Consider the following 72,089-nt stretch of genomic DNA (forward strand, 5'->3'; position numbering starts at 1 on the left):
TTATGGGATCTTTGCATGTCGATAACAATAATAAGTTAATAGGGATAACGTGTGAAAGTGTTAGTAGTGAAAATGTGAGTTTTTGTTTGTTTAAGGTGAAAGGTGTACGTGTCCAAACAATTTTGGCATAAAATTCTGTGCGAGTGAATTCTTATAAAAAAAATTTCTTAAATCATCCTACTACTGACGCTACTGTTATACTCGTATATAACTCACTTATCTGTACAAGGCCAGAATTATAACACGTGCAATGTGCATTTATTAACATGATTATATAGCATTCCAAGAAACGATGTCAAGTGACATATAACCTATTGTATAGTGGAGGGAGAGGATATGCGCAAAAATATTAACTTAAGTATATAAATAAAAAAAAGTGCTTTTAAAACTAATTTCAATACACCCCTTCCCTCATCCAAATGGAAATTAGTGCATTAATTTTAGGTGATACTCAAATTCAAAGGTCCAGCATTACGCTTACACTACTTACTATCATGGTAATATAATATTTTGACGTCAAGATTGCGACTATCGCGTTTTACCATCATCGCATTGATCCGCCTTAATAATAGCGATGGTCACATATCTGCAACATTTTAATTAATATACAACACTTCATATTATATAGATTACCTATTACTGTAAGATTACCAATTCGTAAATTACCACTATGTATATTTTTTCTATGGTATAACGTAAATCAATGTGTTATAACGAACTAATTAGATTTGTTTATAAATTATGAACTACAATATTACATCATTTTTCAGCTTTTTATAAAAAAAAATAGAATATGCCTTCAAAAATGACCATAATATTCTATTATATTTCTGATCTCACACCCTCCTTTCCCTATATCTCTGAACTCAAAAACAATAAAACAAATGTGAAAAGTTATTGACAACAATAAAATCACTGTTTGTACGAAAATATTATAATTAAAAAATTTGAACTATCCAAAAAGTGTGCCCCCTCCATGTTCTACTAAGTCTGGCTTCATAATTTGTTTTAAATCAATGGGCTTCATATAAATATATTTAAGTACTAAAAACGTATGAAGTATAAACTTTAAAGAATCATTACCGAATAATAAAAAAAAAGATTAATTTTGGATCTTCATATTATATAATATGATTTATATTACTGTACAATCGACCCGACATACCTACCCATCTATAGGTAAGCAAAATGTGTGAGAAGTAAATAAGAGTCACGCACAATAAAATATAAACAGAATATACTGTTGAAAGACAGAAAGAATGGCGATCCATTGAATGCGATGAAGACTCTTTCTATTTTAATTATATATTATGCGAATAAGTATTTATTCAGTCTTGTGGAAGATTACGACAGTATACAACACCATTTATACGCCCCAGGCGCTTTGGAGGACTACCGAGTATTGTAAAATAAGACAAAGTTTTGAATTAGAGAATTCGAAGGGGGTGATAGACGATTATTATGAAATCTTTTATAGAAGCATTTGGCTTCGTGCAGTGTAGCTTTTCATTTCAAATCCGTGTACAGGCGTGTATAATGTGATACATATATAAATATAGAAAGGGGCATTAATTAATTGTCCGCGGGTAAGTGTTTAAGAATGATTTGATTTTGTTCACATTTGAATTGTTCACAGTAGTGTCATTTATTTGGTATAATGCCACAATACAATAGGTTTCAACACAATAATAATTAAAATGCTGAAAGTAATTAAATAACATTCATATTATATAATATTTGATATGGAATTTTTCTTCAATCTTTTCTAAGAATATGATGAATGTATAATTTGGTATTTTGAATTAGTATTTTGTTTAGAAAAAAAACAGTAAACCAATACCAAGTCTTTTGACGAAAAACACATATTCTACATCGCACATACTATATATATGTGCACTAAAGAACAATAACGCTTCAACCCACCAAACACGCATTAATGCATTATACATGATTAATATGCAAAACAACATTTCACCCACGAAATCGGTTTTAAGTGAAATGCCGATATTACGAACACCCCTAACACCTTCCCTCTTCTCACCATCACTCAGTTACGCTTATATATAGGTATATTAATCTGTGCTTTTCTTATATGATGAGTGCAAATTCATATATTATGATTCTCAAGGACTTTGAAGAATTCTCTATATACCAGATACCTACCTATAAATGAAAAATATACGTATAATATATTTATTATAATTATAATCGAATCAGATTACTCACTTTTTTTGGCAGAACAGGAATAATTGACATTTCGAATAGATACCTGTGGTGCGGGGAGGGTAACAAATTAATTTATGAGAAAAAAAATATAAAATACCAAATAAGATTATGTAAGAACTACTATAATTTCTTTATTACCTATATATAGAAGCTTTACTAGGAGAAAGCCGTGTATATCGTATAAAGTATAAGCATAAATAATAAAAGTTATCCAATGAAATCGTTTATACTATCTGAAGCCACTTTTTACCATTCATGATGCTTTTTGTAAATTCCGTGCATAATAATAATATTTTGTACATTTGACAGTTTCTGTAGCTATCCGAAATAAAAATAAAAAATATAAAATCATGTATCACTCATATTGAGAATATAATTAAAAGTATCTGTTTCATAATCTGACCGGAACCTCATCGGTTTCTGTTTTCTATTGGTAGGTATGCAGAAATAATAACTGTACGTCTGTACCGATATCTGTCGCTCTGGTGGTATAGGTTTTCCATTTTTTATTTGATATCTGTGTAAGTGTAATGTTATGAACCGAAAAAATATTAAGCTTTGCCAATACAACTTAATTTGAAAAACTTAAACCTAAACTAAAATCAAAAACACTATAAAGGTTCTATTTAACTTCTACGGCTGAGCCAAAATATTGAAAATATGTTTTCAAAATTAAAATCTAAGCATTCCAAGCTTGTATGAGATATTTTAATCTGACTATGAACTTACTGTGGGCATAATGAGTGTTTGAGAAATATCATTACACAAACAATAGACTAGAAATAATATGTTCGAATATAGTTGTCTATAATATGTATAAAACTACTATTTTATTGACCACCTCCAGCCTTAAAACCACATAACTGAACGTAATACACGCGATCGATGTATTATTAGGGCTCAAACTTTGTTGCATTTGCGGGGTTTTATTTAGCATATTAAATTTATTGCTATAAAATAATTTCGTGACTTTTTTAATGAAATATCAAACGTTCTTAGTGCGTATATTTCCTAATGGCAAATGGCGATCAATACAATTTCAATTCATTGCATAACAAAGTCTTCGGGATTTTAACCTTATGGCCGCGTCGTGAACTCGTGCCTAACTATATTTTTGGTCGTTTAATATTATACTTTTCTTATGCATTCTATCAAAAAAAAAATAACACATATTTGGGTATTAGCATATTAATTTAATTGTTTATACTTTTATGGTCAATATGTAAGAATATTATACTGTAAATAATTTCTATCTATGTTGTGTAAATATATTTATAGATACAAACATGTATTTAAAATATGTTTGTAGAGAGTTACTGACCAATGACCATAATTGACTATTATTGAAATAGACAGGTTATGTTATGGTTAAAAATATATTATAATATATTTAAAAAATTTGTTGGGTAACTTGTGTGGTTCACGAGTGAAGCGAATAGCTTTGAGTGATGTGGCATATTTGTTCCCATATGAAATAGAGTATTTGATAATTGATTTAACTCCAAATTACGACGATATTTATTAGTTAATTAAACTTCATAGTTATTTTATCAACTACAATGAAATGTTAACTCTGCGCAAAGTGTAGTTGTTCATAGTAACACTTAAAATTAGTTAAATGTAGGAAGTTGCAGAAAATTCAATAATATAGTACCGGTAGTTGAATTGAAAAAATAAAGAATGTTGTTTTGAAACACGAGATCAATTCATTAAGAACTCATTTTGTTGTTGTTTCAACTCAAAAATAATGTTTAACTTCAAAATTAAATTTATTTAAGTTTATTTTTTAAAATTAATCTCAAACCATAAGATTTTCAAGTGTTTAGAAAAAAAATTTTATCCCAACCCACCTAAAAAAAAAGAAAAGAAAATGAAATCAGTTCTAAGTTAAAATCGGTAAGTATAAAAGACATTAACTACATATTTTGGAGTTACAACAACAAACAATTTTTACGTGTTCTGCTATTTTTATTTGAGGTCTTATAAAAACATTTACCCTTAAATAAAAAAGTGTCGATTGCGAGTGACCCAATATTTACCTACTATTGAAGTTCAAAGTAATCATGTTACTTGAACTTTACTATCGACATTCAACCTACCTTTTTATACATATAAAAAAAATAAATTTACCGTCTTGCAGAATGGAGATATTCTTTAAAGATCTTATTCTTATTTGGGTGTAAAGAACAGTTTTTCAAAGCTACCTAATGAGCTGAGTAAAAACACCGTTGGTTTCAACTTTGATTTGTTTGGAACAAGTGAGTTTGGACCAACCACATGTTGTTGGATGTTGATGGTTCATTGTCTGGTGCATTAAACCGTAGTCATTTAAACTGGCGTAAGTCCCCAAATTATAAAATGTAGCTGTACGTATTATGTATGGTAGTACTCTATACAATATAGTATATATTATAGCATTTACTATTTTAGTGTGAAATAGCTACTTAAAAAAAAAATTATTGACATAATTATGCCATAAATATTAACATGTAACAATATTTTAGCAGCATACTTTATACTTTGAAAATGCCAATAAATTGAATAGCTACTGGCTTGTTGCAGGTTATTGCACGGAATATCTCAAATTCCCATGTAATCATGGATAGAATTCAAACCCTTTATTGCTGCAGCGACTTACATACACCGCAGAAATCAATATAATATTATAATTTCAACATTTTCAACTCATTTTGCTTAACCAGTTGTATAATAACTATGTTAATTAAAACAAGGGAGCTCCACGATCTTACAAGACTGAGGACATTTCGGAAAATCGTTCCTTTCCCTAGGCCCAACAAACATTATTATATTCGCTTAGTTTGCATCTAAATAAGGTCAGCGCCGCCATCGGCTGTCGTCCTCCTCGCTGCAGGTCGTAAACCGAACGTCCGTCCAAATCATAAAATACTGTGATACTATTATAATAATATTATAATAATATCTTCGACACCGTGTAAAATTATTATGCACACACGACTCGACGGCGCTGCAGCAGATAATAACATAATTAATAGCCGCCGACCATGGGTGCGCGTGTCGTCCGTCATTACATCGCATTATATTTCGCTACGCGCGCGTGATGGTGCGACATGACAATATAATATTATAATGTAAATACACGTACGCCAGATAATGTAACGATAATAACACGATAATGATGACTACTGCGACGACGACGTCGATGACAATAATAATAATAATAATAATAATAATAATAATAATAATAATATAAACGGTTTAGCGACGCGAGCGCGTGCCGAATTACAATATCGCATGAATATTATAACGTTGCGCGCATAATATCGCTATCGTATCGTCCACGACCATCATATTGTAATGCCGTAATCCCGTCACACGCGCCAAAAAATCCGGTCGGTCGGCGTAATAATGCAAGTCGGCCCGACGGTTGCAGTCGCGGAGAAGACCCGCGCGGAAGAGACACCGCGGGACACTACACAGACCGAGAGACTGCATCGCCTGCACAAGCACGAGAGCGACGCACATGATGTTATACCGTTCATCACGATATTATGTATGAATTTATTGTACAATATAATAATATGATATCACCGTGCACGGGCTACCGCTGCAGTCGTAGGGGACCCGATGTATTATAACATGTAGCGAATAATTTTCGGGCTAACCTAATGAGTAGGGACCGTTTTTTCTCCGACACTCTCCGTCTATTTCTCCATCTCGACCTCTCTGCCCCTATCTCACCACCCTCTTCTGGGCGTCGTCGTCGAGCAGCCGTCGGAAGTCTGAGCCGCGTCGGTCGTATACATTATATTATTATATATATTAAACACGTAAACGCGTCTCCTCCGCGGTGCGATGACAAATTCGAAAATTATTCCACCGCAAATAATAGCCTAAACGAAATTTATCCGGTTCGCGTTTCAAATTAACCCCGTCGGCGGCGGCGGCCCTATAGTCGGTTGAACGATGATGATGCGACGTTTCACCCCAATATTTATCTCGTCGCCCGTTTACACCCCGTGCCGCCGCCGCCACTGCTGCCACTGCTTCCGACGTATAGGCCGCTGCACACCCGCGTGTAGTAAACGTTTTGACGTTATACCCACACACACACACACACACACACACACACACACACACATTTATATACATGTACGGTGTTTAATACATATTCATGGTATATATATATATATAGGTATATATTTATGCCGGTGCTGCTCTGCCGTGGCGGCGGGTAAGCGATATCGAAACACTAAATTTAATTAAATACAAAATGCGCGGTCGTATCCCTCGGACGATTGGACGGACGAAAATCGGTGAGATCCGGGGGTTTATATTATTATGTATATATATATATATATACGTATGATAATAAATATAACAGTAGAAAAAAAGAAAAGGAAAAAAAAACGGAAACAACGCAGCGCTGGTGCAGCCCGTTCGCGCCCCGAGATGTTTACAGATAATATAGTATTATATATTATTATTGTCATCGCCGCGGCCCCCCGTGGAGAGTTTTAGTGTTTCCTGTACATTATGGTAATATTATACATTATTGTTATGGCATATTATTATCGACATCAATGATCGTGTGTCGCGTAGTCCGGTGGAGTCATAATATAATGATATTATCTAGTATCCGCGGCCGCAGCTGGGTCGTCACTTGTTATTTAATTTAGGAAAATACTTGCCTATACTATTGCCATCCGAGGTCAAAAAGGTCGATAATTTGTATACGAGTTGCATCCCGATGAACCCTAATTTAACGGAAACAAAAACCTGTGGTACCAGTTGCTTACCGCAATGACACGTATTTGAGGTATTTAATGGTAAACACGATTCATAGTCGATTCAAAAATGTCGAAACACTTAGGTAAAACAAAATCTACCTACTATATTATTTTTTTAATAAATTGGATATCTGAGATTAATACTATATTTTTTAATTTAGGGTTTATATGAACATTTAAAATACAATTTCACATAACGGATAAAATATGATTTTGAGTATGTAAAGATAAATAATAAAAAAAAAAACACAAGACTAGGAAAAAAATTCATTTTTTGGGAAAATTGAAATGAATAGTAAAAAAAAATTGAAATATTCAATAATAATAAATAAATATTTCAAAAAACTAGGAAACAAAATTTATATTTTATATTTATTATATTTTTTCAGTATTCTCTATTTTCTTTCTCAACAAAATACAGTTTTAGCAGACGGTAAAGCCAAAAGGCAACCAAAGAACATACAACTGATTTTTGGAATATAACCACTCACTTTGATACAAAACTTCTAATACATATAAACCTAAATCAGATGCCAACCATAATGGAGACCAATAAAAAAAACAACAAACTGAGAACAATTAAATTATCCACCCTACCGCGGGTGCACGACGTGTTTCTCCTGCTTAGACATCAAACCACAATCAACAGATTAAGAATTGGTCACACCTTATACACTCACGAACATCTAATGAAAAAAAAGGGACAACATAATGAACTTCATGTAACACCATATGCCCATATCTACTGTTAAGCACTTTTTAACCGAATGCCTCCTGACAAAAGACTCTAGAGACAAACTGACGCACCTCTACAATCTATGCAAAATACTGTCACCCAACACAGAGAGAATATCGACTCTTCTGGAACTCCTCAAAGAGACGAACATGTTTCAGAATATATATAGCAAAAACACGTAGATTAAATCGCATGTATTTTCAATAACTCAAACCTTAATGAATAATTTTAAGATATTTTGTATACAACTTTATTAGTAGTAATGTATTTTAGAAATTATAAAATGTAATGTGCTTCTTCAGGAACGCCAATAGCCCTAGCAGTTGTTATTGTAAATAAAATAAAAAAATACATTTTTATTCCTAAGTTTTAATTTTTTTTCACCGTTAATGACCCATCGTTGTTATCACATATTCGGGTCCGAGGTATTTCATTGATGGACATAATGACATACTTCATACGCATACATGAGTTAAAGGTTATTGTACATATTATATCATTTACATTGCAATAATAATTAGTGTCTATTTACTTGATCCGTGTGGGTTGGATAAACCACCTATTAATAATTTAATATTTATAATACTATTTATTATGTATTATATTCAACCCATTGTTACATTTTTTTTTTGTTCTTTAAGTATTTTAGTTTTTTTTTTATATTTTAAATTTCATAGTAAAATAAGTATGTGCTCAAAAATTAAACATCATTTCAATTAAAACACGGTAAACTCGTTAATCAAATAATAATCAATGATTAATCAAAATCAATTTTCAAAATTAAAATCTCACTAATCACAGTGTATATTCATTAAAAAAATATTTTAAGTATTTTTTCTTTTATCAATATTAAAAATAAAATAATATAAAAATAATTTTTTTCTTAGGGGCTTAATAGATTTGAGAAGCTCTAAGATCCTAATGTTTGCCCCCCTCGCCGGATTTCCACCAACGCAACGTTTAATTATTATTTGAATTTTAACTGGAAATCAAATTCGATTGCTCTTTGCTGTATGCAATGGAGTGTTGTAAACGCGCGTATAATATCTACAATCCGAAACAACAGTGTTTATATGAATATGAATAGGTACCAACTGCAATATGTAAATCGACCGTATTCATTAAGATTTAGTTGACACAAAAAAAAAAAAAATTCAAAAACAAAAAAAGTAAACGAACGGATGATAATCCACCAATCTTTGACCGAATGTAAACAATCGTTCGCGTTCGACGACATTGGCGTCAAGTCGATTGACAACGCGCACACAGAAACCTTTTGATATGATAATAAGGACTCGTTTATAACTTGAGTAATTTTGTACGAAATACAGTGGGGCAAAGGACCAAAGTTCTCAAGTCAGTCACCCGTCTCTCTTTCTCACCCTGTCACTGTCTCCCTCTCGCGCTCTCCATTTCTCTCTCTTTTTCCGTTTCTCCCTCATCCCCATCATTCTATCTCAATCTCTCTCTCTCGTACTCTTCATCCTCCGACCTATCCTGCCCCGTCGCCACACTCCTCGTCCACTGGGTCTTCGGTCTAATGAATGTTCCGTTGTCTGTCAACTTCCATGAATATTTAACGACTAATTGAACTTTACCTGGTCGGATTTAATAAACCATTTTGATGCTCGCGCTATTTCAACAAGCTACCCTTTAATGAACTTTATCTTCTCGTTCTTGACGTCAAAATGTGTGAGCTTAAATATGAGTTAATTGTTTTTAAGTAATTTGTATACGATTTTATTTTCCGTTTGTCAAACACAATATCGGGATATTATTGTATCGTAACAGTCCATTTTTATATGATATTTGTTGCTCACGTACACCTAGAGTCATTAGTTATTAACTTATTATTAAAAAAATATGCTTATGACTTTCCGATGGAATATAAATTGCGAAAAAAACAATGTTTCAGATTATTGTGAATCAAAACAGTACCATGAACGCATTGATCTATACAGTATAGAATGTACCCATATCAAAACAAGAAATAAAAATATTATTTATTAAAACGAGAAAATATAATATAGGAAAGTATATATTTTACCGTATAAAAAGAACCTAATATGCAAACAAAATTATTTTAACAGGAGTTATTTTGATTTTAATAAAAATATAACGTAACATTTACCACCTAAACATTAAACAAAACAAGTAATTTGTAATCTGAGACTCACTACGGAAATATATTTACAACATGGTCTAAAATACATGGTAAAAGTTTTCTCAAGTGTTAGAATAATATTGTACTTATACCAAAATATGTAATAGAAAACAGAGTTTATCCAATGGAAATATATATTTACACATAAATCCATTCACTATTAATAACTTTTGGACACAATACTACGTGAGTTTTGTGTACGGCGAACAAAGTCCCTAGAACTGCATATGTTTGAGTATCGTAAACAATTTTATTCTTGCTGAGCGTGTTTTCCATCAGTCGTCGGGTCCAGTATGTCATAATAATAATAATAATATACTCTACTTGATTTCTGTATTATCGTAATAAACTATTATGATATTATATTATCATCGCCTCATTTCTACGTCTGTTAAGCTTACAAACGAACGGAGTAAAAATGTTTGATCAGCCGGTTGAATGGTGGGGGAGGGGGAGTGACTCGAGAGTCACAAAATCTGAGGAGAGATTTTGTTTTGCACCAGATTTGTGCCACCAAAAGGTTCATGTATGTAACTTGAACAAAAATATAAAAAAAAAACATCATGTAATTCGTGTCACAGCATATAATATATAATTATATAAATATTAATTTTAGAGGTCTGCACCACATTTTCAATTTAAATTTTTGGAATTTACCAGATAAATTTACCGAATATTATAAGATGAACAATTGGACAATGAATTAAAATATACCTCGATTTTATATATTTTTTTAGTAACTGAAATATGAGTCATTTATTCACAAAGTAAGGTAGATATACCTAAAATGTGTTACAATTATCTTGTATTTAAATATTTTACAATTTTTACACAGTGAAAAATAATGCAAATAACCATTGTTGCAGGAATAAGATTGAGCAGGTTACATAATAAATGTCGTATACATAGTTACACGAGTTACATATGGAGCAAATTACATATATATTTAATAATTAGTATTTTAAAAAATATAGGGTATTTCTGCGTAATTAACTGAACGTGCTTATCCGCTGATCCAGAACAAGTTTTAGATACTATCATATCTCAAAAACAAAGAAACAGCTATAGGTTAAGCTTATAATTAAGGCCCGAAAGTTTATGCACTAAGAACTAACGAAATATGTATGCACTTATGCGCTTAAAAATCCTGATATATGCGCTTCAATATGCCCTTATTTTTATTTTTAACTTATAAATATTAGGAAAAAAAATTATTAGTTATGAATTCATGAAATACTACTCAAGATTTTTATTTCAATTTCCTTGACTAGTAATTAAAAACATTATTTTATTAATTAATATACATTTTTAAACATTACAATTCACAATCAACGATTTTGATAAATTTTCAAATTTTAACGACCGCGCGCCTGTTATCTGCCAACATATTTTTGTACACCGAAAAGCTCATTAACCGAAGAAATTAGCGCGTATTTAAAATATAGTAAACTATCACAAGAAAAATCTTCAGGTAAATTATCCATTGTCATTTCTGTTCCCAGCATAATTTTTGAAATTTTGGATAGTGTTTTTTAAAGCCAAAGATTCTTTTCAATAACTTGTTCAAATTTAACGAAAGTATCGTTATCGTGATGAAAAATATAAAAGCTTTTCTAAAAATAAACATATTATCCATCAGCCGTTATCGGGCCGCCACGGTCGTGGGGTTATAATAGGTCCTTTAGAAGTAATTTCTTTTGTCAATTACATAATATTTGACTCAAATATGGAGTTAATAACAAGAAAATTGTAAAATATGCAAAATAAAATGTTGTATTTGGATTTGTACAAGTATAATTCAAATTTGTAGCTGATCTAGCAATTTTTTAGTCCATCCAGTAAAAACATGCAAATGCATGAACTTCCGGGCCCTACTTATAATATTTAGGTAGGTATCTACCTACTTTTATAAACTAAAATTAAATATGATATAGCCATACGACTATACGAGGGTTAGTAAAAATAATAATATTTTGTTAAAATTTAATAATCCAATGGTATTGTATAGCCGCGAACAACTTGGCAATTTATTTTTCTAGCACCCTACATTAAGCTATCCTGATGACTCCACAGACAAAATTAAAATATAAATAATACTGGCGCGTACTGCTAAGTATTGTAGTAGCTAACTGAGTGGAACACAAACCGATGATAACGTCAGACTTATGCTGTATAATAATAATATATTGTAATATTGTATGCATTATCGTAAAATCATACTGAAATATTGAAAATTGACAATAAGGTACCTATCCGCGTGTCGAAAGATTCACTCGCATATTGCACCGATTCCGTTTAATATACTATGCTAATATTTAAAATATTATGCACACATTCAATTTACTAAAACCTGTGCATTATTAGAGACTTTTCTGTACATTTTTCTATCGCTCTACATTGAAGAATCCTGAGAACGTCAATAGCCTTGTAACGACTGTATACATACTTACGACAAATATATATATACATAATAAGGAGTGAGACGAGAACGACATTTTGAACATTTACATTTTTTTTGGCTCGACTCTTTAGTTTTTTTGCGTTGCTCCATAACTGCGAGATACTTAACTATTGGAGAATAATTAATTTGGATACCGTATAGAGTTGTAGTGGTCGTTGAACTTCAATACAAATACCATTGGTGACTGGTGGTAAACACGCAGATTGGCATACGGTTGGATTATTGTTGTGTTCTCTTTGACACTTAATATTGCCAAAAAAATAATTCAAGGCGATCGCGGCTGTGCAACTGAATATAATTCAATCAAACTGTTTCAATAAGTCTAGAACATAATTTTTATATTGAATTCAAACAAATAATAAAACCGATAAATCCCATATTTACTTTGCATTAAAGAATCTGGTTCAAAATTAAGATAATTTATATTTTCTGATAGTGAATATTATCACTTAGGTTTATTAGTTAAGAAAACAATACAATGTTATTAATTCCATGGCTAAATAAATCTAAAAGTCACTGTCATCTGAAATTCGTTTTCATGCTAATAAACCACGCAATATATAGATGTATATCACGCATAACAGTACATGTGAAGTCCATAACTAAAATGCGTCTCAATGCTCATATGTATTTAGTCATGTTTATTACTTATTACAAGTGATATGTTATGTAAAGTTCTTTATACATACTCTCGAGTAATAAGATCAGCGTGCGCTGAAACTATAGATTTTAATTATATAGGTAGTTCTTCTGATTACAGTAAAGACCTATTTACTGGCCACTGTACATCAAAGCGGTATCCACTTGCCCACCTTTTTTTTTTTTTTAAATTGTACGACAACAATAAATAAAAATATTATGTAGAAAATGTGCACCCGAATCAGTGAATACATTGACACGAAAATATATCATCGGGCTAAAGCCCAAAACATTGTTAGTCGTGTGGTTCGCATGTTTCGTTCGTCATATCATATGTAATCGTCATTATTGCAGTGCATAAACCTACACCGATAGACTGTAAGTCAATGGGCGCAACTGATATAATATATTATTATCATTGCAGTTTGCGTGTTCAAAGTATTAGTATAATGGTATTTTGGTGTCACGGCACTATGACAGTTATTGTCAGTGTATATGACAAATAAATTAACGCTATTGGCATGCTACATGAGTCGAATCTGCAATTAATGTTATTGCCTATAGTTTGAACAAAAGGTTATTTTTTAAATTATGAAAGAAGTTTAAAAAAGTGTGCGGAGGTAGGTACGTGTCGATGGATACTAGGTATATAAGAGTCACTTAAACGATATCAAGTACGATATCAAACGACAAAACTGAAAACTGTCAAACTGTAGTGCGAATTAATTTTTTTTTAACGGATTTTGGTACCTTAAAAGCTATTTTTAATATTCCAAAAACTAAAACTGTTCACAATAAAATATTAAAAAAAGACTTCCGTTTTACATTCATTGATATTTAAATTTAATAAACAAATAGCATCGTGTTATATGAAACAATTTTCAATTATTTTTTTTAATTACAAAACAAAATACGTTTACCGTGTGATCTATTGAACACGGGGAACACATTATTTTAAAAACTTATATTGCTTTTGCAAATATTTGTTTTACACCGTTTTATGTTTACAGTTATAAAAAACAAAATTTTTCTTTAGAAATTAGTGCACTCTATGTTTTATTGTTTTACTTATTTTAATGACCGAATAAATAATTTACTGAAACCTGAAGTCACTAGTCACCCGTTGAAGATACTTTCTCTAGACAACTTTATCGTATATTCTGTATACTTACCGAATAGTATATAAAGATCTAAGTCTTGTAAAATAACAGAACTCCGCTTCCACATAATCGTACATCTTAGATGAATACCAACTAGCAGGTATTGTAAAAGAAGTTCGATTTTGGATCAGAGGATTAATTGTACGAAAGATATTTTATTGGCCATGAAATATTTCACTCGAGCCTTTTACTTCTTATTGATTTATAATTTTATGTGTATCAAACCTATGTGTACTGCGTAGTGCTGTGGTGTATGATTAAATGCATATAATATATATATATATATATATATATATTATGTTTAATATACGTAATAGAGTAGAACGAGAGTGGCCAGACATCGCCTTACGGATATACCGAATACCAATAATAGTATGATAATATAATGATAAATTGTAAATCATTATAATATGCAATATACGCAATATCGAAACGTTTAAAATTAACATACGTCGTATCCACGTGCCGGAATATTTAGTTACATATACCTATGCGTTGTAGTGGGTAGTGCACTATTTGAGTTATTCGTGTGCAGAGTATAATACCTATAATATGTATATCCTATATTTATTGTTGTGTGTATATATATATATATATATATATATATATGTGTGCACTTTATAATGTTTAATGCGCCGACTCCACCCTCATATTTATATAGTATCGACAGTATATGATTTGCATTGGGAATTTAGTTTGCCGAACGCTTGTACATTATTCACGAAATATTTCAAACGTCAGTTGTCTGGGTCGTTCGACATGTTTGACGCCGTGAAATGTATTATATTTTTATTCAGTTTTCCTTTTTCCAGGGTATCAACATAGCTTTGCGTACAAAATATAATATGTGGATAATGATATGTGCACAGTTGAGACTTATCGTGGATAAAAAATTACTCATCCGTTATCTTATAATTGGTTTATTAAATAACAAAATATTTTCTTATATTTTCAAGATTTATTAAGTTTAAATCACCCTCAATAAAATTCAGATTTCTCATGAGTAGAAGTTATTAATTGTTGTATTCATTTTTTTAATCAAATTCGTTCTTTATTTATTCTTACTAAAAAAACTAATTCTATTAAAATATAATAAATATTTGGTACTTTTGCAATGTAACTTTAGGCACGTAAGGAAAACTCATCAATAAATGAATTAAAACTGTAAAGCCACGGTTTCTTCAAATTCTAGTTTTTTCTTCTTCAAAGTTGATGTTTCTTTAAAATCTTGAAGTTTACAACAAATCTATGATTTACAGCTATACGGAGAGGAATAGAATTTAACAAATATATTAGCAGTTTTGGACGATTTAGAGAAAGTTGGGATTTTGAGGTTTTTAAGTTCTATAATTGTTAAATTGGGATTTTACGACATGGACATATTATATTAGTATAAAGTAAAAAATATGCTAAATTCTCTGTTAAATCCAAATAATCTCAAAAATATGTATTTTTAAAACATTTAACTTATAATATTTAATCCAAATGTTTGTATTTATTTTCATCTCTTATTATTGAAATATTATATTTATATAAAATAAAAAAATTGATTTTATCTACTATAGGCAATAGTGATATATTTTCTCAGGTATCTAGATTCTAAATCAAAATAAAATTTACTTATCTTTATCTGTGCGTACTCTGGATGCTATTTTAGTAATCTTTTTTCTACACTCTTTAAGTATAACGATATATTTTATAACACTCGCATATTTTATGTAGGAACCTTATCCGTTAGTATTTTTTATTTCATATCAATATTTTACTGTTATTCTCTGACCAAAATACATGATCTTGAGTAAATTGCACTGTATAATTAATATAAATACAACACACGTATTAGTTGCGTTTATAAAAGTAAGAACTATGAATTAACTAATGTAGGTATAATAAGAGATTCTGAGTATTTCGTGTTCGTATCATTTTAATAATCTTCGAAATTGGTAAAAATTAAAAAAAAAAAATACAACACGGTTGGACCAATTCATTATTAAATTAATAAACTCTTAAGAGATAAGGATAGTACTATAGTAGTGATGGGATCATACTTTAAATCTCATTTAATACCTAAATTGTGTTATACCATTTAAGAAGACAAGTGTCCTTTAAGCATAAAAACTACTTTTTTTAAATAAGACGCATTTGCATTAAGTTGTTTTATTATGCAATTTTTTTGAAAATGTTAATGTGTCTATATTGAAATTCTAAACTGTAGTCTTGTCTCTGTTTGAGTTGAAATATATGAACTAATTTCTAATATCCTTAATAATGGTAAGGTATCTACAATAAACTATACTGATAGTACTCGTTTATATATATATATATATATTTATTTATTTATTATATACCTATATTATAGGTCCTATATAGTACAAAATGGATGAGAGTATATGTAATCGAACTTAGTTATATTTGTACGTATATTCAGAAAATTGAATAGATTAATAGTAATTGTAATAATCTTTGAACCAGCACAGCCCCCATAATCCGTACTCTTAAAGGCTTAAGCCTTAAACCTATTACCATGGACTATAATTATCCTTGCTGAACAAACTGAGAGACTCAAAAACTGCTAGTCAGAATTACGATTTAGATAATTCAACATTTTCAAAAAAATATGTATTTAGCAATTTGAACTACTTTGATAAAAATCAGTTTATATCAGCAAAGATAACAGGAAATACCTTCAATTTTATAAAAAGATCTTAGTATTTATGAATGATACTTCAAAATTAATAAACTAAGAATTTGAATAATTGCTAATATATTATGATAACAAGGTCACATGGGATGTCATGCTCTGTGAATTACTACATTATGTATACAATAACAATATATATTATGATAAGGTTTATTGAATGGTACTTTTATAAAAGTCCATCATTTTATTACTTTAAAATATGATAGATTAGGTGAGGAGGGGGAAAGCTATCAGATACAAATTATTCATATTATTAGCATCCAATAATAATATAATATGAGCATCATACGAAATTTTTTGGATGCATACAATTTTTAAAAATGAATACTTTTATTCTTAGATTATTATTAAGCCCTTATTATTCTGTAAATAATATTTATTATAGTAGTATAGAAATGTCGATGAATATTAAGTTATCCAAAAACGTCGTACACACAACGTGCATGTATATAGTTTGATAATATTAGTGCACAACAATATTGACAATATCGGTACATTTAATAATATTATATGAATGTCTCCAGGAGCTGTATTATAAGGCATATTACAATATAAGGTATAATCCAATTTTACAAAATGCTGTTCGATCGTCGTTACAGCACCCTATTCCATTCTGCTGCAATGGCTTGGATTAATAGTGTTGGGTTGTATTAGGCTAAAAGGCTAAAAATAAATCGTATTATTTTACTGTACCTTATTGTATTCAATTTTTGGGTCATGGTAATAAAAATTAAAAATTTTATGATCACAAAAATCTCGTTTAGCCAAAAACATTTTTATTGCTCCGGAATTATACAAGTTAATGTAAAAGCTATTGTCTAGAAATACTGCAATATAAGGCGTATATAAGATAATAAAACGAATAATATAAATGGCCAGCATACTAAAGCCGATAAAAATAAAAACGTGAAAATCTACAAAATCTAAAATTTGACAAAAACACCCTAAAAAATTGTCATAAAATCCTCTTATATGAACATAAAAAAAAAACGATAAAACGTGAACGAATGAAGTAAAGCAAAAAAAATATCAAATTGATACCAACGAATAAAAATTCAATATTTATTTACTTTATAATGTGGAATCTATATGAATACTTAAACGTATTGGGGGCTAGGGCTATGTGAGAATTTCATTGGAGTTGAGAAAAAATTCAAGTCACAAACTCATTTGGTGATTACGTAGACGAACCTTCGACAAGTGACAACCAGTCATCGACAATTGCGTTTAAACTGCCTATACAAAACGCCTTGTTGGCGTTTCAAATTGACTACGAAATTGTAATAATTGTATTATTAATATAATATTTAAAACAACATTACGTTATGAGTTTACGATATTGATTACAATGATTCCCACCTAATGTACTATATTCATAAACTTCATGCGTTACCTTTATTTGAAATACCCAATACCACAGAAGTCCTACGACACAGCACAATGCTACACTACTGTTACATTTTCCATTTGTATCCTTAAAAGTAAAAAAAGGGTTTTTATGCTTGTTGAGTGAAATGTTCAGCAACCTTTTTTTCATCACTTTACAAGTAATAATTAAATTGTTTTCAAAATATATTTCCTTTTGAATCTCGCTTTCTTTTATTCTTAAACATTTCTTTTAATGCTCCGTTACACGTTTATAATTTTTAATTTCAACAGGAACGCGTTTGTTCGTTATGAACCTACCTTTAACATAAACTTACATTTTGAATAATAACGTATCGATAACACATAGTTCCATTATCATAATTATTCCTATAATATAACAACATAGTTTACGATATTAATTACAACGACTCCCAGCTAATGTACTACATTCGTGAATGATAATTATACACGAAAACCTATTAAATTATATTATGAATCATTTATTTATAAAAAGTGATAATTAATCACAATTTTTTAAGGAAATAATTTTGTTTAATAGAAAATATTACCGCTGCGACGAATCGTTTTCTGTTGAAATTATTCGTATTTTATTCGTATGCCAGTTAGTTAAATATAGTTAAGTGCTGTTAAGTGCTGGTACCCAAAATCCTACATTCTGGACCTTACCCGCTTTTAATAAATAATTGATTCATGTTCGACTTCAACAAATATTATACGAAAATAACTGAGTCAAATTAAAAATGTAAAACTATTTTATGCTACATATTATGTCTGCATTACTACAGTGAAGTCCAGCGTGCATTAATCTTTTTTTTTATTTTACTGATTATGGCACCCACATCGTTAAGACGATAAAATGTAAGGTGCAAATTATTTTAACGGTGCAAAGCAGACTTTTCGTTGGTTTACAATCCAAAACAGATTTGTGAAAGTATAACATTATATTTCTGTAAATCGCAAATACAACGAAACAGTGACTTGAAAAAAAAGTTGAGTAATTTTAATTCGATTAATTTATACAATTTTATTTATTCTAAACTATGTTAAAAAGTTTTATGTCACTTACTATTTATCAACTGCATTGTGTGATTTCAAATGTATGTTTGTTTTATATAAATTACATAATGCTATATGAAAAAAAAATCACACATTTAGGAATACTCAAATAATGAATACCATACAAATTAGAGAAACCACTTTTATTGCAACCTGACCCGCCGTATAAAAAAAATAAATAAAAAGAACAATCACTCAAACATAAGTTGTACAGCAACCATCAATCACCCATTCCCTTAATAAATGTTTCCACTAAAATATTCAAGCTCGCCCAAATCTATCGCTCCCCCGCAAATGGCTGACTACGGACACGACATTATTCCGCGTGCTTCACGATTCGATATTATTATAGTTTCTCTTAAGTCTCTAATACTGTGTTGAAAATCACAACACACATAGTGTATAATCAAAAATAATAGGATTCGGCTACTGCACCGAAATAGAGTAATCGATCACAATTAGTTGGAACAAATTGGAAAATCACATTATGTCATACACTTAAATATACGTTCAAACATTTGTAATTTGATTTAACTACCCTATACCATTTCAGGTCATCGGCGCTCGCGAAAAGTAGATAATTGTTACAAACTGCAGTTGACCAACAACCATATTGTATTGCATTAGCCTACCTATATTTGTTATTATATACATTTTAAGTCTCCGTAGATCAAAATTATTAGGTTCGTATAATATATTACTATTATAATCTGGCACGAAAGCACATAATAATATTGTAATTATCATGTTTCACCTATAAACAAATTGATTAATATGTTCATTTATAAGTCGTAGATAGGTAAGTTTTATATATTCGTGATTATAAGTTCAGACATTTTATGAGTTTAATATTATATTATATTGAATATCAAAGCTGAAAATCTTTGAAAAAGGTACCTACATAATATAGTGTTAAGCTCAGATAAAAACATAACACTCTCCGTGTGCACAGCGGAATTATTTTATTCTGCAATTAAAAATATACCAAAAAATGTTCGATACCACTTTATAAACCGGTTTGGTTTGAATTTAGGAGTGTGTATAATTAATGCTTTGTATTTCTATCATAACCCTCAGCCACCCCTTTCGTGTGTTTATACTCGCGGTGTATACCTATGGGCTACATTTAGTGATTAATGATTAGTAATCAGTAATCACTGATTACAGCACATGTCGATTATAAACACTTTAACCACCGAGACCCAAATCACTGTTATTGAAATTATTATCAACTAAGAGGTCAGGAAATTCATTTTACTTGACGGGTCGGTAAATTTTATTTTTTATTAGTGTTATTAGTACCGTCAGTAATCGATAAATGATTCAAAGAGACAAACCACGAATATTTCCTCGTGGAATTCCACAATAATATGCTCTCCCACTGCACCAGAAAGATGTATAAGTTTTCTTTTTCTTGGATAAAGTTTTGTTTTTAATTTACATTTGTTTTATAGCGACAGTGATAAGCGGAGAGAATCATCTTCATTTTTTTTCACGTTTTTAATGAACTAATATTGACAAAAACTTATTTGTTCGGAAATGTTTTAAGCGGGGAATACACAGTATATAAGACATCTAATGGACAACTTTTTTACCTCACTGTGTTACCAAACTTTAAAAAGGCCACAACAATGAAATAATTATTTAAAAAATGTAATATTCTATAGTTGTAGGTAACTATATAGTAAGACATTTTTCGGTTATTGTACATAATATTACATTTTACATCACACACGTATGTCGAGAATTGTAATGTGTTACTATTTTTTTTACTACGGACCCGGCTCCTCCCGAGATTTAATTTTTATTTTCACGATTTGTATAATAAAGGTACGTCATGCGTGATGAGTTATGAAAAAAAAATTATAGCAATTTAAAATAATACGTATTTTACAAAAATAATTACTTTATTAATATTTGTCAAAATGTGTCTATTTTAAACGAACAAAATAATAATATATGTTTTTTTTTCATTAAAGAAAAAGCCTTGATCACGTGACCATTGGCTTGTTTTACTTAATATGGTCTTAAATAATTTAAATTAAATTTTATAATCCACAATATATTTATTCAAAATAAAATGTTGATTATTTTAATTTTCACCCCTTTTGTACATTGTAAATCACTATCTCTAGAACTAACTGTTGAAATGAAGAGATTAATAAAGTAATCCAAACAATGTTAAGTTAAATTGATAGTGAGGATTTTAATACATTAAATAATAAACCATATTATAATAATAATATAAAATTCACTCAAACACGTATATCGGCAACGGGTCACATATCTCGACTCACATAAGAAACTATAATATATTATAATAATCTTATAGCTAACATTTGTAACTGCCGCATGCACACAATATTGCAAATATGTCGCCTCTACATTTCGCTTTGCTACTAAATATATAACTTTATAGCTAATCTACAGTAGGTATGACAATACTACTTATTGTATACAATCTAAAGGATGATAACTAAATTATAATTTAGTATTTCAACACTAACTTTTATGAGATATGTTATTATGATCTGTAGGTATTATTAATAAATATGAGTGTTATCAGAGATTTGAAAATTATACCAATACTAAAATCTAACGGATACAATATTTATTAAGAATCTCTCAATTTGTATCCTCATCGTACATTTATTGTTTCGTATTTCTTAAATTATTTTGACTTTTTTTTGAGGCATTAAATATTATATTATACAGTCATAGCCCATCATATAGGTAAGATACTATAATAGAAAATGGTATTTTGTTTTTGTTACTATACAGAGGAATAATTAGCAACAATTTAATCAAATAAAATAAAGTGTTATTAAGTCTAAAAAGTATCAAAATACACACTGTAATATACCGTATCATTTAATATTATATATCAATGTCGTATTAAAAATTACAGTGGCATTATTATTACGATGATCAATGGTTTTGATTGCCACGTGTGTATACACGTTTGATGTTATTCCTACACATTTCGTACACAATGAAATAGATGTCATTAATATGTTGGTCACAGGAAGAACGCTTTTGTTTGAAAACAAAAAAAGGAAAAGACAGGCCTATGTTATATTTCGTGAATGAAAATAAAACATTTCGTGTAGGCCGTGTAGGGTTACCACTTACCTGATCTTGATTATAAGAAGAGTGTAGGTATACCAAACTGTTTTTCTTCGAGTACTTGCCTAAGTAGTTAAACATTTTTCGAATACCTCTTATTTCCTTAAATAAAGTAAATAATCTTTCAGTTAAGAATGTTTAGTATAAGCTATAAACAAAATAAACAGAAAACTTTTGCCATAAAAATAAATATTATTAATTCTCGACTCAAGTAGCTTGAATGTTTATTTCTGAATTATCTAAATTTATGTTTTCTTGTGCTTATAATGTTTTAAATAAAACTAAAAACAAATTAACATAAAATAGTATCCATCTATTGTAAATTACGTGTCTGTCACGCATATACTTTATCTTTATTTGTTGTTAAAAAGTCCTATAAATGAGTTAATATAAACTATCTATATAGTTATTTGTAATGTCTATAATATATTAAAATTGATTTTGAAACAAACGATACATTGATTTACAACGCAATTAATTAACATAAAAATATACGAGTCAACTACAAAAGTGGAAAATAATAACCGTGTTTGTAATATCTTATGAAGAACTCAATACCAATGATGGAGACGCAAATACAAATAGATTTAAAATGCTAATTTAATATATTAATAGGCAGGTACCTTCATATTATTATGTCCATCTGTGGTACCTTTACCTTCGTATAAGTTTATATGCGCTTGCAGGATTCGTTCGTTTTTTTATTGTAATATATTACACAATATTTATATAGTTGTATTGGTACTATACAATCTAAGTTTGTATAAGTCGGAACTTTTACAATACACAATTTTTTAGATTAATGCTTACAATGTGTCACACACTTTACTAATCTAAAAAAACCAAACCTTTGTCCAGGATGATTAACCCGACCAACCCACCAATTGATTTATTATTGTTATACTATTATAAGTGTGGTCTGTATTACTATTATAATATCGTTCAAATGTCAGTTTCTTACTTTTTTGGTCGCTTCTTACAATTTTTGAAATTCACTAAATCTTAGTCGTTCTGTTTAGTTTTAAAATATTTCGAATTTTGTTTCACTCGTATATACACACATAAACAAATAAACAACAACAATCGTCTGTTATCAGACATCATGTCGGTGTAAACAGTTTGGAAAACAAAATAATATATTTTACAGTTTATACGTCGACGAAGAAGAGCACACGCAAACGTTTTATGTTTTGAAGGCGACAGCGGTGATGTAGGTATACACTCCGACTCCCACACTCTTCTTTGTACGATATTCCAACTATAATCTCGAATGACAATTATCCATCACACGCTCGAAAATCCGTAAGGAAATCGTCCGTTCTTGACAGTGGAAACGTATTATTATTTTTATTATTATTATTATTATTATTATTATTATTATTATTGTACGTCATTGCGCGTAAAGGATAATGATCCTTCAGAGGTCGAGGAAGAGTCAGTAAATATATACCTTTATATATCTACAGATTTATATTTGTGTATATATATGTGTAGTGTTTGAGTACGTATGCGGATATGAAGAGAGCATCTCCTCGAATAAGTGTCAGGTGAAAGCATATAATTATAGTTATTTTTAAAAAACATTTTCGCAATAAAAATCATTTACGTACAATTGTAAAAATGTTTTTGTTGTTGTTGTTAAACTATCGATCTGGAACTCAGATTACTTTATGGATTTAAATTTCGGACGGGCTTAAGGCGTCTAAAATGCTGGTTCTTCGTAGTGCGCGGGTATAATAATAGCGACAAGGTTTCAGTTATTTGCTGAAAAATTACAAATATTGCGGTCAATGTAAATCTTTAAACATATTTTTATATTTTATATCCTTTCTGAAAATAAAAACAAAATCCACAAGAACCGACTCCGCCTCCAAATATTTTTGCCAAACCGGGTTCGGTTATACATAATAATATATACCTGCTAATTTGGGAACGTTATTAATTTATTATTGTTACACTTGTGTTCGCGAATATATTCTAACTATTATATATACTAAGGAATTCAGTATAGACAATTTAATTGACAACCTAACAACACCGTTGTAGATTAGTTCGTCGTTACTCGTCTGCAGACATAACTTGAGTGAGTTACCTATGCGACACAAATGTGTCAGTGTCGCTATCCACCTCCGTATCTGTGGGTATATTAGGTATATGCGTATTATAATGTCATTGATAAAGACAATATTATGCCATAACAACTATATATTATATTATATTGTACCTATAATAGTGTGTTTATTTATAAATTACCGACTGCAGGAAAGTGGACATTTATAACGAAACACCTGCTACTCAATAGGTATTTAAATAACGGTTTCGTATGGTATAGGTACCACTTATGTTATAATTTACGAAATTGGAAATTATTTAACAAAAAAAAAAAAACATTTTTAGTTAAAATATTTTTTGTTCAGTGAGAAAAGTATAAATTATATACCTACTCAATATTTCTTTATATTTGATATTAAGTTAACTTTAAAAAAAAAACACGAATTTGAAATTGCATTTCTCAAAAGTGCAATATCACTCATTCTTGTTCTTTCACGAATCCAATTTTTTTCGAATTAAAATGTCAGGTTAAGTAACCTTCATTATATAACACTGCACAACCAACAGTGTGCCTATTTAGTGGTCACATTTTAATGACATAAAACGTTTATGTGTAGGTAAATGCAGTATTTACGAATGATCAAAAAATTAAAAAAAAAAAAACTGAGAGCTAAGTTCAAGTAGCCTCTGACTTTGGCCATTTTACTTAGCACAAATTGTAAATAGTCGTACATTAGTTGTAAATAAGGGTGAGCAATAATAATAATTATTATTTTGAAAAATAGTTCTTTAAGTCGGGAAGGAGGGTAGCACTTCACGTTTATCGGCTAGGTCAAAGTCAAGAATTTTATTGAGGAAATTTGTAATTTTGTTGCTATAACTTATAATAAATAACTGAATATCGTATACATATAAAAAATATATCTACTTGTAAAAATAATATAAAAAATTATTATTACATTTAAGTTCAACTTTAATACAAAAAATTAATTAATTCAAGCTGTGAATGACATAGAGGCAAAGTTATCGATTGTATGACAACGACGGGTATGTTTATAGGCACAATAGAAAGTTTTGAATTATTGTCTAAGTATTGTGTTTTAGTCTTGACTATCTTATACAAACTAATAGCTGCTCTACTCATATTTAACTAACGGTGACGTCTTAGGAGATATGTGGGCAAGTTTATCAAAAAAAAAAATAAGTTCCGGTAAAATTTTTGGGGCAACGTTATAAGAACGACGAGCATTCATTTTTAAGTTAAAAGTTGATAAACAATATAAAGTATATAACTCTTAAAGTTCAAAGTCAATATGGAGAAAAATAGCGACACATACATTTTTTAAGTTACCATCTTAGTCAAAAGTCATTACAGTGATTGTATAACTTTCAACTTTCAATCTTTTTTTAAAATAACAAATAAAATGTGCATTTATAAGTACATCCTTCATTACCATTATTTATATTGCTTACTAGTTGTTGTAACTAGTGACTTAGGCGTTTGTGCGATTTAAATTATGAAGTCAAGAAACATTTATTTATTTATTTGAATTTAAGACCTTTATACAGTGATTAAACAAAAAAACTAATAAATTTATATGTTTTAACTACAGTTGTAAATATATAAAGATGATTTTGACTTCACGTATTATTTAACGAAAATAAAAAGCTAAGTTGTCATACAATGACTTTTTTGACTAATTATACTTATAAGTTAATTACAAGCTGAATACTAAGTAGTTAAACTAAAAATTAAAATTAATTAGCCTTGCTACTGGTCAAATCCCGCTCTTGGTTCTCAACTATTTTTATTTTTAACACAGACCTAACATTGTTTTGAAATGTTTATTTAACAAAATCGTAACAATATTTTAACAGTATAATACAATATTATCGGCTGAAAGTCGTGTGTCGGCCATCGCACGTTTTCCTGGTACTAACTAGAATGTAAATTCGCACACGTCAACAGCCTAATACCTGTACTTGTATTTACTAAAGCTGTCGGGATCCAAAGTTCATCTCGCCAGCGCACAATATTTTTTGCAAACATATTTTTGTCTCGTATACCTACTGTCACCGGTTTCGATGTTGTTGTTTTTTTTTTTTTTGATTTCCGGAACCTATGATATAATAAAATAAAAATATAAATACGACGATATATATTCTTGTTATTGAATATATTATCATACTTAAACAGCGGCAGTTGTCGCCGCCGAGGTCTTTTCATTAGTCATTATTTGCACTTTTCGCCGCGGCGCTCATCACGTATCATACACAATAATAATATCGTCGCGTCCCTATCTCTGCTCGACGGGCGTATATTATACTGTACACACACGCACACCCGTATACGCGGATAATAAATACACGCGAAATGTTTCTCTAAAAAGGGACCTCGGTGTGTATTTCAACGAGGCATATATATTATATTAGGGGACACACGCACATTGAATATGTAAACAAGTATCTCATTTTACGGTTCGTCGTCGCCGTCGTCGCTGCCGCCCATGTGTCTCATCGTCGTTACACTGTCGCATGGGCCCACAATATATTATTATTATTATTATTATTATTATATGTACGAGAACACAATATATAATAATATACACACAAGCGCATAATAATGTTCGCCGGGCCAACTGTCACCGATGAAACTGCGTGGCCAGAGATATAATAATAATAATAATGTATATAATAGCCGCCACCCCCCGCTCGTTTATAAAAAAATAAAACCAGTAGACGAATTAATTTTGCACTAATCACTACGGCCCTGAGATCATTACACGCACGATATGATATGATACAATATATCATATTATTATCAACTATATTGGTGTGTGATGTGATGATCGAACCCCATCGCCACCGGATCGTGTTACGCCCGTGTACGATATTATATTATTATTATTATTATTATTATTATTGCCATATCGCGGCCAAAATCGCGATCCCCGTCGCTTCCGGGTGTCGTCGTGGTGTGTGCTTATTACGGTATACGAACAAATACACTGGGGTGATACATTCAACGCAATACGGACACTTTTCATTTCAGAAAACTGCACAAACGTTTTTTTAAATAGTTCGTTTACGACATTTTAAGTCGACATCAACATTGTGTGCGATTTGAAGTTTTTACTCTTTATATTAATATTATTGCCATATCGCGATCCACGTCGCTTCCGGGTGTCTTCGTGGTGTGTGCTAATTACGATATACGAGCATATACTCTGGGGTGATCCATTTAACGTAATGCAGACACTTTTTATTTCAGAAAACTGCACTAACGTTTTTTGAAACAGTCAATTTACATAATTTTTAGTCGATACTAAACAACATTTTTAGAATAAAGATCATTTTTTTTTTTTATTATCATCTGTAATTCTTTAGTTTTTTACTCTTTGTATTATTACCAAATTGTGGTCAAAATTGCGATCCACGTCGCTTCCGGGTGTCGTCATGGTGTATTCTTATTGTCGCATACCTACGCGTATACTACTGTATGATCCATTTTTAACGTAACACAGACACTTTTTATTTCAAAAATTAGTTATAATTATTAGCTCATAGAGTAATGGAGACTAGTGGGCCAACAGTTTGAGGGGTACCACTATACTCCGAAACTTAAAATACTTATAGCTAATAATAGGTATACTTGTCCGAAATTTGATTTGTATATAGGTATTGAAGTATTCCCATTAGTGTACTGCTTTGGAATACAGAACTAAAACTACATGTTTTCATTGAAATAAAATTTTAAAAAGTAAAAAAAAAAAATATATTTAACGTATTTAAAATAAAATTGAGCGGTTTTACGTTAAATGGATCACCCAGTATACAACTGGCATATTATGCATTCACATATTGTAATATTATACGGTCGCCATAAATCGAACAGATGTGTGGATTTGTGGGCGGTTAGTTTTGGCAGGGGGGGAACTCATCGTTTCCACCAAAAGGTTCGATTTTTGATTCTATCTAAATAGCTAGTCATAACTCATTAAATTATGAGGGTATTCATCACCGAGCCCGCTCACCCCTGTGTTTTCCTTAAATGGATTTATTCAAATTCTGATTTTTGAGATTTTGAAGTAAGTGAGTAAGTAATAAGTTATATCACCCATTTTCACTGTAAAGCAGATTATTATTATATTTTGTTTAATGTCGATAAACTATAATAGTATGCATAATAACTGTATAATATAAACTCGAACGATTAGTTTCTGAATTACCTGTTAAACTTTATGTAGATACAAAGGACTCGGGATATAACACAGATAGTCCATGGTAATGTGGACGATAATGATTTGAAAATTGTAGTAGTTCCTTAATTATAATTCCTTATTATTTAGTGTATGCGTATGGGTAATATGCATTAGATTTACCTATATGTACCTACGTATGTATTTCTTACATCTCTGAGAAATAATTCAAATAAATGTTCTGTATGTGGTTGAACACTGACGTAGAGTTGGAGTTTTAAAATCATATTGGTTGGTCCCCGTGTTTAAATGTTCACCTTAGTTTTCAAGTGTTTTTAGATCGTTTCTATCGTTTGAGTTTCGACACCATAGTTATTAGGTCAATTCAATTTTCCAAACGATTAACAGTCGCTTATGAACAAATCAATGTCCATTTAAAGACTCAAAGTTGAGTGCACTCGCCATCGATCGGAATAAACTGTTGTACCTATACCTGAGTACTTTGCACAACTTAATTAAATACAATTGATAGTATAAGACTTCGTTATTCCGGTATCGTTTTTTTTTACCTTGCAAATATATCTCTCTTAAATATCACCATTGATACAAAACAAACAAGAAATCCACTGTCCTCGTATTTGATGAGTATTTTTCTATAATTTTGGTTATTACTTCTTATGAGTTATCTTTAACTAGATCATTTGAATCACCTTCTTATTTGAAATCTTTAAGACGTGATCTCTCGCGATAATATTTCTTTTTACCTTAAAAAATAAGGATTAATTTATTTGTGTAATTATGCCAGGACATCGTCCTATGTTGTCGAGTTTTTGAAATTGAGCTTGTACTAGGTGCGTCTCGAAATAAATTGTACCCGCTGACTATATAATCGATCTTGAACTTTTTGTAAGCAACTCTGCATGCGTTACCTTTATTTTAAATACTCAATACCACAGAAGTTCTACGACATGCTACTATTTTAAACTACCGTTACATTTTCCATTAGTATCTTTAAAAGTAAAAAATGTTTTTTTTTGCATATTGATTGAAATTGTTGCCGACATTTTTTATTACATTGCAAGTTATAATTAAATTGTTTTCATAATATTTCCTTTTGAATTTTGTTTTCTTTTGTTTTTAAACATTTTTTTTAAATGCACCTTTACACATTTTAAAATTTAAAATTGTACTATACACGTTTGTTCATTACTTATGAATCTTGTAACTACTTTTAAAAACATATACACACATTTTGAATAACAACATGCCAATAACACATAGTCGAGACACTATTATATTGATTTCAAACAAAATAAATTGAAACTGCGACGCGTCTATAAATAGTAGAGTCAAAATATTTTGAAAATTATATCATCAGGTACTTGGTACAAATACCTAATTATTTTTACTTATATCTATAATATATAGTATCCATAGATGCTTATGTATTTTTTAAAAAATTTTTTGCTATATCTAGTCAGTATTTTAGTTATCTTTTACTTACACAGAATCGTAAGCATATTACATAAATATTTTGTGATTTTTAATTTGATCGGTGTATTGTAAGTTAGTAGGTACCTATTATAACACATAGCACAATCGAATACAATTGTATTTAAATATTAACAACAAACTTTCAATACTCCACATCCATAATTTATATAAATTCTGTATATGTCTGTACGTATATGTATGGTGCGTCTGATTTGTGTATATTATATTGTATATGTGACAGTATTAAGTAGTAATTTCTAACAGAAATTACACAATATTTGGGAAACATAAAAACTCTGCCACCCTAGAAGTAACGGCGTCCAGGACGCATCCGCCACCCTTAAAAGCACCACTGGTCCAGGAACTTTATGACCTTAAAACGATTTAGGTATAAATATATAATTGCATTACATAGCCGCCGCCTGCCGCACAAACAAGAAAAATATATTGTGTTCGTTAAGCAGTATATACATAACAAAAATGTAATTACATTTGTTTTTGTTAATTGCAGTTTTCTGTTATATATATAATAAGAAAAAATAAAATAAACCATTATAGGCACAATGCCATTCGACTGATTACCTATATTCATGATAAAAAACATATTAAAAAAAAATGGTTAGTGACTACTTATAATTAATAGATATAAGTTGACTAGTATGAGTAACGTGCAAAGCAACGTGAAGCCTTTAAAGGCCAAATAACTCAAACATTTATTTTAATTTGTAATACTATTTAATTGATTTAATATTAAAAAAAAAATTAAACGAAAATTACAACTTTGAAAAAGTATCAATAACTATAATAAGGCTCTTATTATTGTCTATATACTTAATGCAAAACATTTTAACAAAGCAATTTTATTCAATGAGATAGATGTGAGTTAAAAAAGTAATAGATGAGTGATTGGCAAAGTCACTTACACTTAATCTGAAAATGTTGATTGATTTACCATATTTTACATTTTACACAACAATTTAAATTACGTATTAATATTATGGTTACAGTTTATATATTAATATTTTCGAGTTATTGTTTATTTTTGTGCTTAATACAATGATGCGATTTAAAATTTAAAATCTCCAATTATTTCATGTGATTAATTAATTAAAATATACAGGGAGATTCACCAACCATGCGTACTTCTTTGTTTCAATAATACAGTTATTTCAATATTACTAATTATACATAACTAATTACAATAAAACGTCTATTTTATATTTTTGTATAACCGTTTTTGGCAACTTTTATTCCTATAGTAAAAACATTTTAATAATTCAGAACTTAACTTTTAAGAAACTATCCATTCGAATTTTGAATTATGAGCACAACTCAATTTTCAAAAAACTTATTCAGTAAATAATTTGCAGAAAAAATGGGGGTTTTAATTTGAAAAACAGAAGTTTGTATCACTACAGGACACTTCTTAAGTAGTCCAAAAATGCAAGAATTAATAAATAGTCTTTGAGTATAATATTTAAAAATTCCAAAAAAATAGAATTTGAATAAATTAATTGTTAAAAGAAAAATGGGGGGAGGGTGAGCATGTTTGGTAAATCACCGCGGATAAGAGGTATATAGTTAGGTATGTACATAAAATAAATAGAGATAATAATATAGTGTGCCGTAAGATAATATGGAAGGAACAATAATTTAGACGGCTATAGGCGGTTGCTTAGGTAGTTGTGGACTGTGGTTAACCAAGATTTGTACGATATGAGTGCACTCATGAGGACCTACCCCAGTCGTTAATTCATTTGTCGATTTATTGATGTCAAAATTAAAAACGACCGAAGAAATTAATTTCACCTGCAGCGATCCAGGTGACGCAAACGACAATCGGCGCGGGTGCAAAATATCTGTGCCAACAATTTAATAAAATAAATGTGCACGCGACGAGGGATATAATGCGTATTGTTTAATGCATAAATGTCACACTTGCTTATTACAATATCATTATATAGGTGGAAAACGGGGCTCCGTTTAGTTTACTTTCGGTGGCAGCTGCAGCTGGTAATTTAGATAGTTGTAAAGACTTTAAGTGCTATTTTCCAGTACGCGTACGTTTCAGCTTCCGAGCCCTGTTTGTATAAGTTAAAAGAAAATAGCAATATCTCTTATATTATGTATAGGCACCTACGCTTATATTATATGTGTTTAATGCAGTTATATATATATATAAATTTATATCGAGTATCGACACTGAGAAAATAAACGTATTCCGTTTTTAAGTAAATAATAGCGGAATATATATAAAATATTATTCATCGTAATTCGTATTTTGTATGATGTATTATATACAGTTACCTATACCATTGTCTGTGTTTAGTTGGGGCGGTGATTTTGAAAGCATTCCCCTCCCCCTCAAAAAATCTTGACTTTCTAAATAGTTACCAAACCCGTTAACATATAATAACAATATATAATTATAATATGAATATAAATGGTTTTTTTTTCTGGTTCTATCTATACGAGAATTATATTTTATTAGTCGGGAAACTGCAAAAATAAGATAATATAGTTTGCACTTAAAACATTATGATATTAACAGTTGTTTATATTTAGTTTGTAAGCTTCTCGAACAGAGTGAAGAATATCAGTTAATTTTACGACGATCATTGTGGGACGTGAGTTAACATATTATTTCTGTATCGTAGGCATGCCGGGTAAGGCTGCTTTTGTAGTGCTTTGAAAGTCGCACCGAACATGACAAATTGTTTGTTGTCGCAAATAGTAGGTACATAGACAAATATAGAGACAGCATGCAGGTGAAAGTACTTTGCACTGAAAAATTGTACGAAAATCGGTTGATTTCCCGTCGAAATCTCAAAGAAAACCTGACATCATTTGTTTTCGGATAAAATGCATTCGGACCATGAGATTCCCCACAGGTCCCAACAATACTCATCTCGGCTTCGCCGATGCAACAGTAATAATAATAATAATAACACGTAATCATTATAATCATCGCACTGTTGCAAAAATGATAATAATGTTATCTCTCAATTGGGGCGGTTGTTAACTCTCCTGATTTTAATGACTTGTAAGCTCTCCCGAAAGTATAAACTCTCTCGGGTCTACTCCAGTACTATACCTGACGGGGAACGTGTAAACTCTCCCGGGTCCACTTCAGTTAAATGTAAGACTAGAAAATAGTGTGTCTGTCGTGCTAATAAGATAATACAATATTGCAATTTTAATATATGATTCAAATCGCCCGAGTAGTTTGCCATGTGAAAATGAACTTAAATAATGATACAAATGTATCGCTTGTTTTTTATGTATAAAAAAAATCAGCCAAACAAAAGTAAATAGCCCAGTCATTATTCATATTTTTAGAAAACTATAATGAAACTCAATCTATATATCATTTCCCAAGCGTATTAAGAAGAGTTGTCAGATACCACTAGGAAACAGCATAGATGTCCACATAAAAAAGACGATTTCGTCCTTGCCAAACACTAAATAGTCATTCTCGACAGTGCCTAATTATCGTCATCGTCGGTAACATAAATAGGTACCAGCCCGCAAACGGGCCTCAGTTTGGTTTGCTGTCATCTGCGTATCATCGAGGGGGTTTCGAAGGGGTACCTCCACTATTTACCTCCACTACCGCCACCGGTCGTGTTTACACAAGCGGCGTGCACACACACACACACACACACACACACACACACACACACACGTATAATAATATATATATTTTGATGTACGCACGTGTGCTACGAGTGTGTGTGTGAGTATTATATTCCGGGTCGTTGTCACCCCGCGCCGCCTCCGTTCGGTCGGAAAATTATCTTCGCACTGCTGCAGATTTCACAAAGGACGCGCGCGGGCACAATATCAGGGAGCTGTCTCTCTCTCTCTCTCTCTCTCTCTCTCTCTCTCTCTCTCTCTACCTCACTCTCTCCCATCGGGGCCCCTCCGCACCACCGGAATCGCAGTCGTCGTCACTCGTCGTGGATAGTATAATATATACATTATATCCATACATGTATATACATACACCTATCTATACAGAATAATATAATATAATATGTGTCGTAGTCGATTCGCCGCCGCCGAAAAACGACCCCTTTTGTATAAACACGCGTGCGCGGGATATAATGTACACATTACACACACACACAGCATATTATATTTTATATTGTAGCGGTAGACTAACACGCCGAAATTTACACAGTTATTAAATTGAAATTAAACCGTTTGCCTGTCACCCGACGGCACGATATTGTGTGCATGTGTGTGTAACTGCAGTATAATAATATAATGTGATACCACCGCGTTGTCTGCTGATTTTGGTGGGGGTGCGTGATATAATATAATATTTTCCATTTTTGTCTAAAATACAATAACTCAAATGCACAGTAATAGGTACTATAATATTATAGGTACAATATTATTATTATTTGGATACAAACAATAACGCAGCATTTTTTTCGAAGACCTGCTTGGATTATAATATAGCGATTTATATTTTATACTTAATGTGATCTGTTGTAGGTCTTCGATCTTAATACACTTAAAAATCACGAAACACATATATGCGTCAACAATGACCGAAATACGTATATGAGGTCAAGTATGAGAATAACTCTCCTAATACCTATTTTAAAAATAAAAAATATGGTTGGAATTTGGTTTTTCAATAATACAAAGCATGTGACAGAAATATTAATTTATTTATTTATCATTAGTGCCATTTAAGGCATAAATATTTAAGAAATAGAGGAAGAAAACTAATGATATGTTATAGAGGTAAATAGAACAAATTTCAACTTATGTGACTGTTTGTTAAACTTTCTCTTTTTCCACCTACAACTATAACGACTTCCATGATTTTAGATTTAAACACCGTTTTAGTGCTAATTTCAGATATTTATTCACATATAGATAATAATAATATACCGTAAACAAATGTATACATGACGCGATTTTCGAAATATCATAAATTTCGACCAGCTATTTTGGTTCTCTTAAAATAGACAAAAGTGTTATTTTTATAAACCTTAACAAATTACTTATTGAGCTAAATAGAGTTGGTGTTTTCAAACTGTTACCCACTTCCCAAATAACCCTCCCTCCTATCGTCATTTTGAAATACTCTTTTTGTTTTCTTTCCAAATAAAAATTGTATTTTTACAAGCCTTTAAAATTATTGTAAAAATAAAATCGTCTGGCACATTACATATAATGAACTTTAACTATGAATGTTGAAAGCCATAATAGTAAAAGTAATCCAATTATTCCAGTAAGTACGTACATGATTATTGGAACAAAAAGTCAATAGAAATATATTATTATATGGTATAGGTTTAGTTTTCATTTTTTTTGATCCAATAAATGAATAAGGTTCTACTAACAATACTTAATATTTTTTTTAGTTGGAAACTTTTAGATGAATATTATATTATAAAACCGTAGCACATAGGTAACCGAGATCACATTATTATAGCAAACTAATAAAGTCGGTCATTGTGGAGATACTTTGAAGGGGAGACCGCTTAAATCCCACAGGATGTTTTAATCTCGTGTACAACAGATTTAATGTTAATAGATTTAGAATTAAAATAGACACATGTCATAATTTATTATTTATTTATTTATTTATTTATTTATTTATTTATTTATTTATTTATTTATTTATTTACATATGCATACAGTATTTATTTAAATTGATATACCAATACCATTAAAATTTTCGATGGAAAGATTAAGAAAGTAAGTTGATGGCTGAAATGTGCTTATTAAACATGCTGATAACAATGTCAAGTCGCCGACCACCCCCCCCTCCCTCCCCAACAACCGACAAATTATCCGCCGAGTCACATAAATTTAATTATTTTCGACTTATACATCGTGTATTATTATAATTTTGCAGTCCACATAATATGAATTATGAATAACTCGAATCTCAAGATGAATGAAAATAGATTTGACTTATACATTTTTTGGGTCATATGTTTTTGAGTTATCGTGACTGAAATGCAATAATACAAACTATGATTAAATCAAAACAAATTGTGTATGTTCAAGTTTGATCACAAAATTCCTAACAATATAATAAGGTAGATAGTTATGGAGGGTGAATGTGTTTTAGAACTTAAATCATATTGTTTTATAATTATTATAATTATAACAAAAAAGTATTGTCTAATATGGCGTAAAATATGATTTAGAAATAGCTACTTAGCTGTGGAGAAAATAAAACAAATGTTTACCCATAGTAGGAAATTAAAGAGTTTCTAGAGTTGATTTACTAAAAGTAACTAAATTATCAAATTTGCTGCATGATGCGCTTTCAAAAAAATACAAATATAATAATCGTTTTCAGCGTGTATTTAACCGTACACAAACTTCTCAACATGTTAAATTATATTAAGTGAAACCGGGATTAAACATTTTCGTACTGCTATTTAAACACAAAACTTTTTAATCGACTTTGGTTGACTAAGTTTTCAACATTATACCAAAAAAAAGTAACAACAATCCAACGGAACCCCGTGAATGCGTGAATACACGTCGTGCATTCGTGGCTTGTTAGTTATAGTGCTGGAATTTTGATGAAATGTCAATTTTTTTTCTGGCTTTTTAAAATGTTTATCAGTAAGTGAAAAATATTTTTTTTGGGGATCCCGAATTATTTTAATTATATTTTTATTTTGTATTTTTTTTTAGCTAATTCCACTTTTTATGAAATTTTTCAATTGTTTTAAACAAATTTTTAAATTGAGATTTTTTGACTCGTATATTTGAGTAAATCAAGCATCACCATAAAGTTTAGACGAGCACTGGAAGATTGGAGATGTGAGTGTACTCACCAATGAAAACCATAAACGGGAAAAAATATCAATCCATAATTTAGGCTACACTATGATTGGCAATTCGCGTTAGAAGAATTGCAACTTGTGGGTTATATTAATTTTAATAATGAATAAAAGATTTATGACGAGAGTAGTGTAACTAATAATAATATTTTAGTTTAAATTTTTATTTGCCCTTCAACTTTAAAGATTCTGACAAATAAAATAATTGCAGCAGGCAGTCTGTTGCTATTGTATATAAACACAGATGAAGATTTCAATAATTATCATCGATTAATAATTTACTGTAGTCTTCTTAGCTATAAAAATACACAAGCAAAATGTTATAACGTAATATTTTTTATCCATACCTATGTAAGATAAACATAATATTTTAATAAAATATTTGAAAAATAAATTGTATTGTACTTGACGTAACATTTTATACAATTATTCATACTCAGCGTGCTATATAACCGTACTATAATATTATTACAAATATTTTACCGTCCATTTCGATTTTCGATCTCACAAGGCAACACACGAACTATATATTATTATGTGTAGTTGCGTGAGGCCCTCAAAATACATTCTTTAAGAAAAAATAAATAGATCTCCGATCGGTACTGCACGCACTGCGCGCACAGACCAATAATTGCAGGTTTGCTGTGGATAACTGCAGCAGCGTGCATTATTATTGGTAAATGGTGACCGTCATAAAATATTATATTTTTATTCACGTCATATTATTATTATTGTGCATACGAACGCAAAACGTATTTGTTGAAAACATTTACGAGCATTAAAAATGCAGAGCGTAAAATTACATTGTATTATTGTAATAGTATAATAATTGTATGGCAAATGACATTCGCGAAGGTATTATATCGTCCATCATCGTGTTAAGCGTACTTTATAATATTATATTGCGATGTATACATAAACGGTGTACCGAACAATTTTTTTTTCGTTTCCATATCGGTGCGTCGTCGCACGCATAAAAAAGAATATAAACGTACTTATCTATTACATGTATAACAGATTAAACACATGCGTTCACAATCACAATATAATTCTGCTTTACAACCGACGAATAATAATGATAATAATAATATAATGATAATAATAGTAGTATCATTGACAGATGGTTGGGGATATTAATAGTAAATTATTGTGATATCCCTTTTGATATTATTATTATTATTTCAACTGCTGTTGTAGTGCTGTGTGACATACAATTAAAAAAAAAAAAAAAACCATAAACGTATATGGGCTAGAAATTCAGTTTTAAAACTAACATTCGATGTACAACCCTTTGGTGTACTATAATATATAGGTATTACTTCTGAATATAATTCACTATACACTATGTTATTAGTATTATTATTATTATTATTATTATTATTATTATTATTATTATATTGCGCACGCACGTTTTGAAATAAACAATAAATAATATGTTGTTTTAAAAGGAAAAAATCGAAATTCATCTAAAATCTTTGTTATTACATATTTTATTTATTTTATATGCATGTTGACAAAAACACAAACGCCTCTTACACTATTTTGGCTTCTTAGAATGTCAAATTCGAATTGTGAGTATACAAAATACGACAAAAAACTCGATTCGTTTGCAGATAGATATTAAACAAACGGTTTTGTTTATTTATTTTATCGAAAATCGTCCCACTTATACAATAGAACATATACACGCACGCGTATATTCCATATAGTATTGCAATCTATATTCTATACTTACATCATTATTCTTAAATTATTTTACGGTTTGATATTTGTTTATATTATGGTTGATCGGAGAGTGCATAAAAAATTCTTACAAAATGTAACAACATTTAAAACGAACGCATACGGAAATTCGTATAATTTAAATCATTTGTCGTTAATAATGTACTCTCTTTTTTATCGAGTAGATCACTATAGTATTGTATAGGTGGAAACACAAAGAAGCGAACTATGCAATCCCAAAATATGTTATTAAAGTCCCAAAAATTTCTCTCGCATCCAATTGCCATACCTCGTACAATAGTGGATACAATTCCAAAGATCTACATATAGGTTATATAGGTTTGCGAAAACTGCAAAATCACATTAATGGTCAAACACCGACTGATGGAAGATTACAAAACACTCATCACCTGAAATATAGCACAAGGGCATGTGCCTGAAAGACAATGAAAACATTTTATTATTCCTATTTATAATTACTACTTATTTATTTTTTTAAACTTAATTTGAATAGTTGTATATAGGTTATTATAAGTGTATTGATCTTAAGACTGTAAACTCACCTTCAAAATGAGAATTGTTGTCTTCTCCACAAGCCTATAGGTTTTTGGAGATAATCATTTAAAATTTAAATACATTTTCTTCTTATATAATGTATGTATTCTTTTTAAATGAAAAAAAAAACAAATATATTATGATGAAATTTAAAAGAAAAATTCAAAGTAAAAAGCTTAAGCATAATTGTACTAATATTTAACCCAATGGCCTAGGCTGTAAAAATTGCTCGGATCAATAAAAAAAGTGAATATATAGTAAATATATATAAAACTGCCTCAAATTGCACACATAATCATTAAGGTATATTTTATTTAAAAAAACTGTGTTGCATGATAAGTTATATTATATGTATAAGAAAATAAATCATAATTCATAAATTGACAGTGAATATTGGATATTATAATATTTAAATATACCTAATTTATAAACGTTCGGAAAATTCCAATTTTAAACTTATTTGTATGGTAATTTTACTCTAGTTAATACAAAAAAAAAACCCTATACTTTATTCATGAGTTATAAATCATTTTAATATTATTTACTGAACGCTAATATGACAGGATATTAAAAAAATTGAATGTCATATAATTATATACATTTAAACATTTTAATAATTCTATTAATTCAAATTCAAATTTAATTTTTTGTTTTTTTTTATTGCTCAGTTAAGTCCATAATTTTAGATTTTAATATTTCTTTTTTGGGTTCCAGATCTCGAAACCCCTCCATAAATGTCAGCTGACAATACACGAGTATAACAATACTTTAAAATATTACATGAACTTAACCTCTTCAATGCTCGTTCGTAGATTACAACAATATTATTATATATCTATTGAATGTTATAACATTATGTTCTATTGTCCTGATACTTTCGAGTGGTATATGGACCGTAGTAATGATACCATATTATAGAGGCTAAGCGCTTCCCTTGTTTGTAAAAAATGAAACAGCAATAACAAAAATGACACCACTTCAATAAAATATTATCTAATGTGTTAAGTCATCGACCGTGATATGACCTACTTTATCATTGATGGTTAGTTTTAAGTTTATATATAATATTGCAATACCTTTCAATATTCTATGTAAGATGCATAATATGTACTACTCAACAATCAGTTTTGAGATTTATTTACATGCATTTTATTTATCTAGTTAAAAACATGATTATCTTTCATTGTTGCCTGTAAACAATTCTAAACGTTATCTATTAATTTATCTTGGACAAAAAAATGTAGTCATCTACAATTTACTTATTGAATTATATATCGTATATTTAGTTAATAAAAAAAATACTATGAAAGTATAGGTACCTATTTTTATTTATTTTACACTATCTGAGGAAAACATTCAAAACTAATGAAATCATAGATAATTTTGAACTATACAGACTTTTTAGTATTCAATTATTCAAAAGAGTCACGGCACAATCTGAATATCTCTGAGACGATAGTCACTAATTATTATTTCCGATCGTTCAACTGTGACGTCCGCTACATAGGGAAAAACACTGCGATTTTGTGACGAGTCGTATTATGATATTTTAAAAGTGAAAGTGCATTTCCGCATAACTGTTTTAGTTATTTTTTTTCTGAAAATATTATATTATATTAAAATAATATTATTTATTATTTATTCGTGATTTCCCCTTGAAAATAAATATAAGATGGATATATTTTGAGCAGCGCTATAGTAAAAATCTAGGTAATTATATTATTTCTGTACGAATAAAACACAAATCTATTAATTTATATTTATGTAAATTAGGTACCTTCATTGGATTTTTCTATAGTTTAATTAATAATATTATATCTTTATCGTCTATAGATAATATTTGAGTTATTTGTTCCCAACACTTCCGAGCCAATATATTTACCATGCTAAATGTAACCATGCAGGATAGCCGCGGTCGGCGACCCGCATGGCGTGTTTTACACGACCACCAAGAGCATATATTGTGAATATAAAATGTATTAATCATTGGCCGGTCGGATAATTAGATTCTGGTTATAGAATTGCGATTATTAGCAATAATTTCTGTCATAATTAGCGGTTGATTTTAGTCGATTGACGTTATCGAGTCTCGGAGATTCTGTCAGTCGTCGTTTATCAACGCATGTTGAACCTTAAGTCGGCTCGTACACAGCGGCCGACTATTATAATAGTCGACGCATTAAATCGCATCGAAACACGTATATATAATAATATAGTTACGCACAAAAGTATAAATCAAGTATTGCGCTTCGAAATCGTGTAGTAGCGCGTATGGTATAATAAATTATATACCAATGCGTATATTTTATAGACTGGTTATAGGTTATGTATACACGGGTCACCGTCAATCACCGCGACAGTACCTAATTCAAATGATTTAAAACCGTGTCGCATTATGCGGCAGTAACACAATGCATATAATATACAATACTCATCCCATAAGACGAACGATGGAAATCTATAAATGTATATAAACATGTAAATAAATATCGTGCTTTAATGATATACAGGGAATTTTACCGTGTCCGTCCCGGTCGTCGGAACTATTTATTCCTATTAAATTAGCCAACTTGTTATAAATGCTCGAAACTGTCCGCGGTAATGCAAATGATAACTTCGAGTTAGACCCACTCAGTTATCCACCTAGTTGAGTTAACTTAACGATAAAAACATTGAATTGTATATGTTAATAGTTAGCAAATGTTATGTTATTTAGCTCTGAAAATTTGCATTTAACATGGAAAAAATATTAACTTAAAAATAACTTAAACAAATCTTTGTTTGATTACCATTTGAATTAGAAGAATAATACGCATATTGTAACTTTATATATTTTTTTCAAATAGTAACTATACGTTTTGATAAAATTGTACCTATCCTATGGATCTCCTTCTTTAATGAATACTATTCTTTCCTATTGCAAAATATATTTGTATTTGTTTAGGCAATTATACGTTTTGTGTTAACTAAAGAATTATATCGATGAATAATTATTAGTTTACTATTTTATACAATTATTCTACACATGTAACAGCGTCAGGATATTTATAATGAGATTTGTAAAATATGTTGTAAGAAATATTTTGTACGATTTAATAAAATATTACATTTTTTTCTCTTGGATTTTCAATTAAGTTTAAGCAATTTAAAAAGTAAATATAGTATTACTGTACCAGCTAATTATTAGTATACCTATGTATAGTTATGTTTATATTTTTAACGTGTAATTGAAATATTGTATTAAGGACTCATTAAAGGTAATAATATAGTGTGTTTTATTACATAAATTATAAATGAACGCAAAATATGACAATAATTGTTGAATTCAACATGGGTACATAATATAGAAATCTAATTTAAATATCAATTAAAATATAATACACAACAATGTACCTACTCCAGTTGTTTCTCTTTAGATCAATTTTTCTAGTGTGGCGTCGAGAGGAGGCCAGTTTCGGTTAAGGTAGCCATAGTTACCCATTCTTATTTTTATTATTATGACGCCTTTTCTCCATTATGCGACAACAGTATCGTGCATAAAATGCACACACCGAAACCTATCGCCGTAACAGTGACCAATGGGGGATAAAATTATTTTTAATGTTTTCATTATAATATTAAATAAAAGTTGACAGATGAAAAATTATAAACAACAATAAAATAATGTGCAATAACGACAAACGGGTTGGTGTCGTTCAGGGGCGGTGGTATGCGTAAGGGTGTGTGGTATTAGGGTGGTAGTATAGGGTGGTATGTCAGAGCGCGAATACCGTGCAGTGCGGCCGGGAGACGAATAATAATAAGAATCATCGTGTAGACGATCAGTGTTCAGCGAGTGGTCTGTGCATCGTGAAATACCGCTTGATGATTTCGGCCATGAGCTCGCGGAACTCAGGGGCCGCGGCCGTCGAGCGGCTGTCCAAGTCGCCTCTCCCGTCGTCGCCCGGCAAGTGGCTGTAGCCCTGCGATGACTTAGACACGTGCCGCTTGGCGCAGAACAGCAGGCCGGTGGTTGGCAACAGGTTGAACGGCGGTGGCATGTCGTTGATCAACATGTAGCTGACATACACTTGGGTCCGGCCAAAAAGCCACTCGTACTCGGCGTTATCGGTAACTCCTTGAAAAGTGTCCGACATTGCAGCGATGAGCATGTTCATCATGACGACGACCATGAGCACCTCGAACACGGCGAACAGCCCGTAGCCCACCAGCTGCGTGAACTGGTGAGATTGAGTGGCCGCGTCGATGCGCCCAGTGGCCGCCACCGAGTTGCCGACCACCACGTTGGGCGCGTCAAGCGACGTCATGCAGAATATGCCCCAGAACAGGGTCTTAAACGTGTCAGCGACCGTGATGAACGAGTCCTCCTGCCTGGAGGTCTCGCCCGTCTCCGGGTCCTTGTACACCATCCCGGCGTAGTACGAGTAATATGTGCCCAGGCCACACGTGAACGCCACCATGATGATCAGCAGGAAAGTGGTGAACTTGCCAAAGTCATGCAACACCTTGCCTAGGGACACCTGCATCGGGCCGATATAGTAGTTGAGCTGGCACAGGAATAGTAGCCGCAGGTACGCCATGACGGTGGCCATGGTGAACAAGCTCTCGGCCACCAGCTGTGGGTGCATCCAGGGCCAGTACTTGCGGTCCAGGTCTTCGGATCCCTGGCTAATAACATCTAAGGCAGCAGCCGTCCAGGACAAGAACGCTAACGAGAACAGCGTCAGCTTGACCGTGTCGAACACGTTCCACAGGTTCTTGAAGAACCGCTCCGGGCCCTGCTGTAGCCGCAGCTTCATCTTCTCCAACACGTGGCCAACCACGAACAAAACGATAGGCAACCACGTGCCCAGTTCGGGCGCTCCCCAATGCGTCTCGAACTTGTCGGCGTTAGATTGCCTAAAAAGCAGACCGAGGAACACCAGGTACGTGACCAGGCTGTTGAACATCCGGTTGATCGGCAACCGATTGAACTGATTCAGTTTCGAGTTGGGCACCAACATTCCCAGAACCACTGTCATGGGCAGCATAATGAACCGCCTCAACAGGTACAGAAACTTCCATGTCGCCGAGTACGACTTCCACTCGATCCAATCGCCCAGCCACGCAGTCTCCAACACCTGTTGGATGTTGGTGTGCGCTACGAACTCCTTTTGCTTGTAGTCCATGGCTGTGATCAGTCTCGGGTAAGGGAACTTCCCTCTAAACCTACATCCGTCACGATTTCGCAACATGATCTTAACTTCGTCCGACGTCCTGCAGTTTACTATCATTTCCACCGCGAATTGTCTTACCTGAAGACCAAAACAAGAAATGGTTTTTTTTTTATAGCACATGTATTCTATTAAAATAATAAAGATTCGTGGTCACTGTAACCGGATATAAAATATAATATATTGATAACGACCGATCGTGGTATTATACGAGTCGTACTAACATTTTCAAAACTCATAGAATTAACAATTTATTTTAGAAAATGTTGATTCTCATCAGAGATATCGTCACAGACCACTCCATGAGTGGTATAATTAAATCTTAGTACTTATTAGTTATTACAAAAAATATGGTCTTTGAAAATGTTAAAAACAAAAACTTGAATAAATTAGAATTTTCTACTTTTAACATTCAATTGTTAATATTATTTTCAATTGTTTGATAAAAATTGTTTTAAACTTCTTAAATAAAATTGAATATTAATATTCTGTATCTACATCTTTTTATATTGAGATATTTTTTTTGTTTGGTTTAAATGGAAATACTAAACATAACGTCATGATGAAACCAAATATTCAAACCATCACTTACAATGTATGTAAATCTTACATACATTCGTCAACAAATTAATAAAGTTTTATATTTACATAATTATATTATATTTAACAAGTAATAAATATATAGGTGCTTAAAATCCAAAAATAACCCTCCCCTTACAAAAAAAATTATAATAAGCACATAAAGGATTCAAAACTTCTCTAAAAGAAGCAAAAGCTTATAATATATTAGTCAAGCATTATGTATTCGACAAATAAGGCAATTAAAAAACGATAGAGTAGTATTTTACCTACGATATAATATTCAACACTAATCTGATAATTACTAATTTAAAATTTACAATCATGAAATTCATAAAATATAAGTATAAAATAATATTGTTTATATCTACACCCCACTGCCCCACGAAACTCGTTATATCAAGGATGGCGTGCCAATGGCACGTTGGCCAATTTTTTAATACCCCCATCACGATCATGAGAGAAGCTAGTATATAAGTACCTATATGACATATTACTGGCACGTGAATTTTTTTTTAAACTTTGATTACAACATTTTGGCAAGTGACCCAAAAAAGGTTCACTACCCCTGATATATATATATAATATATACATGTTAACGTAAATTATGTTATTTGGGTAATAATGGTAAGTGCAATGGCTATGGATAGTCAGTATAACATTAATAACAATATCATTAATATTATATACAATTGTCAATAAATCACTAAATAAATAAAAATGGAACTGTCATACAGTAGATATCATTTTTTTGATAAATAAATAACAGAAATAGGTGCAATAAAAAATATTATAATAATATCAGTCTAGAATGGACACATGTAAATTGCTAAGAAAAATTGTTGAATACCTTTTATCTAACAATAACGGACAACGTAGGTATCTAAGTAATGCATAGTAACTTAAGAGAAAATCAATTACATAGTATGTTATTGATAATGTATTAATGTTCATATTTTTATTTTATTTTCTAATTTTACCATTATAATTAATATTATTCATACTATGATTTTTATTTTATTTTCTAATTTTACCATTATAATTAATATTATTCATACTATGATTTTTAATTTTATCATAATTTGCACTTAATAATCATAATGATATTAGGTACATTAATTTTTAATATTATAGTTAATTATTTAATTTTATAACTGGACTTAGTTATTTTTAAATCGTGTGTTAGAAAAAATACTAGCTTGTGTATTGTGATCCATACATTTTATAGTTAGAAGCCTCACGAAGGGTACATTTTTCTCTTAGGAAGATGTTTTTATTATACTTGTTTTATTTTTTCTAGCATTTGTAATTAATTTTATTATATACTTTAGAACGAATATTTTTTTTTAAAAACGCTATATATTTTCATCATAATGGCATAAAAATAAATAACCTTCATTATTGACAATGGCTAAAAATGGACGGATTTATATCGTCAAAATCTGATGGATGTGACATTGCCAAAACTTATGCACGTCACAGTTACTTCCTAGTAAACCACCAAATATCGTTTTTGACTATAATATAGTCATCTACGATAATTCCTTAATTTTTTGTCCTCTTTTACCGTGGTAAAATATTGGTTTGTATACACCATATTTTACTAAGTTTATTCTTTAATTTTTTTAAACAAATGAACATAAGCGAAAACATTTATGAATATCGTGCTCTTTTTTACCCGTATTAATTTATTAAAAATATTAAATTAAAAACGAAGTAATGTCGTAACAGCAGGCATCAATCGTTATAAATACAATTAATACAAAAGAATTAGAATACTTAATAAGAAAAATAACAATGCCGCATTGCCGCTTTACCTCCAAAAAAATAAACGAATAAAAATAATAATTCAACTGATAAGTGATAACACTGACAACCGATGTACCGTATTATATTAAGCAGTGAACAAACTAAATGTACACAGACTTCAGTCAAATCTATACTCTAGAAGTCTGTGAAAATTTAAAAGTTATAACCATTAACATAAATCATAATCATAATAGTTTGCTAACCATGGTTGATATAAATTATAAGTGATAAGTTATTCACTATCAATATTTTCTGTGTATAATTAATATATTATTTTATTTATAATCATCTCTAATCGAACACGTTTTAAAGAAGAAAAAATATTTTTCAATATTTCAAATTCAGAACCCTAATAAATTGTACCTATGGTTGTGAATTTTATAATATTGTACACGTGATGTTAGTTCACCTGTGAGGCCATATAAGTGTACGTAGCGTTGTGCACCTGTTCGGCTGAACCGCACCGCAACAGTTCTTCGTGCAACCGGAAGCACTCGAGTACCGGATCGGAACTGGATGACGTGGTGCACATGAAGGTCGGATTGCTTATGGCCCAGTACCCGTTCAGCCGCTCGCAGCTATCGGATACCACGTCGCCGCGTGTGGCCGCGGCTACACACTGGTCACCGCAAGTGCACCGCGGTGGATGCGGCCTGTCCAGCTTGTGGCCGCGGTTAACCAGGTACTCGACCATCTCGTACAGGCCGCACTGCGTGGCCAGCATCAGCGGCGTCATGAACCGCGGAAACTCTTCCGAATCGATGTCGTTTTCCCGGTAATTTCCTGCAAAGTTGTCATTTGACTGTATCCGATTCCAGCCGTTACCTCTGCCCCGGCTTCCGGTCTTGTTGTTGGCCTCGTCGAATTCCAGAAGTCGGTCCAACATCTTGAGGTTGTCGTACGTGATCGCCAACAGCATCATGTCGCCGATTTTGATGTCTGCGGTTTATATATTGGTAAACGTTACCGGCAATGATGAAAGTTAGGCACTGTCAGGAACGATTAGAAAATAATGAAATTGCCTGAATTATGTGGGAATTGATATTATTTCCTTGTCATTTCATAATTTTTGACAATGCCTAATAAATGTGGGAAACAGTACCACAAAAAGCTTTCTAAAAATATGTATATATTGACTAGGAGTTGTGATCGATATGTCACAATAGTCATATCATCCATCAAGTACCTACAACTAAATTAACTTTACTTGTTAAAAAACATGATGTATTTTCATATGGAGAACCACTTAATTATTTGCATTTAGAAGCGCAGTTAACTATAAGCCTTACATTTTATTTTTAAAATCCCTGTGATCCAGTGATAAACCCGATGCACGGGGTGAGCAAGTCAAGCACTCTATATCATTAAAGATTTTAAGTATAAATAACTTCACAGCAAAGTACATTGGTAAAAATATAACAATTCCTAATAAGCTACTGTAATTATATTTTGAAATAAATTATACATATTTTAATCGTTGCAGGATATCTCTCAAAGTACTTATTAATTCCTGAATAATCATCTTTGCCGGTAACATTTTAATATAATATGATTTATAAGTATGTACCACATATATCCTTATGTGAATGTATTATATATGTCCTTTATTCGTGTGTTTTGTATGAACAGTTGATTAGTTTTATATATTAAGGTTCAAGTTAAAAGAGTCAACCCATTAGTTGTTAACAAAGTGTGCACAAAAATCGACGAACATGTTTTTTTCACGATTAAATGTACTCTATTTATACCAAGGGTACCCACATTATGGTTTGAAAATCCTTTAATACAATAAATAAGACTTAGAGGAACAAAAATAAATAATGAAAAAATTACACACTTAGGAACATCGTTGCGAATAATTTAGAAAATCAAAATTTGTTAAAAGCTTTAAATGTTTAAAAATTTTCAACAATGAAATTTTTCAATTTTTTCTTTTTTTTTGTGCAACAGTTAGTTACACGAATACCGAGAGAAAAGCAATATTCACAACAGCACCTCCCCCAGTCATGTTTCAAGTGGTGAAAAAAAAAAGGTACCTGAATACCGGTAGAGGTAGACGTAGGTAAGAGTAACAAAAATTCTTATAATTATTATAATAACGATAGGTTATGATAATAAAGAGACCATATTGTTGTAATGTACTATATTTCGGTAAGTGTTTTGTGTTTCATTAACAAATAGTCTATAACTTAAAAAAATAAATAAACTGCAAAATCTGTACAAAAAAAATGTTCATAGTTTTTGAAAATATTCAAACAAAAAAATTGTCATAAAAATGAATATATTAATATAAATGTGTTTTTGAACTGCTATTGTTGCAATGTGTGAGTAAAGTAGGTATTGAATTTCAAGCTTTTTGACCCAACGAATAAAATTCTGTTGACATTTCTGGTACCATAATAAATTATATGCAAATTTTAAATATCCAAAAATAATATTTTAAATTTTTTGTAAGAAAATAGCTTAAATCGTTATTCATAAATTTAAACATCTAATTTCGTCACAATTTGCACTTAAAACATCGATTATACAAAAACTATGATTAGATATTTCCAAATGTTTTGGTTACAACATGAATTATTTATGAAAAACCATGGTTTAATTATTAGTTGTAAAAATTGAACTTTTTATAAATATTAACTATATTTGTACATTTTAAATATTTTGGAAAATTTCGTTGAAATTTAGAATTTGAACTTTAAAAACTTATAAATAAGAATCATGACTGTGTATCTTAAATATTTAAAAATTTTTAAATATTTTTATTCAAACTTATAGGAGACCTTGTTTCAATTTTTTAGTCTTTTCGACTCAACGAACAATATTTTATTAACATTTATACAAAAAAAATTAGTAAATACATTTAAAATGTCTATAGCAAGCTCAAGACGAGTCAAAATATTTTGAAAATTTGATCATCTTTATAAATAATGATACAATAAACATTTCGTGAAAATACCAAGTATACGGTTATTAGTTACGAAATGAGAAAATTGTTCGACGAGATTTCATTGATTTAGGGGTGAATATCCAACATCGACAATTTTGAACTTCAAGTTCAAGGTAAAAAAGCTTACAATGAATCCTGTGTTCAATTTTTAAATCTTAGATATAAAAAGAAAAATTAAAATGAAATTCTAACTTAAAATTATTTTCAAATTTCGTTAAAATAGTTAGCACCTATGTGTTGGTTGGATTCAGTTAGTGTGACTCGCAATAACCAAAAAAGATCAGTTTGTCTGATTTTTTACCACCTCATTGTTGTCATCAATTTCAAAATCAAATTAATGAAACTAAGGAATATTTTTTTATTGCTATAATTTCAATTTTATTTTTATAGAGATCAGCAAATAAGACATTTTAAAAAATAGAAAATAATTGAATAGGTAACTGTAATATCATTAAACATTGAGCATGCAGTAAAAACGAAATAGAAAAATATTTTCTTCATATAAGCAAAACAATCCATTAATTTGAGATTAAAGTAAAGCAATCGTCATAATTTTTCCTATCGATAATTTTTTAGACAAGTAGGTACGTTTCTTTTTTAGGGATGGTCCGAGTTTACGGCTAACTAGTCGAGCCTGCAGCTATAGTGTAGATATACTCGCCTTTTTGTCGAAGGAATAAATCGACTAGAGGTTCGCATTGGTTCTGTACGGCAAGATGCAATGGTGTGTATCCCTGTTTTGTCATGTTGATATTTACACTGTTGGTTTCCAAATACTTTTCGACCGCTGGCATGTTACAACTCTCCACCAATGCGAAGAAATGTTGTTCCTGAGGCGTCAACTCGTCCTGGAACGAATACATCTGCCCAGACATGTTTATCTTGGCTTCTTTCTGCGTGGAAAATAATATTTTAACGAATACAAGTATTAAAATGACACGACTTAGAATTGATTTTAAACTTAAATTTAAATACAATTTTAAGAAAACAAAACTGTCATGTTTTACATTGATATGATTACATGGTAACTTTACACATATACATGTTTTTGTGGATTTAACATGATATGTGTGTGCAGCAGTATGAGTTAATTACTTTTGACCCAATTAACACATGGATGTTCAGTAATGAAGGTTTGGTCAAGAACATATTTCTTTTAAATTTCAGTTAGTCCTTAACTCTAATGCTATAAGGCGTGAGTAAGTTATTACAATTTTTCGCTAACGTACAATAATTATTAGTCGATTTAAGTAATCAAATAATTTCAAATATATTATTTTTATACATATTTTAATACTTACTTTACCCATGGCCAAAGATTAAATCCTAGATTAATATGTATAACAGTTATAATATAATCATGGTTTACAAATTGATCTGTTTGATAATAGTAAACTAAACATACGTATTGACAATATATTATTATTATAACCACAGTAACCATATTTTCGCATTTTAAATTAAATGTATATGAGAAGTATGCATCAATAATAAACACTTATATAATGTAGGTAACTAAATGGGTACCTATTGATTTTATTCCCAAACTTTTTTTTTACTATATTATTTTATTTTTCACAAAACTAATAATACATTTTGCCTTTATAAAATAATGAACAAATGTATTCCAATAAGGTGAGAAATGAAATAGAAAAATTATACATGGAAGAATCCGTAATTTTTATTTTGCATAGTATTAATGTTTTTTTATAAATTAAGAATAGAAAATAAATTTAGTTATCAAATTCTAAGACTTTATCCTAAAACCCATGGATAGTTGTTATCATTTTTAAATTAAGGTTAATCCAACAGGCAACAATATTCTTTTTTTTTGCAACTTTGGCCTTTCTTGCAACACCGCACCAATATATACACATATAGAGGGAAATCGTGGGGTTTCCTATAAGAACCAAAAGTATCTACAGAATAACTATAATATTTTTACCGTTATCGATACTTTATTGCCAATATGCCAAATGTCAGTACTTAAAACTATCTTATTATGTTAAAATGATGTGCAATTTTCACTCATTATAACATTTAAAAAAAAAAGGGTGCAATTAAGAAAAAAAATATTTTGGTCAAAAATGCATAAACTATCTAGGTCCCAAAAACTACAATTTTATGCATATAGTGTTTACATTTGAAAATAACATATTCTACATGACCGGAAATCGCATAACCACAGGCATAAAAAAAAACTATGGCTATTTTCAGTACTTGGACATGGAATACTTTTATAATAAAAAATAATAAAAATGTTATTTTTTTTAAATATTTTTATTTTGATGTGTTTATTATTATTTGTTTTTATATTTTATAGTTAAAATATTCATCATTTTAAGTAATATTATCATAGTACTCTATGTATATTTTGTCTATAAAAAAAAAATTAATTTATATTCCATAAGTAGTTTAAATGAATGCGGACGACAGTGCGATAATACACGTACCTATATATACCTATATGTACCTATATAATATTATATATATATAATTTACCGGTCAAGTTTCTACTCTGCTTGAGCATTGTTACTATTGTACCAGAAACGTGTCTGTTTGAGCGAGTAAAACGAGGACGAAAAGTATATAATCTACGAAGACGAGCTGCTGCAGAAGAATAGCGGTAGGATAAAGAAGGAGAATGAGGACGAGAATCGCCGATTTCGCGCCGAGGACACGCTACAAACAATATATAATACGACGGTCGCCGCAACTTCCGCCACCGTTGCGCGCCCAGCCGAGCCCACCCCGATACTCACCACCACCCCCTCACCGGGGGAAAAACTCCGTCGACCCACCCCCGGCCATCACGCCGTACACGCCGCCACCGCCGCCGCCGCCGTCGTCGGTCCGTATAGTTGTGCGCGTTCCTCAACAAGTCACACTCCACGAGAGGCGGCGGCGCTATTCTTCACGAACACTGCGGCGGCGGGTAAACATTAATTATTGTCTCCCGGAAACTTTCTACATTTATATCCCCGCGCGGCCCACCCACGCCCACCCTGGCCACCACTGCTGCAGTGTCTTAATATCGCGCCGGGCGCACAATGCGCGATTTCGACCGAAACACACCAGCCCGCCACTCGACCAACACCCCTCCTCGACCACGTCGTCTCGCCGTCATCGTCGTATCATCTGATTATATATATATATATACATAGGTACGTGCTGGGAATCTCCGCGAGGGAATTCGCCCGCCGGCCCCAGCCGGTAATTCGGTCCGAACTCGATACGCGTACGTACGATATGCCTTGAATGTGTGAAGGGGGGGGGGGTGCACTTTTAATGCGACACCGTCGCCGCCGCCCCATCAGCCGAGTGCGGCCGAGGGACATGATAATATAAATTCATGTTCAGTAAATCTAATAAGGAATCGTGATTTGTCGTCATAATAATATCCGTTGGCAGCTGCAGTAGTCGTGGCCGAACTTTTCGGGTCCAAGATAATCATGATACATAAATAGTAAATCTATAGAGGTACCTACAGATATACCGATGAAGATAGTTCAACGCGCGTTGGCCTTGACGCGGAATAATATTCTGTATAGCGGTAAACCGTCATACCAGAGATTCGACCCCTAGCCCAGTCCAACCCTTGAGAGTTATGGTTTCCACCCAAAGCATGTGGCAACGATTATTATTAACACGATAATATTGTAATACGGTTTTCTACGACGATACGTTGCGGCGGGGTAACTGGCGATAATATTTTTATTGCAATCATTTACGCTTGATTAACACAATAATATTAATAACCACTTATAATATAATATAAGTCGGGAATGAATGGATTTTCATAATTTGAGACATTTCAGTGTACATATTTTGGTATTCCATTATACTTATACGGCTACAAAATATATACTGCTTTTACCGGACGTCTTCCAAGCATAACTTTACAATGCATTAGGGTTGAATGCAATGCCAAAAATGAAGACTGAAATTTGTCTGGGCGAATCCAGGAATCCTAATCTATTTTTTTTTGACCCGCTTAAAATCTAATAAAATTCATTATTTTATATGATGCGCAAGTCGTTCAGTTACTCACGGATCGAAAAACATCACAAACAGTCAAGACTCACGATAGTTAGTATTATAAAACGAACGTTAATAAATTATTGAAAATAGATGAAATGTGTGCAATTGAATTTTTTTTTTAAATTAGGCAGAATAAACGGCTTATCCTGGAGCGGTTGTTGCTGCAATCAGTCGTGATTGAGAGTAAGCAACCGTCCACTGCCTTTAGTTCCAGGATGGGTGACCCCCCGGGTTCTTAGTGTCTACAATAACCTAGAACCATATTATACACGAATTTTTAACAACTGCTCTTCTATAAAAATATGCCTTCTATAACTCCTTACAATAGCTAATAACACCAATACCCCATGTCGCAGCAGGATAATTAATAAAAAAAAAATAGGTATGTACATTTAATATGAAGTATGGTAATAACTAAAATGTATTCCGTCAGTTGAATTCTCATCATTCGATTCTTGAGAGTTTGTTAACTACGTTTGTTACCATACTTATGTTATATTCACGTACATCGATGTCTTAGTTGATTGAAATGAGTCTTAAGAGTTTTAAATTTATTAAAATGTATATGACTCTGTAGGATATACTATTGCTTCTGTAGATAGTATAAATTGAAATGGTATTTTTACAACTTTAGAAGTAACGCGTAGCTAGACAGAATATTATTGATATTACAAAACTTTCTTCGTGACGATGTTGTGTGTTCAGTATTTAAATTAAAAAAACTTTTGTCTGATAACAAAACCAAAATCAAGACAGGCGCTTGTTAATCAGTTTTTTCAACTCGTTAAGTTAAGTAAATACAGAAAAAAGCAAGTTAATTTAAAAGTGAAAAGTTTCTTTTATTGACTTAATTCAGTTAAAAGTCAGTTATATTCTTTAAATATTTTATAAAGTTTAATAAATTTTGTATCTTAAAAAATATAAAAATAATATTTTACCCGACTAGAAGAAATGGTGAAAAAAATTAATTTATAAGTAGGTACTTACTTCGATATTTTAGAACAACATTCATAGCGTATATATACCTATAAGTACATGTTAAATATATGCTCGAAAACTCGTCACCTCTTGTACTTAACTTTTTACATCAGTCTAATGACCATCAATCGATCGGTTCACTGGAAAATAAAAGACCACTGTGCTCCTTGTGGTGGACAATTATTACGATAAACAACAACAATGAATAATAAAAAAGACATTCTGACGGCGCTAAACAATAACTTATATATTTATGTAGTGCGGTGGTCCTTTTATTGATAACATTCGCATTATTTAACAATATATTTTTGTTTTTGTACTTAGTTTGAAAGCTGTGTAGTGCTGTAAGACATTTAAACGTTTTATCACCTCGTCTTCCGTATAGTGGTGATTTCTAGGTATTTTTTTTATTTTTAAACGACTCGTGTTTTTTTTATTGGTAATTCTCAAACACAACATGCTTGTATGAAAACATTCATAACCTCATATTGTATAAAGCACAAATAATAAAGCACTAAAAATTATTCTTATTTAGGTATAAGCATTTAAAAATGTTGTCGATAGACTGCGTAGTCATAATATCATGCCAACCAATATTTGAACGATTTTTGAGGCTACTACAAATTATAATAATAATACCTTGAAATAAAAACTTAATTATAAAGCACATTTCGAAAAATATAATTGTATAATCCGTTGACATTTATAAAAGAACAATACAGTTAAACAAATAACAAAAAAATGTATTCGCACATTGGCATAATATAAGTACATTGTTATTATTAAGTGCCGCCGGAGAATTTTTTTTTCTTACCAACACGCGCTGCAGTTCACTGTAATAATAAATTGTCGACCACTGCAATATTGGCAGTTTGGCACAAGTCGTATTTTATCTTTCAGCTGCGCTGCAAACCGATCGCCGGTCATTAATGAGATAAAGAGTTATTACGTACCGGTACCATCCCGTATATTATTATTGGTAGTATATACCACGATAACTCACCACGTTGAGTTTGCCTTGGAGCATATAAACGTTAATTTTTTTGTACGGTTTATCAAATCATTATATATATATATACATCAGGGTGATTTATAAGTCATGCTCACTACCCGTTTTATTATATTTTAAAAATGTCTTTATTCAAAAATTTTGATTTTTGAATTTTAAATTTTAAATTAATAATATTTTAACACCTATTGGTTTTTTTTTATACGTTTTTTTGTATATCCTGTACAGTACGTTTTTGAGCAGATTATTATTTTTTAACATTTTTTTGGTATGTCCTAATCGATATTCCAACATGTGATAAGTAAGTGCAGTCTCAGATTTTGACTTAATATTATATTACCAAGAATAATATTTTACAGTGCACAGTGATAATTTTAAAAGATATAAGGGTATTTGTAAATTAAAGTGATCAACATTAATATATTAGCATTTATAGTTTTTAAAATTGACTGATATACTTACCTTATAATAATCTGAACACAAATTACACATTATTTATTGTATTCATTGATTTGCAATAAAATTAAGGAACCTGGAACGGAACCGTTTCATATTAATCATATTATGTATACACAACAGATGATGCTTACATATTTTTTGTATATGACAGCGTTTTAATGAAATAAACAAAGATACCGTTTGAGTCGATTACGTTTGGATTCTTTCATATTTTAAAACTCATATATTACGAAGCGTAAACATTACATATTATTATTTCATGTGTACGTCAACATTAAAAAGTAAAAACATAACGCACAGGGCACAAAACCATTTTCGTGAACGTGAACCTCTCACACTATATAATATTATGCATAGTGCTGTACTTAATTCTCAAAACATTTAACACGACCTGATCAGTATGGCCAACCAAGTTTTTCAATCGATTGCAGATTAACTGTCAATGTGTGAAATCCACCACACGAGATTAATATCATACAATTTATTAAAAAAAAAAAATACTTTCTATGAGTGTCGACATTGAATGGTAAAAATGAGTACAGTTTCTTTTTTTCCAACGGTGTTGTTGTCAGTTTAATATTTTGAGTGGTGTACGTCATTGAATAATTCGAGAATTACACTCTGCAATGCAGTGTATAGTATTTCAACTATTAATGATACTCTATCTTACTCTCCCCCACACAACAATAAAAATCAACACAAAAATACATTATTTATATTATACAGTGACTGGAAAAGGTGTACACTTTTTATTGATCGTTTTCAATATTTACAACGTTTACTCACAATAAGGTTCGGCAAGCTGTTCGAGTGTAAACTGTAATTGAAGGGAACTTAACTTTGCACTTCGACCAGTCATCACTCATTACATAACGCAATAATAACTATAATCAATTGTATGGCATTCGTGTTTATATTACCAAAATGGAAATTACCGTAAATTAGTATATTATTTAATTATTTTCAAGATATGAAACAATATAATATCATATATAGGATAATTAGTTCAACAACGGACATATTTGATTATTTCGAAAAGTATTATTTTTTTTTTTTACGTTACTTTCATTTTGTTCATATTAATATTACTTCCTTTATTATGTTTGTTAGTAAAACCACCGTCAACTTTTGACAGCGAAGCACAGAATATGATCTAATAATAGGTAGGGATATAATTATTTAACCTCAACGAATGAGTGTATACAAGTTAAAAATAAAAAGTCAACTTTAGTAGTTTTCCAAACAAACATAAGAATTCAAAATACGGATAATATAAAATGTTATAACAGAATTCCATATTGTGTCATACATTTTCTTAAAAATAAAATTACAAACAGTTTATTACTTAACGAAGTGATGAAACTGTATTATTGCTTTTGATAGAACCACTTCTGTATGGAATAAACGATTATAATATTATTTAATGGCACCGCAGTCGTATAGTGAAACGCATTACATGCATAACATTATTTAATGTTTATGGTGACACTGACATGTTTGGAAGTGTTAATTAATATTTATATCAGTAGATATTTTGGAAAGGCTATACACACCGTACGCAACATTTATACAACGTCAAAATCAAAAAATTTGATTGAAAACATAATTTTATTGCATACATAAGACTGTATATTATAAAATCTATTAGCCGTCTTCACTCTTCAAACATCCAGAGTCGTAAAAAAATATTATACCTAATGATACGGTACCTTGTTGGATACCTGGTACGATACGGTATTGGTATCTATATATTATTATGTATTTATGACTTATGTGTACAGTATACCCTACAGTGAATATTTAACGTGACCCAAACATTAAGTTAAATAAAAACGAAAACATGTTAGAATATCAGTTTATTCCCACGGATTCTCTCGATTATATGCTTATCTATAAACCAAAAAAAGGGAATTTAATCCTTTCCAATGAATGACGCGTTGCCATATGAATTTCACAATAACTGCGAATTGCGATAGCGCATACTAAAAAAAATAGTTTACAATTATTAATAATTTGCAAACACACACTTTGAGTTCTTCGATATTTATTAATGCTCTCCTCAAATTTTTGGTTGGCGTAATATGTTTTAACTTAATGCGGTTGACTTGACAAGTCAGTCCCACGCGACTTCAGATGTATACTTATCCAACGTCGGACCGCTGGTGGCCAGATACCAGTCTTCTGTGAGGGTGAACAGGAAGACATTTTGATCACTGGTCGTTTCCCGTTGATTGTCGGTAAATGATGGACAAGTCAAAGGACGGTCAGTAATGATGCGCAATATTGGTTACCAACAGCTCCCACATGACTTGGCAAGTGACTGGGGTGGACTGATTACAAATTAATTAATCGAAAATCGAAAAAGGTAATTTGAAAATTCAGGATGATGTTGAAATATTGGTAAATTGATGGTTTTAAAATGATAATGTATGCACATTTTGAATGAAATACATTATTAATTACTAATTGTATACATAAGTACGTCCCACATATAATATAATTAGGGGGAAATAGGCATTTTACAAAAAAAAATCAACTTTTATATTTATTACACAATTTTGTAAGTATAAAAAATTAATTTCTTTTTGATTTTTATAGTTTAATAGGTAACTTAATCTTTATATGCAAGAGTCAAATGATTGAGGAAAACTTGAAACATCCTATGTAATAGCTGAGTTATAGTTTTCATACTGTTTGGGTAGGATTTCAAATTCATAAATATTCAATGCACCATTGTCTATTCAAACGAAAGCGGATATTACATGTGTCACTTTCAGGTACAAGAAAGTAAGATTATTTTAGAGTGATTTTCTAATGATAAATTTACTTATTGAAAAACAATAACATATAAAATATTACTAAATATCAACGCTCATTGCATATTATTATATCGATAGTTATATACACACACAATAAAATATGTATTAGGTACTTAGTTACTTAGTTAATAATTAAAATATAATATTAAACTAAATGTAACTACTTAAAATAGGTAGTTTTTTTTATTCAATAATTCTTTTTAATTAATATTTCAAAGTTTAAAGCTATTTAAATTTTAACTTTCAGATTTTAACAATTGTATATGCGGGTTTTATCAGACACATAAATTGTGTATCATCTAGCAGTCTATAGTTGATAAAATTAAATATTAGAAGTTTTAAATTTCCATATTATGGGTTATGGGTTGAAAATGACCAATTGGTGGCATACACTACATACCTACTTGGGAATCATATGGCAATTCATATAATTCATTAGAAATTTCTCAAGTTCTAAAGAAAAATAAATAATTTAATCATCAAGTGTTGTGATGATAAAAATATACACTAAACAGGTATAGGTAGGCACACAGTTTGATTACGTTATATTTTAGACGAATTCATTATTAATGAGTATGTTTTCGTTTCCACACGTCATACTAATTTACTTTCCGGTAAATATTATACTATTCCCTCGGGATCTAATATACATTTCGAGACGCCACCACGCCAAGACGTAGGCACGTCGGCAGCAAGCGAGAATAATATTACGTATTATTACAATATACCGATTGAAAATAATATATCCGACTGGTTGAATGCAAAAAAAAATCAAGACGAATAATCGAAAATGGCCAGCTACCAAGATTAAGTGTTGGCGCGTATCTACAGGCCGCGTTTTGACTGACCTGCGCAGTAATTAAGTAGCCGATGTATAAAATATAAATGGACGGACAGTCGAAAACCGGTCGTCTGCCACAGCATCCGAGTCCTGAGCGTCTGTTGTACATATAATAATAATACACAGTGCGCGTATACAATCACGTCTCACAATATTATATGCATACACTGTGGTTACAATATACAGGTATATACCACATAATATTGTGTATGTGTATAATAATATGTGTGCTTTCGAACCTTGGTACATAAATTTCATTAGCGTTCGGCGCTGATAGCCTGATCATATAATATATGCAAATAATATTGTCACCGTAAATCATTATGCATAACGAGTGTTTTTATTTTATTTTTCTTTGATTTTATCTCCCACTATATTATTATTATAACATAGTTTGTAAAAGGCGTAAAAATAAATTAGACAAACGTCAGCGGTGAAATTTGTTTGAAACGGTGAGAGAGAAAAAATTATTTACTGACATTTTTTTCACGGCATTCTAATATTATTATTGTTATGTGCGATTGCAGCTACGGAAAACGTTGGGCGAAAATATTATTATTTATGTATTGTAATATCAACGTCGCAATCTGCAGTGCTGCAGTGGTGCATGCTAGAAGACGATTCTATTTAATTGTCTGCACTGCCATTATTTCGTATAGTTTTGTATTTTTTGAAAATACATATTTTATATGATCAAAACTATATTTTTACAATTTTTATCATTACCTACATAAATAACATTTTTTTAGTTTTTAATTGTTTTTAATAATATCTTAGATTTTTTATTTCAAATAGGTTTAAAAAACAGAATATTTCAGTAGCTACGTAAAAATTGAATTTCAAACAAGTATAGTTAGTTAATATTAGTCATAACTTTCAACTAAGTATTAAAAGGTAAATCAAACTGATAAGGGTGGCATTGAGGTACTACGCAGAATTCTCATCTACTACAGTTGTATTATTACAGAGCATGGGTTTATTATCAACAACATTGTCTGTTTGATGAATTTTTTTTTACATTTACATTTTCGAACTAGATATGAGAATTTTTGAAATTGAGACATTTTGCACGTATTTAACACTTAATTGTGCATAAAAAAATAAACTAACCTCCGAAAAAATACAGACAAATTTAATGTTACCTTTAAGTTCGATTCACTCTGGGCGACCAGATATAAAATACACGATTTTTTTATATTCATCAACACAAAATGTTAATTTTTAATAAAATAACATATACTTCTTTACTAAATAAAATTTTGTCTAAACGATACAATTCGGAGTTTAAAAAAAAAACAAAACCTTACTTTTAGTATTTGATGATATTGATATACGTCTTATAAGTAGCGGTAGAAGATGATTATACCTATCTTTGGCGTCCAATATTATGGTTGTAATTTTCTTAACATTTTTACTGTAAGAATAAAAATGCGACATTTTTTTTTTTTTAAGTACAATAATACAATATTAAGAAAGTTTTTGTGGGGGTCAGACTTTTAAAATACAGAACTTTCCGTTTACAACAGGACGTATGGCCAGGGTGGATTCATTCTAATGTTAAATCTGGCAGAGCTAAACGAATTATTTTCTACTTTCTGTAAAAACTATTACATCCCTACAGAGATAATGTTTTTATTTCATTATTAATGAACTGTATTGCTTTTTATAACCTATGTATATTATATAGGTAGGCAGTAGTTTGAGGATGATTATTAGCACGGAAACAGGTAGTTTATTCGCTTAATAATGATTTTATATTACATAGCTTTTGATTCATTTTAAACGTATTTCCTGGTATTTAGAATAGAGTAGAGAATAATTCAGCGGAAATCGAAAAGTTTTGTTTCCCTCGAAAAAACCGTGCGTGCATGATAATAATATACTAACCGTCCTAACCGAACAATGTCTGAAAACGTCACTATATAAAAGTTACTGGAGTATAATATACATAGCACAATAGACCATGATACTTATCCATTATTATAATAAACGATTTTCGTCCATAGGAATGGTTGTACAATTATTGTGCATGTGTGTGTTTTATTATTTTAAATCAAAAATGTATATAAATATTGTTGTAAAGAAATTGTCGAAATCGTTGGAATTAAAAGGTAGGTATTGATTACTTAAAAAAATTATCATGCTACTTTGAATGAAGCTATATTCTATTAACTTATTGTTTGATTATTTTATACTCGATAGTAAGAGCAGTGAAAGTACCTACCTACTCTTAAGTTAAAGCAGACAATTTTACCACAAAATAAAAAAATTAAATGTGGAAAATTGTCCAAAGGTAAGTATAATATTATCATGTTGAATATTTACTGTACTTTTCTAAAACGTTTTATATTAGATTTCATGGAAGTTGTAACATATTTTTAAAAAAGTTTAAATTTGAATTGCATGAACAGCGAATGTTGTTCTTGTATTTAATAAAAATTATAGTTGACAAAATAGTTGATTTTCGGTATTTCGGTTGAAATTAAAAAAGAACACTGAATTGTTTCTAGAATATATGATGACAGTTATTGCATAAAAGTTCATTGTAATAACATACCCTATAAGATATAACACCCTAAATTCTAAAAAATATAGTATAAAATGTAAATATAAAATTGGGATATTAAAAAAGATCGATGTAATGATGTGGTTATAAATAAGTGTGATTATAAGTAAAAGGTAAAATGGGGTTTAAAACTTATAAGGGTCATTAAAAACTAAACCAATTTGTTAAAACAATTCCTAACTGTGGGAGGGAGGAAGCTATTAAATATATATATTATATAACAGTTTACAACGATAAGTTTTTTCTCGCGATACGCTTCTCGAAGGGTGCAAAGAAATCGCTCAAAATGAAAATGTTGGTAAACTTCAAATTGTAATTTGTTGTACACATTATATAATATTGTACACATTGGTTACAACTAAACGTCAGAGCAATATCTGCTTAGGACAAACAGATCTGGAAGAAAGCGTATCGTAAGACGGTATAATTGTTTTTTATTGTGATCTGCACAATCCGTACTTTCAACATAGAGTGAATTAATTTACGATGATGTGACAAAAATTAAAAACTTGAAATATTGTTTTGAATTCAAACAAATAACTGTATAAAATTACGATACGCCGAGAACTCTCATATTTTAGGCACTGACCAAATTTATATTAATTAAAATTGCCCATATTTGTTAGAGCTACTCTCTTAAGCTCGAGCTATGCTCAGAACAAAGTGTCACCTTTCGTAGACAGTTATATATTATAATTATGGTTTTTATTGTAATCTGCACGAGGAGTGGTGTTTTCGGTATAGCTGTAAGTGCTGCACGGGTATGCCCATGCCATAAAGGTTTTTTTTTTGGGGGGGGGAGGACATGTTGAATTCGCCGGTTTTACATTACATGAATATTTTAACTGTAGCGATGCCACGTGCTTGGGTATATAAATTAAGACAATTACGTTTTACCTACGAAAACCAAACGAACATGTGTGACACGTGACGGATTTTACCCGCAATTGAATTGTTAATCGGTCTATTAATATTGCGTGCCTACCGAATGCGTGACGCCACGCGAATATCCCCCCCTCCCCACACAGACCAACCGATTTGGCAACACGTATGTATAACAAAGCGAGGTTTTTTTTACAACAATGTCTTGTTAGTTTTTTTATCAAAAAAAAAATATACTTACAATCTGTGTATAATTAAAACGATAAGTATACGAGTCGTGCACAAGTCGCTCGATTTACATGGATCGTGAACGAGGTTGTCCAATTATATATTAACACCATTCACGTCGAATCAACGAATGAACTATACATTAATTATTAATAAGTGCCGTAGTGGTTTCCGCAAAATGATTAAACAAAAATGAATTTCTATTAGGTATAGGTATAGGTATAGGTAATTTATATAATTTGGCGTTATCACGATTGACGCATGTCGTAAATAAAACAATAACCTATTTTATTAATCGTATCAGTCGTATCGGCTTGCAAGTGACAAATATTTCATCTTTGTCGCCTTTGCCTTGTACATGAATAAAAACATACTTACTACAAATAATATAATGAAACAATACGTGCAACACTTTAAAATAGTCAGACATTTTTCACAAGAAAATGTATAAAAAGAGAAATTTCTTATATAGACAGTGGATTTCATCCACTCAATTTTTCATCATCATAGCCTCCCTTCAAGCCACAGCTCAAAATATCCGAATATAGACATATTGTTGATGAAAGAAATAAAAATAAAGTACAATGATAAAACATTACATAAGACATTGAATAGGGAAAAATAATAGGTTACAAAATAATCTACATGTCACTGAAAAGCAAAGTTACACCCTGACATTTTTTAAAATGTCATCTCACGATTTCGGAAATTTCACATCTAGGCATCTGGAGTGTAATATAATAATTACTTTTGTCCTAAAAGACATCGTAAAAAACAAATTCACTAACCTAATATTATTAGCTTAGTGTTGACAATTATTATTATATATTTTAAAACTCTAAAAATATGAATTCTTATATTGATGAAAGCAAAACAATATCTACACATCAAGGCGAACCATACTGTCCATGTTTTGTATTTTTATGTCAAATTAAAAATTTTAATAAATTATTGTTGGCATGTGTGTCACTATTTAAAATACTAAAATAATATATAGCAAAATAAATTTCCAAAAATGTTAAAACACTCAGTGCGCGCTTTCTATGCTCACGTCTGTCAATCACCATAATATTATTATAACCTCTTTCCACCCTGCAGCTCAAAACAGCCAAAATATGTATATATTTACTGACGGACGAAATAAAAACAAATTAAGCTATTGCGGATAATAAAAAATGATTTCATAGTAGTTTACTAAATTACGTACCTATCGCCTGAGCAGTCGAGTTTCGCTCTGCAATATAAGAAATTGTCATTTCACGATTTAAGAACATTTCACATGTAATAATAAATATTAACCCTATATCTTCTAATGGACTTGCGGTCTGTTGTTTTTCGAAATTTAAAATTCCTTATGATAATACAACAGTGCACACCAACACAGAAACACTCATTACTGTTTACGTAGATCTCAATATTTATTTTCGTGGCTACGTATAATAGGTGCATCGATGTGTATCTTGGAATTTATCTCGGCATTCACAACCTTTTTTTCGGTGTTTGTTTTACAACTGTTCGTTTGTGTTGAAATTGCCCCGCTTTCACGGTATTCAGTACATTTTACGGCGTTTGTATTACGCTTCTTTTGTGTCGAGTGCGATCTGGGTCTTATCTCTTCTTCGTTTGTTGATCGTGTTGCAGCCCCGAACGCCATCATCACGATTATAAGCCCGAACGTACTTTTTACAATAACAAACGATAAACCATACTACCTACTAAAATGTTTTGTCAGCGACATTTTCTAGTCACCCGTCGTTTAAAATAATGGAGCCGTGTCATAAATAATATTTAGTAATTGAATGTTTACACGTAGTAGGTATTATATTATTATGTCGAGATATTATGCGTGATATATTTTTAACGAGGAAAGCGTCTGGGAAATTGTCGTCTGGGGTCGTCCGTGTTTAATGATAACAAAAAATATAGACGAATTGACGTGACGATATTTTGGTGCCTTGTCTGCAGTGCGTATCATATGAATGCACATTACTGTGCTTAAAAGGCCGACATATTATCGCATGTAATGGTTAATTTTAATCATGCACCGATTAAGTGCAGGCACAAATCAATAAATGTCTTGATTTTACTGCATTTTTCAGCCCACTTAAAAAGATATAAGACATGAAATCCATCATGCTGCTCGATTAGACTCAGTACTCTATATGACTTTGATTTAACGGGTTTTAGCTTTTAAACGGTTTTTGATTTATTAACAAGTTCAGGTACCTACTAAGTATTAACCTTAGTGAGTGTTAATATTCCAAAAGCTCTTTGATACAAATATATTAAAAACTAAAATATACCGTTTTTATATTCATTGATTAAAACTAGTCAATAAATTAAATTCCATTTTCAAAATTGAAATCCATTTAACCAAAACTCTACTGGTAACAACTAATCGATAAGGTCTAACATCACCTTTTTTTCTGATTAATACTACAGTCCAATTTTTGTATATCTTTAGCTGGCCCAATATCTAAGAATATAATAATGATATTAGTGAAAAATTAGTTTTTAACCATAATATCAAATGAGGGGAATTTTTCTAAAGCGTAAGTCCTAAAACGCATGTTTTTTTTATTCATTTATAATTCATACTACAATTGATTTTTGCACTTATATACTATTTTTTTTATGCAATTTTCGATATTTTTTTACATTTTATCAAAGACCTTATACTACTAAATAAGAACATTAAGAACTGTGTGTCATACAACATTACGAGCATCGGTAAAACATCTCGCAGTGATGTAGCCACGTAGACAATCTCTTTAAAAAATACAATAATCTATATATCCTAACATACTACCTGGCACTATCATTCATATATTGAGTAAACTAGTATACAACAGTAAAAACTCATTGCCTGTCCAGTAATTATTAAAGGACTATGGTCATTGTACCTATATCATGGTCTAGTACGAAGTGTTTGGAAAACTATGAAGTATATATTTCGAATATTTAACTATTACCAATAGAACTATAATATTACTTAATCCTTTTAATTCTTAAATGTTTGGATGAACAGAGTTTAACGAGGACCTTCGTTGATGACACCCGTTATCCTTCCGTTCTTCTCATTTTCTTGTGTAAACTAAAAAACAAAACAAAAAAAATATTCTACTTTTTATGTACATAGTATAAAAATAAAATAAACGTTCATTATAATAATATTGCGTTATAATATATAAGACTAATATGTGTATAACTATAATGGTCGGTACGTCGGGACACAACTTAAAAATAGTATAAACTGTTTGGCAACAATCGCACTTTAGTAGTTCGGTCGACAGTTTTGTTTCGTCTTTTCGTTTATTTTTAAGCTGACACAACGTGTATCTAAAACATTGTCTAATAATAAAATATTTAAAAATCTTTACGATACAATAATTATATCTCATCGACGATGCTATACCTTGACCACTGCAGACTGTATTTATATGCATAATATAGTGCCGTAATAAGTAATAACATTTAAATTTATAATATATTAACCAACCCTCTCCTTCCACCCCTCTCTTCCGAGACTAAACATCGTCATTGTTATTAGCTATTATATATTCAGCAGTGCATACAAACCCGGGCTCGGGCGTCACCCCGAATTCGGTATAATGCCTGTATATGCGACTACGTAATATTATAATATTATGCTAATTCTCTAAAATGCGGCAGGGCCCCTCGATTAACGTTTTCGGAAACTCGAGCGGAAGCGCAATTTATTTACGCAGCGACGACAAGACGACGATCCTAGGTATATATATATTTTATTAATATTATAATATATATATATATAGTAGTACCGATACACCGTTTACGTGTCCTAGCCATGGGTATTATTTGAATGCGATTTTGTCGGCCAGCGCCAAGCACAGCGGAGGTCCAAAAATTAAAAATAGACGGTCTCATAATAGGCCAATTTTAAATGTCTAAGTATTATTTTTGAGTAGTATTGTTTTAGCAAAATATTTTTTCTGCATCCTGCCAAGTCCAAATATTATATTGAAAATGCATAATTATTTTTGTTTACCCAAGTTATAGCTATTTAAAAGAGATTTTATGTATGTACCTATTATTGTGTATTCATTTTGTGCATGCATTGAATTATTTATTGATTTACCACACACAAACATAGAATAAAATATTATCTATATTCTATAAATAGAAACACAAAGTATTAACATTCTTTAAATTTATTTATTATGAAGTTTTAGTCGGTCTAAAATGAAGCGGGACAGTCGGATCCAGCACTTTATAATTATAATATGGTATGATCAGACTCATACAGTTTAGTCTTGACCGGGCTTCTACAACAGGTGTTGTTATGAAGCGTTAAATGTTCAAAAAAAGTCAAAATATTTTCTATTCATTTTAAAATGGAACATTTTCAGAAACCACACTTGATGTGGTACATTGAGAGATCCGCTAGTACAATTTAAAAATAAAAAAAATATTTTTCTGCTCAGTGATAGATGTGTGATAAAATATCACTTATAACTTATAAGTAACAGCACATTGTGGATAATACTTAAATATAACCCTTAGGGTTTAGGTAAAACCCTAAACACAACAGTCAAGGTTTCATAAATGTTGAATTCAATTATAAAAATGTATGCCTGAGGTAGGTACCCAGGCAAATATATAATACCGATGTAATATTGTATTAGTGGGTTGACAATTTAATAGCTTAGTATTGTTTATTGAAAACATCGAACGTGATAGTGCTTCACCCAGCTCAAAATGTATTTTTAAAAATAAATTATGTAACAAATTTATTCTAAGTGATTTTAATTTAGGATTTTCCGTTGTTTTTATAGTCATTATAATATTATTATCATACTCCTTACCAATAACATTATTTATTTATTCAATGTCGGTATATATGTATATAATAATAAAGCTTAAGTATAACACAATGCCAATATCACTCTCGGTCCGCAGAATCTTGAGTTATTGGTGGGTTTTTTTTTTTTTTGTTTGTTTGTTTCCAGTCAATAATGCCCCGTTTCGATTTATTCTGATATTGCATCTTATATTTTGTAGAAAAAAAACCGTAACAGCTACGACGGCAATACAATAGAATTTCAAAACCACCACAAACCAAAGTGCATAATGGGACTAAATATGTCTTCTGTTTTTCATTTGACGTCAACTGCGGGAACGACGAGAGAAATAAGAATAAAAAAACAGTGAACAGCTTCAGACGAGAAAATATGACTCTGAATTTCGATTGATCACAACTGCAAGTCTTATTATATTGTATTATGAAACTCGTCGTGATAAATAGTGAACTACCTCATATACGAAATAAGTTATTCACCGAAATTTCAAATAAGCTATGAAAAAAAAATGCAATATAGGTTCTGCAGACATATTATAATGAGCATTCATGGATGTGTAAATAACAATGTAAAATTAACATTTACCAGCTATATAATTATACACATTTATTTGTTTCAATTTAATTATAAATATATTATAAAACTTTCATAATGACGTTTTGTAAATTTTTGAATGAAATTTTAGAATTGTATTCTATTGTATATAATAATATTCTCCTTACATGACCATATAGTGGATTTTCTATTTCGTACCTAAAATCCGAAAGTAGGTCCAAACTGCACAATTTAGTTAGTATATTGAAGTATAGAACATAATTAGATACTTATAAGTTTAATATGAATTCAATTATTTTAATTTGAAATTTTTGTGCATTCTCCATGGCTTTTGTAACATCTCGAGCTATACATAGTAATAAAATAATGAATATTATGATTGCTTATAATGTATAACTTATAAGTTATTATTAAGTTATAACTATATAGGTAGACTGGACAAGTTACAGAGAAAAACTCGATGGACTTTTTACCTTTTTGATGCCTCGGTACAGGTGGTTAAAAATCGAGTTAATTTTTAGGATTGAAAACCAAGGGAATCTCATCCGTACTGCATACATACATGTCGAATATATCGTCTGTATATTATATGAATTATAATTTATAATATATGAAATAATCGTACATACTATCAGATATGAATCTATTAGAGTCCTATCGTTCAAATTGAAAATAAGCCCATCAGGTGCAGGTAGGCTTACACATTGTCCTACTTTCCTTATACACGAGTAAACAATTACCACTTCTTCTAAGTAACAATTTTCTTCTTTAAATCTAAAAATAATTTTCAACGAAATAATCGATCGGCAATTTCCACAAATCGTATGTAAGACTATTAATGTGTATCTAACATCATAATCAAATCAGAAAAAAATCATATTGCTCATCGTAGTAATATATTTGTAACAAAACATTGTGTTAAAATATTGTATTATCTTTTATAAAAAATGTTATTTTATTGGGGTGGCTTCATCCCTAGAGTCTCCCCCCCCCCCAAAGTGCTCCAACGAAACCCATAACTCGCTTCGTATAAAATACGTGTGTGACGCTATACTGTTGGCCTTTACAGCTTACGTATTGTTTGTATACCTACGCTTGGTAGCACGCGTATTCTATGTCTCAGTGGTTACAACTTACAATTTGTGTGTGCAAGTGGTATAGACTGGTTAAACAGGAGCCGCTTAATATAATATGGGGTAATATGGTAATCATTAAAGTCAGTATTGGTCAAAATAACAAAATAATTTAGCTTAGGTATCCACAGCATACTAGCCAAGTTATTTAAATAGTGCATCTGTACAATATTATTTGGCCGATTGTCATTTAATATTGTATTTAATTTATTAATTAAAAACAGATATAATGTGCTATACTATAATCAAATATTATGTAACCATTGATTGATTTTATTACAATTAACATAACACGCCTAATAGCATAGCTTCCAAAGAATACAACAAATTCACGATTCATTTAGTCCCGACGCTCGACGAAGACACTATTAAAAAAGCGATATATTATTCATCAAAAACATTAATTAGTACAAATTAATTTAAATTTATTTTACTAAACTAAATAATAAAATTAATTATAAAAACAATTTGTAAGATAAGTAAAAAAAAACACACACAATCCAAAGATTATAATCATACATAAATTAAATATTATAGGTACTATAGTACATTTTGATGAAAATAAATTTTTATTTAGTCAAACAAACGACATTCGATCATAATACCAAAATATGGTAAAAGTAAGTATATTAAACGGACATGAGTTTCCTATAGGCACACACCTACGTCCGGCTCCGCGGACAATCGATATCAACAACTGTACGGTATCTGGTCAGCCGACGACCACTGCACCGGTGCAATGTATATATTTTGTATCGGATATAAAGCGGACAGTGTCGTAGTGGTAGTTCCGGATCTTGATCCCCGGACGGGGGTGTACATGTACGTACATAATACACGTGACCGTCTTTCCTACCCCGAACTGCGAAAAATACGCCCATTTTCACGCAACTCGGACCTAACCGAGGTTCGCAGTATACCTACGTAAAATAAAATATACAATGTTGACATTTTCCTGGACGAGATTTTGTGCTGCTGCTTGGCATACGACAACGCTAAAAAAAAATAGTTGTCCGATGACTTTAGTAACTGATTAACTAAATATGTTTAGTTTTCTGACCAATTTTTTTGATAAATCGTAACCGAGGTTATCGAGTGCCAAGACCAACTGGACGGCGGTTATACCCGTTTGTGTCCATCTCGCCTACCAGTCGTAATATCATAATAGCCATGATCGGTACAACAATCATAAGAATAAAATATTTAATATATTATCCGTCTATAGGCACGATTTATTTTATTTTCACGGAGGGGCGGCTCGGAGATGATTGGCACTCTCGGTTTCGAAATTAGTACCTTTTAAAAATGGAAAGGGCCGACCGGAAAAACTCCCAGTTTTTTATTTGAAATCCGTCCTCTGCTTATGACGGTTCGGATAAGCACATCATGCCTAGTCGATAGGTATTATCATTGTATGATAATATTGTTGATGTCAACAATTTTCTACGGCGAACTCGTCCGGTGGTCGCACACGCGACGTTGCAAAATATTAATATATGATATCGGAAAGAAACCGGCCGAAACGGTAGCCCGGGGTCCGGTGGCTCGCGCGCGTGTATTATATGTATTCGGGATCGCGCGGGCGCAGTAATATCAGTCCGGCGTGACGGCGCGCGGCGGTGGCGAGGGGGTGGTTAGTGGGTAGTTATATAGGGGTGGGCGGGCGGCGAGCGATGGACACTACAACAGCAGAGGTGTGCGTGCACGTGTGTGTGTGTGTGTGTGTGTGTGTGTGTGTGTGTGTGTGTGCGCGCGTATTATATATAGTGGCCGTTATTATATATACCGCGGTGGGTGGGTGGGGGGTAGAGAACTTGAGGGGGGGGGAGTGCGAAACGCAAAAGCTTCGATCCCGCCGCCGCCGCTGCCACTCGTCACCATGGCGACCGTACCGCCGTGTGCGGTTTGGCTTT

General features: G+C 30.9%; 1 protein-coding gene across 1 annotated transcript; it reads right to left on the bottom strand.

Moving 5' to 3' along the window:
• Window positions 1–42,637: 42,637 nt before the first annotated feature.
• LOC111035647 (transient-receptor-potential-like protein) lies at window positions 42,638–47,418 on the bottom strand. Its single transcript, XM_022317346.1, has 2 exons — window positions 47,287–47,418; window positions 42,638–44,570 (listed from the first exon to the last, which is right to left on the bottom strand). The coding sequence occupies exons 1-2, from the start codon at window positions 47,407–47,409 to the stop codon at window positions 43,098–43,100; spliced, it is 1,596 nt and encodes a 531-aa protein (XP_022173038.1). The 5' UTR covers window positions 47,410–47,418; the 3' UTR covers window positions 42,638–43,097.
• Between the last annotated feature and the right edge of the window lie 24,671 nt (window positions 47,419–72,089).

The sequence above is a fragment of the Myzus persicae genome, unplaced genomic scaffold (genome assembly GCF_001856785.1).
Source record: "Myzus persicae strain clone G006 unplaced genomic scaffold, MPER_G0061.0, whole genome shotgun sequence".
Lineage (NCBI taxonomy): Eukaryota > Metazoa > Arthropoda > Insecta > Hemiptera > Aphididae > Myzus > Myzus persicae.

Coding starts and splice junctions, on each gene's coding strand:
- LOC111035647 (XM_022317346.1), bottom strand. CDS start 47,409: ATGTGCACCACGTCATCCAGTTCCGATCCGGTACTCGAGTGCTTCCGG. Junction 44,571..47,286: donor ACACTTATATGGCCTCACAG/GTGAACTAACAT, acceptor TTTGGTCTTCAG/GTAAGACAATTCGCGGTGGA.